Source organism: Oncorhynchus kisutch, unplaced genomic scaffold, assembly GCF_002021735.2.
Source record: "Oncorhynchus kisutch isolate 150728-3 unplaced genomic scaffold, Okis_V2 scaffold927, whole genome shotgun sequence".
Classification (NCBI taxonomy): domain Eukaryota; kingdom Metazoa; phylum Chordata; class Actinopteri; order Salmoniformes; family Salmonidae; genus Oncorhynchus; species Oncorhynchus kisutch.
The window spans coordinates 1-72,089 of NW_022262872.1; the positions used below are offsets into that span (position 1 = coordinate 1).

At 44.6% G+C, this 72,089-nt stretch overlaps 1 protein-coding gene across 1 annotated transcript; it reads left to right on the forward strand.

Annotated features, from left to right (window-relative positions):
- Positions 1–6,016: 6,016 nt before the first annotated feature.
- LOC116363408 (sarcalumenin-like) lies at positions 6,017–21,117 on the forward strand (the record flags this gene model as incomplete). The annotated part of the gene is made up of 6 exons (XM_031817061.1): positions 6,017–6,155; positions 8,560–8,655; positions 11,627–11,656; positions 16,419–16,535; positions 17,462–17,695; positions 18,719–21,117. Coding segments are annotated over 6 exons (1,431 nt in total), but the record flags the coding sequence as incomplete, so codon positions are not given.
- Positions 21,118–72,089: the final 50,972 nt, after the last annotated feature.

The window sequence follows — 72,089 nt, forward strand, 5'->3', positions numbered from 1 at the left end:
CTGGGTGTGTGTGTATGAGTACTGCAGCATGGCCACCTATCACCTGGGTGTGTGTATGAGTACTGCAGCATGGCCACCTATCACCTGGGTGTGTGTATGAGTACTGCAGCATGGCCACCTATCACCTGGGTGTGTGTATGAGTACTGCAGCATGGCCACCTATCACCTGGGTGTGTGTATGAGTACTGCAGCATGGCCACCTATCACCTGGGTGTGTGTATGAGTACTGCAGCATGGCCACCTATCACCTGGGTGTGTGTATGAGTACTGCAGCATGGCCACCTATCACCTAGGTGTGTGTATGAGTACTGCAGCATGGCCACCTATCACCTGGGTGTGTGTATGAGTGCTGCAGCATGGCCACCTATCACCTGGGTGTGTGTATGAGTGCTGCATGGCCACCTATCACCTGGGTGTGTGTATGAGTACTGCAGCATGGCCACTATCACCTGGGTGTGTGTATGAGTACTGCAGCATGGCCACCTATCACCTGGGTGTGTGTATGAGTACTGCAGCATGGCCACCTATCACCTGGGTGTGTGTATGAGTACTGCAGCATGGCCACCTATCCCCTGGGTGTGTGTATGAGTACTGCAGCATGGCCACCTATCACCTGGGTGTGTGTATGAGTGCTGCAGCATAGCCACCTATCACCTGTGTGTGTGTATGAGTACTGCAGCATGGCCACCTATCACCTGGGTGTGTGTATGAGTACTGCAGCATGGCCACCTATCACCTGGGTGTGTGTATGAGTACTGCAGCATGGCCACCTACAGTGCCTTGCGAAAGTATTCGGCCCCCTTGAACTTTGCGACCTTTTGCCACATTTCAGGCTTCAAACATAAAGATATAAAACTGTATTTTTTTGTGAAGAATCAACAACAAGTGGGACACAATCATGAAGTGGAACGACATTTATTGGATATTTCAAACTTTTTTAACAAATCAAAAACTGAAAAATTGGGCGTGCAAAATTATTCAGCCCCTTTACTTTCAGTGCAGCAAACTCTCTCCAGAAGTTCAGTGAGGATCTCTGAATGATCCAATGTTGACCTAAATGACTAATGATGATAAATACAATCCACCTGTGTGTAATCAAGTCTCCGTATAAATGCACCTGCACTGTGATAGTCTCAGAGGTCCGTTAAAAGCGCAGAGAGCATCATGAAGAACAAGGAACACACCAGGCAGGTCCGAGATACTGTTGTGAAGAAGTTTAAAGCCGGATTTGGATACAAAAAGATTTCCCAAGCTTTAAACATCCCAAGGAGCACTGTGCAAGCGATAATACTTGAAATGGAAAGGAGTATCAAACCACTGCAAATCTACCAAGACCTGGCCGTCCCTCTAAACTTCCAGCTCATACAAGGAGATGACTGATCAGAGATGCAGCCAAGAGCCCATGATCACTCTGGATGAACTGCAGAGATCTACAGCTGAGGTTGGGAGACTCGTCCATAGGACAACAATCAGTCGTATATTGCCACAAATCTGGCCTTTATGGAAGAGTGGCAAGAAGAAAGCCATTTCTTAAAGATATCCATAAAAAGTGTCGTTTAAAGTTTGCCACAAGCCACCTGGGAGACACACAAACATGTGGAAGAAGGTGCTCTGGTCAGAACCTTTTGGCAACAATGCAAAACGTTATGTTTGGCGTAAAAGCAACACAGCTCATCACCCTGAACACACCATCCCCACTGTCAAACATGGTGGTGGCAGCATCATGGTTTGGGCCTGCTTTTCTTCAGCAGGGACAGGGAAGATGGTTAAAATTGATGGGAAGATGGATGGAGCCAAATACAGGACCATTCTGGAAGAAAACCTGATGGAGTCTGCAAAAGACCTGAGACTGGGACGGAGATTTGTCTTCCAACAAGACAATGATCCAAAACATAAAGCAAAATCTACAATGGAATGGTTCAAAAATAAACATATCCAGGTGTTAGAATGGCCAAGTCAAAGTCCAGACCTGAATCCAATCGAGAATCTGTGGAAAGAACTGAAAACACTGCTGTTCACAAATGCTCTCCATCCAACCTCACTGAGCTCGAGCTGTTTTGGCAAGGAGGAATGGGAAAAAATTTCAGTCTCTCGATGTGCAAAACTGATAGAGACATACCCCCAAGCGACTTACAGCTGTAATCGCAGCAAAAGGTGGCGCTACAAAGTATTAACTTAAGGGGGCTGAATAATTTTGCACGCCCAATTTTTCAGTTTTTGATTTGTTAAAAAAGTTTGAAATATCCAATAAATGTCGTTCCACCTTCATGATTGTGTCCCACTTGTTGTTGATTCTTCACAAAAAAATACAGTTTTTATCTTTAATGTTTGAAGCCTGAAATGTGGCAAAAGATCGCAAGTTCAAGGGGGCCGAATACTTTCGCAAGGCACTGTATCACCTGGGTGTGTGTATGAGTAGTGCAGCAATGGCCACCTATCACCTGGGTGTCTTCCGACTTCTGAAACTTGTGAATGACTTTATAAATGGAAGATACCTCGACTAAGAGCCAAATACCGATCTCCCGTGACAGGACCGACACGAAGGCAGCATCCGAGTTTTCACCACCCCCTGGGGTGTAGCAGTATGAATCAGGGTGATATCCCAGCTGCCCCTAAATATAGCTCTGCTCTGTAGCTGTAGTCATAGAAATGTAATTACATCCCTCCCGGGTGGCGCATGATCTCTGTGCCACCAGAGATTCTGGGTTCGAGTCCAGGCTCTGCTGCAGCCGGGCCGCGACCGGGAGGTTCATGGGGTCGATACACAATTGGACCAGGCGTCGTCCGGGTTAGGGAGGGTTTGGCCGGCACTGAGCAACTCCTGTGGCGGGCCGGGTGCAGTGGCATGCTGACCTGGTCGCTAGGTGTACGGTGTTTCCCCTCCGACACGTTGGGTGCGGCTGGCTTCCCGGGTTGGATGTGCGTTGTTGTCAAGAAGCAGTGCGGCTTGGTTGGGTTGTTTTCGGAGGACGCATGGCTCTCGACCTTCAACCTCTCCCGAGTCTGTACTGGAGTTTGCAGCGATGAGACAAGACAGTAACTACTACCAATTGGATACCACGAAAAAGGGTAAAAAAAAAATATAAAAAAAATAGAATATAATTACTAGAACAGTCAAACCACCTCAGAATGGGTACACTCAATATGGCTGACATGGTATTACTCCTGTGGGTACAGTCAATATGGCCATTGGTCCACCCATCACAGAATATTGACTTGAATGGGAAAACCTGTTCTAGTAGTTATATTTCTATGGCTGAAGTGCTGCTGTGTAACCTGACCTGGTTGTGGGCCCCTAGTGGCACCTGTACGGTACAGTCAGGGGCCATAAAATGATGGTTGTTCCTGGTAACGGGCACACAAGGACAGTCCTAACAGGCTGATAAGTCTACAACAGAGGGTTATATTTGGAGGAGGTGAAGCAGAGTAGTAGAGAAAGTCTGACGTGTTCTCCCCTCTTTATGACAATGGGGTTGTTAGGGTTTTGGAGCAGAGAGAGAGAGGGCGTGTGCATGTGTGTGCGTGTGCATGCGTGTGTGTGTGCGTGCACACTCCTGTCCCAGGTTGTTATGAAACTGGGGTTTCCCCCACTACACACACAAACACTATCTATGGTGGTATTGTGAAACCATGGCTATGTGAAACAAACCTGTATTTTCAAGCAGTCCGTCTATTAAAGAACTGATCATACTGTAGTAGCAGCTGTGATCAAATGCAATAATAACATAGATTTTCAAATGAGATCACATGCGCGCACACACACACACACACACACACACACACACACACACACACACACACACACACACACACACACACACACACACACACACACACACACACACACACACACACACACACACACACACACACACACACAACACCACACACACAATACACACACACAGAATGCTAGAATGCTAATGAATGGGGACACTTCTAAATGTAACCCTCCTGGAGGAATTGTTCATCCCAACAGCCATGTAACTGGATATAATATCTCTCATTCAACATCCCCTCTTCTCTCCACTTACAGTATGTCTCTGGGCCTGGGAGACAGATAGACAGGAATCTCTCTGGGCCTGGGAGACAGAGAGACAGGAATCTCTCTGGGCCTGGGAGACAGAGAGACAGGAATCTCTCTGGGCCTGGGAGACGAGAGACAGGAATCTCTCTGGGACTGGGAGACAGATAGACAGGAATCTCTCTGGGACTGGGAGACAGATAGACAGGAATCTCTCTGGGCCTGGGAGACAGATAGATAGGAATCTCTCTGGGCCTGGGAGACGGATAGACCGTATCTCTCTGGGCCTGGGAAACAGACAGAAATCTCTCTAGTTCTGGGAGACAGATAGACAGAAATCTCTCTGGTTCTGGGAGACGGATAGACAGTAATCTCTCTGGTTCTGGGAGACGGATAGACAGGAATCTCTCTGGGCCTGGGAGACAGATAGACAGGAATCTCTCTGGGCCTGGGAGAGAGATAGACAGGAATCTCTGGGCCTGGGAGACAGATAGACAGGAATCTCTCTGGGCCTGGGAGACAGATAGACAGAAATCTCTCTGGTTCTGGGAGACAGATAGACAGGAATCTCTCTGGGCCTGGGAGACAGATAGACCGGTATCTCTCTTGGCCTGGGAGACGGATAGACAGGAATCTCTCTGGGCCTGGAAGACAGATAGACCGGTATCTCTCTTGGCCTGGGAGACAGATAGACCGGTATCTCTCTTGGCCTGGGAGACGGATAGACAGGAATCTCTCTGGGCCTGGGAGACAGATAGACCGGTATCCCTCTTGGCCTGGGAGACGGATAGACAGGAATCTCTCTGGGCCTGGGAGACAGATAGACCGGTATCTCCCTTGGCCTGGGAGACGGATAGACAGGAATCTCTCTGGTTCTGGGAGACAGATAGACAGGACTCTCTCTGGGCCTGGGAGAACGGATAGACAGGAATCTCTCTGGTTCTGGGAGACAGATAGACAGGAATCTCTCTGGGCCTGGGAGACAGATAGACCGGTATCAATTATTCGATTTTACCTGTTAGATACCGCTGCACTGTTGGATCTAGAAGCATAAGAATTTCTACACTGCTAACCATGTGTATGTGACCAATAACATCTGCTAACCATGTGTATGTGACCAATAACATCTGCTAACCATGTGTATGTGACCAATAACATCTGCTAACCATGTGTATGTGACCAATAACATCTGCTAACCATGTGTATGTGACCAATAACATCTGCTAACCATGTGTATGTGACCAATAACATCTGCTAACCATGTGTATGTGACCAATAACATCTGCTAACCATGTGTATGTGACCAATAACATCTGCTAACCATGTGTATGTGACCAAAACATTTCATTGTTTTGATTGGATTTGACATCACACAGGTTGTTTTCCTCAGTTTATACAACAGCACATATCACTTCTATTCATCCTCTGGCTTTGTTAATCACATACTGTATGGTGCCACTGACTGACTTTTCACAGTTGTTCATTTCGTAGTTGTTGTTTCTTATGCTTTAGAATCCATTGGTTATTTTATTTCTAGATTGACACCCATCCCTGTAGACCCCAGCAATAGAGAGAGAGATAGAGACAGCGCGTTTACTGATTGAAATGACCCTTGATGTAGCATGGTGGTAATTGGCCATTGTAGAGCCTCTACTGGAACGTTTACGACACACAACAGTCAGCACCTTTATTGGCATGGGAAACATATGTTTACATTGCCAATGCAAGTGATATAGATAATAAACAGTCACACACACATGTTTTGTCCTAAAGCAGGATTTACAATCTCAGGAAGTAGTGCACTATGTACGGAATAGGGAACCATTTGGGAGGCAGCAGCCATAGAGGGGGGTCATACCAGTAAATTATTCCACTTTTGGGCTGTGATTGCAAATAATGTTTTAGCACATACGAACCTTTCCCATTTCCCCCCTACCAGCCTCATCTGTCATGGCAGTTAATCCAGTCCAATGTGCAAAGATTCACTAGCAGAGACTGACTTCAGATCTGCTGTTTCTCTCCACAGAGGAGGAGGTGGAGGATGTCCTGAGCCACATCCTGAGAGACAGATCACACATCGACGAGACACTGAGGCTGGCCTCTGAGGAGAACGCAGCAGAACACTATCATGGTAGATAATAGGTTAAATATATTACTGAGGCTTAGAGTTGTTCCTGGTCAGGTCACGTGGTAAAGAAAAACTCCTGTCCCTAAATATCAAGTATGATCACATCTTAATAGGCTGTAGAGCTTTAGATATTGTTGACGTAATCAAATGTCATTGTTGAGCATTAGCATTATTACAAAGATATTGTGAGATACAAGAAGACATGCAGTAGAGCACTTTGCAGATATTCACAAGACATTTTTACATGTGGTGTGACATGGGACATGTACCAAATAGCACCATATTCCCTGTGTAGTGCACTTCCTTTGAGCAGGGCCCATATGGCTTTGATCAAAAGTAGTGCACTAAATAGGGAACAGGATGCCATTCGGGATGCACATTTGGTTCTGAATTTGTCGTGTTATGTCTATTAATTACCTGTCAAATACCAGTAGTGTTATTACAGAGAAAAATGAATATTTCTGTTTCGATAATGTCCTCAGTATGTTCCCTGTCCTGCTCTGATGTGTCATTATACTAATCTATGGGTTAATGAAGCACATCATAGAAAGTAATGATGGGTGATCCTCTATGGTCTGTGGGTACTTGCCTGTGTATGAGTGCGTTACAAATTACACCCTAGTCCGTATATAGTGCACTACTTTTCGCCAGGCTCATATGTCTCTGGTAAAAAGTAGTGCACTATATAACGAATAGGGTGTTTTTTGGCACGCAGCCTATAGCTTTAGTTAGAGAAAGAAACACGTGGTGCCAGAGCCTTAATGGACCTCTTCTCCATTAGCGCTAATGGGTAACATCGTTAGTGTTAACGAGTCCCAAATCTTCTGTTTTTAATCTGTTTTCCTTTTATCTCCTCTCGCTCTCCCTCTCTCTCCCCTCTCGCTCTCCCCTCTCTCTCTCTCCCTCCCCTCTCTCTCTCTCTCTCTCTCTCTTCTCCATCCCTCTCTCTCCCCTCTCCCCTCTCTCTCCCTCCCTCTCTCCCCCCCCCCCCTCTCTCTCTCTCTCTCTCTCTCTCTCCCCTCTCTCTCCCTCCCTCTCTCGCTCTCTCTCATCCCTCTCCCTCTCCCTCTCTCTCTCCATCCCTCTCTCTCTCTCTCCCCTCTCTCTCTCCTCTCTCTCTCTATCTCCATCCCTCTCTCTCTCTCACTCCCTCTCTCTCTCCATCCCTCTCTCTCTCTCTCTCTCCATCCCTCTCCCTCTCTCTCTCCATCCCTCTCTCTCTCTCTCTCCCCTCTCTCTCACTCCCTCTCTCTCTCCATTCCTCTCTCTCTCTCTCTCTCTCCCCTCTCTCTCACTCCCTCTCTCTCTCACTCCCTCTCTCTCTCTCTCTCCCCTCTCTCTCACTCCCCTCTCTCTCTCTCCTATCTCTCTCTCTCTCTCCATCCCTCTCTCTCTCCCCTCTCTCTCTCTCCAACCCTCTCTCTCTCTCCATCCCTCTCTCTCTCCCCTCTCCCCTCTCTCTCCCTCCCTCCCTCTCTCTCCCTCCCTCTCTCTCTCTCTCTCCCCTCTCTCTCCCTCCCTCTCTCTCTCGCTCTCTCTCTCCATCCCTATCCCTCTCTCTCTCTCTCTCTCTCTCCATCCCTCTCTCTCTCTCCCCTCTCTCTCCTCTCTCTATCTCCATCCCTCTCTCTCCCCTCTCTCTCACTCCCTCTCTCTCTCACTCCCTCTCTCTCTCTCTCTCTCTCTCCCCTCTCTCTCTCTCTCTCACTCCCTCTCTCTCTCTCCTCTCTCTCTCTCTCCATCCCTCTCTCTCTCCCCTCTCTCTCTCCATCCCTCTCTCTCTCCCCTCTCTCTCTCTCCCCTCTCTCTCTCCATCTCTCTCTCTCTCCATCCCTCTCTCTCTCTCCCCTCTCTCTCTCTGAACTCTCCAACTCATTCTCATTCTATAATGACTTGTTTGTTATTTAATCTAACATTTTCTTACCGTACTTCCTCTCCTGTTTAACTGAAACTCCTGTACTCTACCTCTCTGTCTCCTTTCTTTCATCTACACTCCTTATCATCTTATTATGTTTCCTTCTCTTACCCGTGTCTTACCTTCTCTTACCCTTGTCTTATCTTCTCTTACCGTTCTACCTTTCTTCTTCCATGAACCAACTCTACCTCCCTCCCTCTATCTCATTCCATCTACATTTCTTCTTACCATGGATACCAGGGTTCAAATACTTTGACTCTTGGGGGTGCCCAATACCACACTTAAAATATATAGACTCTTGGGGTTGCCCGAAGCCACTTGGGGGTGCCCGACATTGATATTTTTGAGAATTATGGGGGGGCTTACATTGATATTTAAATTCATATGGTGGTCCTAATTGTTATGGGGGATGCCCAGCCTCACCTATCCCCCACTGTAATTTGAACCCTGTTCTTACCATCCTCCCCTCATTCTCTTTCTCTCCCCCTCCAGCTGCTATTCAGAAGTTACGTAAGATCTACCACTCAGCCATCAAGCCCATGGAACAGGCCTATAAGTACAACGAGCTCAGAGCACATGAGATCTCAGGTACAGTGAGGGCTTTGCTTAGCACACTGTTTCAGGTTGTTAGTGTGTGTTGGCTTGATCTCAGATCTGTTTGTGCTATCATGTCACCTTTTCATTTATTAGTTGACATGATAGCACAAACAGATCTGGGATCAGGCTAAGTGTGTGTGTGTGTGTGTGCGGACTGGTTTCCTTGTTTTGGTTGACATGGTGACTGAGTGTAGGCATGTTCAACTTTTTTTATTTTGTTTTTAAAGATTTTTTTAAAGGTTTAAAAGTGAAGTACCTTAATATAACTCTTATTGCAGTAGATGATATTGTTATAGATGTTACTAAGCAGTTATCATAACCCATGTTGTGCATTATAATGCATTATGCATAACCCATAAGGCGTTAGAAAAGGCATTATAATGCATTATCAACAGGATAGGAGGTGTTAATGTTATTTTTGATAACATGTCTTCGGGGGGAAGACTTTCCCTCCTCCCTTGGTCAACCTGTGCAGACCCAACTGCACTTCCCCATCTTGAAACAAAGCTCGCCCTCTTGTGGCCTGGCATGGTCTTTAACCTACATACAAATACTGAACCTCCTGACATAATCAGAATAGAAGGTTTAATATGAAGCGCTAAGCCATCCCAGAATATTCAGATACTGTGTTAAAAAGGTTTAGAGGGAGCCAGGTGTTATCGAAGCAATGGTTTGAGAAATTGAGAAATTCCTTGAAGATGTTGCCTTTGTCTCTCTCTCTTTACTGTAATTTGACTAACTGTCACATAATGAATTGAACTGTGTGGAGTGCAGTGCACAGGAAGGAACACATAATGAATTGAACTGTGTGGAGTGCAGTGCACAGGAAGGAACACATAATGAATTGAACTGTGTGGAGTGTAGTGCACAGGAAGGAACACATAATGAAATGAACTGTGTGGAGTGCAGTGCACAGGAAGGAACACATAATGAATTGAACTGTGTGGAGTGTAGTGCACAGGAAGGAACACATAATGAAATGAACTGTGTGGAGTGTAGTGCACAGGAAGGAACACATAATGAAATGAACTGTGTGGAGTGCAGTGCACAGGAAGGAACACATAATGAATTGAACTGTGTGGAGTGTAGTGCACAGGAAGGAACACATAATGAATTGAACTGTGTGGAGTGTAGTGCACAGGAAGGAACACATAATGAAATGAACTGTGTGGAGTGTAGTGCACAGGAAGGAACACATAATGAATTGAACTGTGTGGAGTGCAGTGCACAGGAAGGAACACATAATGAATTGAACTGTGTTGAGTGCAGTGCACAGGAAGGAACACATAATGAATTGAACTGTGTGGAGTGTAGTGCACAGGAAGGAACACATAATGAATTGAACTGTGTGGAGTGCAGTGCACAGGAAGGAACACATAATGAATTGAACTGTGTGGAGTGCAGTGCACAGGAAGGAACACATAATGAATTGAACTGTGTGGAGTGCAGTGCACAGGAAGGAACACATAATGAATTGAACTGTGTGGAGTGCAGTGCACAGGAAGGAACACATAATTAATTGAACTGTGTGGAGTGTAGTGCACAGGAAGGAACACATAATGAATTGAACTGTGTGGAGTGCAGTGCACAGGAAGGAACACATAATGAATTGAACTGTGTGGAGTGTAGTGCACAGGAAGGAACACATAATGAATTGAACTGTGTGGAGTGTAGTGCACAGGAAGGAACACATAATTAATTGAACTGTGTGGAGTGCAGTGCACAGGAAGGAACACATAATGAATTGAACTGTGTGGAGTGCAGTGCACAGGAAGGAACACATAATGAATTGAACTGTGTGGAGTGTAGTGCACAGGAAGGAACACATAATTAATTGAACTGTGTGGAGTGTAGTGCACAGGAAGGAACACATAACGAATTGAACTGTGTGGAGTGTAGTGCACAGGAAGGAACACATAATTAATTGAACTGTGTGGAGTGTAGTGCACAGGAAGGAACACATAATTAATTGAACTGTGTGGAGTGCAGTGCACAGGAAGGAACACATAATGAATTGAACTGTGCGAAGTGCAGTGCACAGGAAGGAACACATAATGAATTGAACTGTGTGGAGTGTAGTGCACAGGAAGGAACACATAATTAATTGAATTGAACTGTGTGGAGTGTAGTGCACAGGAAGGAACACATCATTAATTGAACTGTGTGGAGTGTAGTGCACAGGAAGGAACACATCATTAATTAATTGAATTGAACTGTGGAGTGTAGTGCACATGAAGGAACACATAATTAATTGAACTGAACTGTGTGGAGTGTAGTGCACAGGAAGGAACACATAATTAATTGAACTGTGTGGAGTGTAGTGCACAGGAAGGAACACATAATTAATTAATTGAACTGTGTGGAGTGTAGTGCACAGGAAGGAACACGTAATTAATTGAATTGAACTGTGTGGAGTGTAGTGCACAGGAAGGAACACATCATTAATTAATTGAACTGTGTGGAGTGTAGTGCACAGGAAGGAACACATCATTAATTAATTGAACTGTGTGGAGTGCAGTGCACAGGAAGGAACACATAATTAATTGAATTGAACTGTGTGGAGTGTAGTGCACAGGAAGGAACACATCATTAATTAATTGAACTGCGTGGAGTGTAGTGCACAGGAAGGAACACGTAATTAATTGAATTGAACTGTGTGGAGTGTAGTGCACAGGAAGGAACACATCATAATTAATTGAACTGTGTGGAGTGTAGTGCACAGGAAGGAACACATAATTAATTTAATTGAACTGTGTGGAGTGTAGTGCACAGGAAGGAGTGATTGATCCCCCCCCCCCCCCTCGCCGCCTGTTGTCAAGTAACCTTCAACTTCATCCATTATAGATCTGCATGTTTGACACTTCCAGTTAAACATGATCATGCCCCGACATCTCTCCTTCCCTCTCACTTTCCCTCCCTCATCCCCACCTCATCCCCACCTCATCCCCACCTCACCTAACAGGCGGACGAACACTGGGGGATGGGAACACAGGTTGGTATAGTGGGGGGACCTTTGCCGAAGCATGGCACTGGCTGAAGTGCTCACCCCCCCTTTCACACTCCCGTGACCCCAGCCATTGGTCCTTGGTGTGGACCAGTTTGGTTGTTTGGAGCAACCAAATGATCCTGTATGTCACAATTGTCATCAGTTGTGACATAGGCATTTTCATTCACATCACTTTGAACTGCTGTAAACTTGAGCAGAAATCATTTGCATTTCAAAGAACCACTGTAATGGAAAATTAAAGTTATTTTATGAATCTGATTATGACTGAACGTTCACAAAACAATTGAGGGACATATTTCCCCTTGATACTAAGTAAATACAGTATACAATTCTAACTCAGTCTCTTAATTCTATACTAATCAATTAACAAGGGGAGATCCTCAATCTGCAGTTACACATGAAAGGATTCCCTGAGGTCTGGTCCATTACAATTGGGATGCTTAAAGGCACTACCCCATTGGATCAAAGATGTAAAGAGTCCTACAGCATTCAAACATGCCTTTAGTGTCAACAACCGGCATGGACATGTCTGGGGGAGGGTCGGGGTTCAGTTGGTGCAATGGGGGGTGCATGTGCAGCACTGGCTTAAGCAGGTAAGGGTGGGAGAGAGGGACATAAAAATACAAGGAAATTATCTTGAAAGCATGTTTTGGAACTGAATTACATTTGCCAAACTTCTGATCATTTTCTAGCCTTTGTACGTGGATTGCATATCTTAGACAGTCTTTTAATAAACTTTAAATACAGATATAATCAATGGATACAAGACTCCGCATTAAGTGTTTTGTTCACAAAACATGAAAACATTGTTTCCATCAGAAGAGAAAAAATGCAAATATGTTCACTGCTTCTGACAATGAACAAATACAAGGGCACAAGGTTGTAAAAAGCACCATCAGTATTAAATCTTATACAACCTGGGGAAAGTTCTATACTAAAGATCTGATCAACTTTCAGACTCTCTCTGTAATTCTGACATGCAGAGATACAGACAATAACATCTCCGACAACCTTCCATTACAAAGCTTTGGTTTGGTTGAAGGCCGATCCTTTCATTTCATAGGTTATATATCCTCCTCTTGTGTTCACCTTTCCTTTTTACTGCTGGGGCTTGTTTTTCTGCTTGGCGATGAACAGTCACCAGACCTTCTCCAGTCTATGGCAGCAGAACAGCCTCAGGTAGAATACAGGGGATTGGACTGCGATGATACACGTGCCAATGAATGGATCAGGCCTCAATATTATCAAGTGACTGCAAAGAAATGCATAGATTTTATGGAATCATTTAAAAGATTGACTAACGTTCTGTTTTGTCAGCATGGCGGAAGACATATGAAGGTTGTGCTCATCTTTAATCAGGCATTATGTTATTTTGATGAATGCATTTGCAGTTTCATATCGTTTTTCTGAATGTAATTACTGTTTTGAATCGGAAACTAGTTTTTGAAAATGCATTTAAAATGCAGTTCTATATCTTGTGTTCACCGTTTTGACAATCGGACGATATTATTCCAAGAAATGCTTTCAAGAGGTTTAGAAAAACTGTGATTGGATGGCGTCATGGGTATAATTGGTCATCACTGGATAATCTTATAGAACCCCTCCATGAATGAAAATTGGCCATTTCTTTACTTCTTTCCCATGTTTTGGGAAGGGATCACCATTACCTGGCTTTCCAACCAAGGTGCATGAATTGAGGAGTGAACTGAGGTAAAGAGGAAATTCAGCAACACTCCCATGTTTTGGACTAAACGTTTCCATCCACTGTGAGTGACAGAATAGTTTCACAACACATTCCACAGACAGTGGGTTCATTTTTCTACAAAACGTCCTGCTTTTTAGTCTCTTTTTTCCCTTTTTTTATTATTATTTTTTACACTTTTTAAGACTTTTTACTTCTGACTGAATTACAAATAGATCTACATAGACAGGACATAGTGATCCTGACCAGCCCAACAGACACTATGTCCACTCACACTCACCCTTTCATGTGCCTGTTCTGTCTGTCATGTTGCTGTTCTGTCTGTCATGTGCCTGTTCTGTCTGTGTTCCTATTCTGTCTGTCATGTGCCTGTTCTGTCTGTCATGTTGCTGTTCTGTCTGTCATGTTGCTGTTCTGTCTGTCATGTTGCTGTTCTGTCTGTCATGTTGCTGTTCTGTCTGTCATGTTGCTGTTCTGTCTGTCATGTTGCTGTTCTGTCTGTCATGTTGCTGTTCTGTCTGTCATGTGCCTGTTCTGTCTGTCATGTTCCTGTTCTGTCTGTCATGTTGCTGTTCTGTCTGTCATGTTGCTGTTCTGTCTGTCATGTGCCTGTTCTGTCTGTCAAGTTGCTGTTCTGTCTGTCATGTTGCTGTTCTGTCTGTCATGTTGCTGTTCTGTCTGTCATGTGCCTGTTCTGTCTGTCATGTTGCTGTTCTGTCTGTCATGTTGCTGTTCTGTCTGTCATGTTGCTGTTCTGTCTGTCATGTTGCTGTTCTGTCTGTCATGTGCCTGTTCTGTCTGTCATGTTCCTGTTCTGTCTGTCATGTTGCTGTTCTGTCTGTCATGTTGCTGTTCTGTCTGTCATGTGCCTGTTCTGTCTGTCATGTTGCTGTTCTGTCTGTCATGTTGCTGTTCTGTCTGTCATGTTGCTGTTCTGTCTGTCATGTGCCTGTTCTGTCTGTCATGTTGCTGTTCTGTCTGTCATGTTGCTGTTCTGTCTGTCATGTTGCTGTTCTGTCTGTCATGTTGCTGTTCTGTCTGTCATGTGCCTGTTCTGTCTGTCATGTGGCTGTTCTGTCTGTCATGTGGCTGTTCTGTCTGTCATGTTGCTGTTCTGTCTGTCATGTTGCTGTTCTGTCTGTCATGTGCCTGTTCTGTCTGTCATGTGGCTGTTCTGTCTGTCATGTTGCTGTTCTGTCTGTCATGTTGCTGTTCTGTCTGTCATGTTGCTGTTCTGTCTGTCATGTTGCTGTTCTGTCTGTCATGTTGCTGTTCTGTCTGTCATGTGCCTGTTCTGTCTGTCATGTTGCTGTTCTGTCTGTCATGTGCCTGTTCTGTCTGTCATGTTGCTGTTCTGTCTGTCATGTTGCTGTTCTGTCTGTCATGTTGCTGTTCTGTCTGTCATGTGCCTGTTCTGTCTGTCATGTTGCTGTTCTGTCTGTCATGTGCCTGTTCTGTCTGTCATGTGGCTGTTCTGTCTGTCATGTGGCTGTTCTGTCTGTCATGTGCCTGTTCTGTCTGTCATGTTCCTGTTCTGTCTGTCATGTTGCTGTTCTGTCTGTCATGTGCCTGTTCTGTCTGTCATGTTGCTGTTCTGTCTGTCATGTTGCTGTTCTGTCTGCCATGTGCCTGTTCTGTCTGTCATGTTGCTGTTCTGTCTGTCATGTTGCTGTTCTGTCTGTGTTCCTGTTCTGTCTGTCATGTTCCTCTGTGTTTGTCTGAGATCATTGGCAGTATGCTGCTGCTAAGATATATTTAGTTTTTTTTCCAGTAACTAGGCTGTCTTACTATGTTTAGTGAATCCTCTGCCCAGCACAGGCTTGGGATGCATCTGCACCCTACACCCTATATAGTGCACTACTGAGGACAAAGTACAATACACTGACTGTACAAAACATTAAGAACACCTTCTGAATATTGAGATGCACCTCATTTTGCTCTCAGAACAGCCTTAATTCATCAGGACATGGACTCTACAAGGTGTCGAAAGCGTTCCACGGGAATGCTGGCCCATGTTGACTCCAATGCTTCCCACAGTTGTGTCAAGTTGGCTGGATGTCCATTGGTTGGTGGACCATTTGTGATACACATGGGAAACTGTTGAGTGTGAAAAACCCTGCAGCGTTGCAGTTATTCACACACTCAAATCGGTGTGCTTGGCACTTACTGCCATACTCTGTTCAAAGGCACTTAAATATTTTGTCTTGTTTATTCACCCTCTGAATAGCACGCATACACAATCCATGTCTCAATTGTCTCAAGGCTTACAAATCCTCCTTTAACCTGTCTCCTACCCTTTGATTGAAGTAGATTTAACAAGTGACATCAATAAGGGATCATAGATTTCAACTGGATTCACCTGGTCAGTTTCTCTCATGGAAAGAGCAGGTGTTCATAATGTTTTGTCCACTCAGTGCATGCCTGCGCTCTGTGCCAGACATAGAAATGGGAATGCCACAATGCAGGGCATGTCTAACATACTGTATAGAAATTGCATCACCATCAAACTAATGAAAGCAACTCCGGTGAAGAACTACAATTTCTATAGTTGCACGTGGTCTAGCTTTGCTGTCATATGCTACTTTATTGTCTGTCACCTACAAGCATGTGCACCATGCAGCCTGTGGTTGAGGAAGCATCAAGCCTGCATCTCATTGGCCATTGCACTGGTTCCTGACCCCTACAGTTGAGAAACATGTTCTCAGACACAGAGAGGTCTGGAACCTTTGCAATACATGCTGGAATTTCTACGTTGTCAGCTGGCCAGCTTAGAACAACTCAAGTTTTCGTTGACCATCTTAAGAACATCGACTTACTTTCAGGGAAGCGTCTCATTCTCTTTATTTGAATGTAATTGTAGGTAACAGTATGCCAGCGGTTGTTTCCATTTGAATACACTCCCGGTGAACAGGCTGTTGTGATTTATCAGATTAGGTTTCAGACGTACTGGAGTGGCTCTATGTCTCTGGTCTTCCATGTCGTCATGAGTGCAGTGAACCTCCATGGCTCTAACCAGCGTCACCTCCTCCTCTCTCTACCTGACAGATGGGGAGATCACCTCCAAGCCCATGGTGTTGTTCCTTGGGCCCTGGAGTGTAGGCAAGTCCTCCATGATCAACTACCTGCTTGGCCTGAAGGACAGCCCCTACCAGCTGTACACAGGTAAGCCCCTTCAAACTTCACCTGGTTTCTGATATACCTGGTTTCTGATATACATGTTTTTTCACCTGGTTTCTGATGCACCTGTTTTTTCACCTGGTTTCTGATATACCTGTTTTTTCACCTGGTTTCTGGTGCACCTGTTTTTTCACCTGGTTTCTGATGTACCTGTTTTTCAAATCAAATCAATATATTTGTCACATGTGCAGAATACAACAGGTGTAGATCTTACTGTGAAATGCGTACTTACAAGCCCTTAACCAACAATGCAATTTTAAGAAAATATAGTTAAGAAAATATTTAGTAAATTTTTTTTTTTTTAAGTTACACAAAATATAAATAACGAGGCTATATACAGGAGGTACCAGTACCGAGTCAATGTGTGGTTAGTTGAGGTAATTGAAGTCATTTAGGTTTTTCACCTGGTTTCTGTTGTACTTAACTCTTCACTCTACCTACCTACTCCTCCTCCTCTGCTCTATCATCTTCTCTGCATCTTCTGCTCTTTCCTGTTCCCCTTTTCCATCCCCCTCTCTCACATCTTTCCTGTTCCCCTTTTCCATCCCCCTCTCTCACATCTTTCCTGTTCCCCTTTTCCATCCCCCTCTCTCACATCTTTCCTGTTCCCCTTTTTCATCCCCCTCTCTCACATCTTTCCTGTTCCCCTTTTCCATCCCCCTCTCTCACATCTTTCCTGTTCCCCTTTTCCATCCCCCTCTCTCACATCTTTCCTGTTCCCCTTTTCCATCCCCCTCTCTCACATCTTTCCTGTTCCCCTTTTCCATCCCCCTCTCTCACATCTTTCCTGTTCCCCTTTTCCATCCCCCTCTCTCACATCTTTCCTGCTCCCCTTTTCCATCCCCCTCTCTCACATCTTTCTCTTCCCCCGTGTCATCCCTGTCCCTTCTTTCTCTCCCTCTGTATGCCAGGTGCTGAGCCCACTACCTCTGAGTTCACTGTGATCATGCACGGCGAGAAGACCCGCTCCATAGAGGGTATCGTCATGGCGGCCGACAGCTCGCGCTCCTTCTCGCCCCTGGAGAAGTTTGGGCAGAGCTTTCTTGAGAAGCTGATTGGCATTGAGATGCCCCACAAGCTGCTGGAGCGCGTCACCTTCGTGGACACGCCTGGAATCATTGAGAACCGCAAGCAGCAGGAGAGAGGTAAGGCACACAGAGAGCAGCAGCGCTGAAGATCTTGTAGCAAATTCAGGCGGTAGCACGACCGGGGCTCAAACACAAGTCATTGCGACTGTCAGTCCAACAGCTTTGCCATGGCTGTTTTTCTAAGTTTCGTCGCTACAGTATCTTCAGTTCAAATTCACATGAACATGAAATATTAAACATGATCACCTCTTATCATCAGATCGACTGAGGAATTTTAAGACAGTGGTGACCCCTAAAAACCTGTCAACCTCTAAGATTTATGTTACACAATTAGACCTATACATCTATCTACATCAATAAATAATAATCAGTGTTATGTAATAATAATCTACATTCATTTTAAGATGTAAGTCGCTCTGGATAAGAGCGTCTGATAAATGCCTAAAATAGAAAATAGAAAAATTGACATTTAGAATCAATCTAGCCTCAATTGTGTTAAATGGAATGCAACCGTGACTCCTGACTGTTCAAGACATTGGTGTTAAATGGAATGCAACCATGACTCTTGACTGTTCAAGACATTGGTGTTAAATGGAATGCAACCATGACTCTTGACTGTTCAAGACATTGGTGTTAAATGGAATGCAACCATGACTCTTGACTGTTCAAGACATTGGTGTTAAATGGAATGCAACCATGACTCTTGACTGTTCAAGACATTGGTGTTAAATGGAATGCAACCATGACTCCTGACTGTTCAAGACATTGGTGTTAAATGGAATGCAACCATGACTCCTGCCTGTTCAAGACATTCATGTTAAATGGAATGCAACCATGACTCTTGACTGTTCAAGACATTGGTGTTAAATGGAATGCAACCGTGACTCCTGACTGTTCAAGACATTGGTGTTAAATGGAATGCAACCATGACTCCTGACTGTTCAAGACATTCATGTTAAATGGAATGCAACCGTGACTCCTGACTGTTCAAGACATTGGTGTTAAATGGAATGCAACCGTGACTCCTGACTGTCCAAGATATTGATGTTAAATGACCCTGTTTCTACCTCCTCCCTCCAGGCTATCCCTTCAACGATGTGTGCCAGTGGTTCATCGATCGTGCCGACCTCATCTTCGTGACCTTTGACCCCACCAAGCTGGACGTGGGCCTGGAGCTGGAGATGCTCTTCCGCCAGCTGAAGGGCCGTGAGTCCCAGATCCGCATCATCCTCAACAAGGCAGACAACCTGGCCACCCAGGACTTGATGCGTGTCTACGGTGCCCTCTTCTGGTCGCTAGCACCCCTCATCAACGTCACAGAGCCCCCAAGGGTCTACGTCAGCTCTTTCTGGCCTTTCGACTATGCACCCGACACCAGTCGCGAGCTGTTTAAGCGCGAGGAGATCTCCCTCTTGGAAGACCTCAACCAGGTGATCGAGAACCGCATGGAGAACAAGATCGCCTTCATCCGCCAGCATGCCATCCGGGTGCGCATCCATGCACTTCTGGTGGACCGCTACGTTCAGACCTTCAAGGACAAGATGAGCTACTTCAGTGACCCGGACCTGGTGTTCAAGGAGATCGTGGACGACCCGGACAAGTTCTTCATCTTCAAGTCCATCCTGGCCAAGACCAACGTGAGCAAGTTCGACCTACCCAATCGTGAAGCCTACCAGGACTTCTTCGGTGTGAATCCGATTGGCAGTTTCAAGTCCCTGTCCGCCCAGTGCTCCTACTCAGGCGGCTGCCTGCTGGACAAGATCGAGAAGGCCATCACCAGTGAGCTGCCGGGTCTTCTAAGCAGCATCAACCCAGGCAAGGCCCCCCCCGGCTTGTCCTCCTGCGAGGCCACTGGATGCGGAGACAAGCCTAAGAACCGCTATCGGAAAAACTGATAGAATACGAGAGAGAGGAGGAGGGAAGAGAAGAAAGGAAGAAGAGGAGGTGTGAAGGAGTGATAAAGGAAAAAAGCGGAACGGTGACATTGGTCAGACCCCAGGTCTTGTCAGACCCCCGGTCTTGTCAGACCCCCGGTCTTGTCAGAAGCCTGTAATGTTGTTGTTTGAGGAGACAGAAGGGAAGGGTTCATTTAGAGGGTTGTTTCTCAGGAGAACAAGAGGTGGTGGTGTGTTGAAGGTTTGGGGAGAGGAAGAGATGGAGGGAGGAAGGGTTTGTGTGTATGATTTGGCAGCTGAGAATAATAGTTGCTTGGAGAGATGAGAAGATTACAGAATAACTCATCTCCCTCCTCTCTCCCTTGCACAACCACAATGAACTGTCTGTGATTGCAGGAAAAATATGTAAAATTGTATAAAAAAAATGGTGAGACTGAAACAGTCAACCACCAGCTCCCTTGTATGTGAATAAAATGGGAAATTGGAAACAGGAGTTGCCAATTTGTTTTACAAAATCTTATTTGAAAAATGCATTGCAGCAGGTCTCAATTCTCTGCGACGTTCTTTGTGTTTCTTTTTGAATTCTGGGTTCAGTCCTTTCCACAGACATTAGATCTGGATCTTTTTTCTCTCCTATGAAGGCATTATAAGCTCAGCCTTTAGGTGTAATAACACTGTCAAGATACCTTTTAACACTGCATGTTAGATGACAGATGGTATTTATTTAATAACAGATGATATCATAGGTGCATGTATTTATCTTTCTCACTTTGAACTTTCAATAATGTTCCCTTAAACAACTGACAAACCTTATGGTGCAGTCCCAACAAACTCTATGTACGGTGCTGTAAGATGGTCCACTCTCTTGGCCATCTTTGTTTTATATGCTTCTTCTCGCTCTCAGGTTGTTGACAGCCTGTGATATGAGCAGAGACGAATGAGGAAGCGAGACATCCTACTCCCTTATTTTTTCTGGTTCATATGCAGTCCATGAACTAAGTAGACCAGACCCAGCTTTTATCACATTGGTGTCTATGGGAGAACACCCCTTAAGCAGATCGCAACTGTGACCCTTTTTTTCAATGGTAAAAGGCCTGAGTGGGACATCTTCATTTATCCACCATCTTTGATATGAGCAGTGTCTTGAATGCAGATGTCAGGGTCATGATCTTCACATCCTATTGGTGGTAGGGAGGGGTGATGGGGTGGGGTTTTGGGTGTACTCTGATTCACTTCTTAACTATGCTTACTTTGCTGTTGTTGTTTGAGTATATACATTTGCTGGCTTAGTTGCCAGGTCTGTTTGTGCTTTAGCCCTTCTATCATATCGCATGACAAAGTACAAACAGAGAAGAGTTGCCTAAAGCACAAACAAGTCTGGCAACCCATCCATGAATCTTCCATTGTCTGATAGGAATTCAATATTGTATTTCAAAGTTTTCTTTCTCCTTTAAAATGATACGCTTGCCAGCTGTTTAGCTGAATGACCAACAGGATATAAAAGGGAAACAGGTTACATGAATGATGGAGAACCTTCTCATGGTGTGACAGTAAATAAAACAAATGATGTGTGTTTGAGTGTGACATGTATGTCTTTATCCATTTCTTCTGCAGGTTAGCGAGCCATTTACAGGTCTTGTAATAATTATGTATCTTTCATCCCCACTGTACATAATTCAACATAGGTCATTGATTACACGAGTAGCCAATCATTACAAAACATAGATTGTTACACAGTTATATATTTATTACACAGTATAATGATACATTGCAACACACAGAAACTAGTGCCAAGAGGTTGTATTGGGTTTTCTGAGAAAGATTGTTGAGTAACTCCCTCTCAGACGATGCATCCTTTAGTTCAAGTTTAATTTATTGCCTTCATGCGCTCTAGAACAGTGGGACTTCCTCTGCTCTTTAGGGAAATGTAAAGAAGAGAAGTAGAAGGGAGGAGTGAACAGATTCATGACTATTGGCAGCCCTTTGACCCCTGACCTCTGTGAGAGTTGAGGGCTGTGGGTAGAAGTCACCCAAAGGCTCAGATCTAGGATCAGCTTACCCTCACCTAACCTTAACCATCAGAGGGAAGAATGCAACACTGACCTCAGATCAGGGTCTAGGTGCACCTTCATCCTACTCTAAGCTGAGGCTGCTGAGCTGAACTCCAGACCTGAGGTCCCTCCTCTCCTGCTACAGCCAGGTGGGGATCAACTAGGGTCTATTCAGTGATGTGAAACATTCTAAATGTTGTTGATTGAAGTAGAATGAATAGAGCTGACATGACTCCCTGTTCTATCTGACAGGCAATCAGATTTGTTCTACTCAAAACATTTCTATCAGATTTGTTCTACTCAAAACATTTCTATCTGAACGTTCTGTAACATTACATCCTCTTGAACAGGCCTCTGCATGGGAGGTGCATGGGAGGTGCATGGCTCACGAACAACATTAGAATGAGTAATTGGCATCCTCAACTCTAAAGTTTGTAGTAGCAAAAGTACTGGACAAAAGGCAAAATACACTGGACAAAAGGAAAAATCTGCACTCACTGAAATATTCTTGAAGTCTTAATGTATTTTTTAGCAGCAGAGCGTTTTGGCAAAAGCCTTCGTCTGAACAATATTATTTTATTCTCCACTAACATTAGACGTCCAATCCCTTCTGTTAACAAACGAGTCACTTATCCTCCCCCTCTCTTCCTAACCTTCACTAACCATTGTTGATCAACAGGCCCTTAATGTTTTATTGCAAAAAAGGGAAAAAAGGAAGAAAAGAAATCAGTGAGAATTTTCCTGTAGTGATAAAAAATGGATTCCCCTAAATAAAGCATGTGTACAATACTGTGCCTCTGACAGCTCTGCTCTCCATGCACTGTGTTCAACACGTTTGGTTTGGCGTTTGTAGACCTCGTAGTTAACTGTAGTTACAGGGCATGTCCAGCAGAGAGAGATATGTGGTACAGTAGCCTACAGACCACATGGTTCAGTACAGATTTCTACTGTACACACGGTTCAGTACAGTATCCTACTGTACACATGGTTCAGTACAGTATCCTACAGTACACATGTTTCAGTACAGTATCCTACTGTACACATGGTTCAGTACAGTATCCTACTGTACACATGGTTCAGTACAGTATCCTACAGTACACATGTTTCAGTACAGTATCCTACTGTACACATGGTTCAGTACAGTATCCTACAGTACACATGTTTCAGTACAGTATCCTACTGTATACATGGTTCAGTACAGTATCCTACTGTACACATGGTTCAGTACAGTATCCTACAGTACACATGGTTCAGTACAGTATCCTACTGTACACATGGTTCAGTACAGTATCCTACAGTACACATGGTTCAGTACAGTATTCTACAGTACACACGTACACATGGTTCAGTACAGTATCCTACTGTACACATGGTTCAGTACAGTAGCTTACAGTACACATGATTTAGTACAATAGCTGACAGTACACATGATTCAGTACAGTAGTCTACAGTACACATGATTCAGTACAGTAGCCTACAGCACACATAATTCAGTACAGTAGCCTACAGTATACCTGATTCAGTACAATAGCTGACAGTATACATGATTCAGTAGCCTACAGAACACATGATTCAGTACAGTAGCCTACAGAACACATGATTCAGTGCATTAGCCTAAAGTACACAATGTAGGCTACATGATTCAGTACAGTAGCCTACAGTACACATGATTCAGTACAGTAGCCTACAGAACACATGATTCAGTACAGTAGCCTACAGTACACATGATACAGTACAGTAGCCTACAGAACACATAATTCAGTACAATAGCTGACAGTTCACATGATTCAGTACAATAGCTGACAGTTCACATGATTCAGTACAATAGCTGATAGTACATAATGAATCTGATTCAGTTTCAGCATGTCTACATTGTGCATATATTATGCTTAGCCTGATGGTGAGATCATAGCTTCCCACTTTGAAAGAGAGGTAAGCCCAATGACGTGAACACAGGTATATTTACACAACAGTAGTTTTGTTCACTGTTCTCTGATGAAAGGGAAAGTGAAAGGGGATACAAGTGTCAAGGTGCCTTCTGGTTGAGTTGTTGTTTACGTTTACTGTGGTAACTAAGAGACACACAATGCATGCAGACACACACACATACATATTCATAGTTCTTCACATCTCAAGTCACCTCCAGATTGAGTTCTCTCAAGTCCTGACTCTCTCTCTCTCCACTCCCCTTCCTCTTTCATCTCCTCTTCCTCCCTATCTGTCGTTCTCCTTCATCTCCCTCTTTCACTCCTCTCCCTGGAATGTATAATACTCTGACATCTGAGAATGTCTGAACTCATTACTGGTGTGACATGCTGGACAGGCTGAGGATTTTCCTCTCGTTCTGTTAAGAGGGGATAACCCTGCATGCCTGTCTATCTGTGTGTATCTGGCTCACCTGACTGCACCTGTGGCATGTGTGCATGTGTCTCTGAGTGCATGTGTGTGTGTGCGTACTTATACCTGCATCCATGTGTGATCTCTCTACCACCTTTACATGTTATTATACACTAGCCAAGTGTGTCTGTAAGCACTCTCTCTAATCCTCATCCATCTCCAAACTTTATCTTGGCCGGGTCGCAGTTGTAAATGAGAACTTGTTCTCAACTGGCCTACCTGGTTAAAGGTGAAATGAAAACTAAATGAAGCCTGACCAGGTTCAGGTGAGCTCTAAAGGTGTCCTCCTCTGTTCTGTTTAATATAATCCACCTCTTCCTCTCTGATATCCTCAACCCTACAGGGCTACAGACTGGAAAGACCAAACAGGAGACAATAATCCCACTGCCAGCCTGATCTCTCAACCTGAAACACACACACACACACACACACACAAACAAATTAATGCACACACACACAAACAAATTAATGCACACACACACACACACACACACACACACACACACACACACACACACACACACACACACGCATCATTTGAGTCATCAGTCTACAGTGAAGGGCTGACTCAGCAGGGGTTTTACTGGAGTGTGAGGTGAGTGTTAATAGAGACAGTAGATCTAGCTGGTCTGTCATAATATAATAGAGACAGTAGATCTAGCTGGTCTGTCATAATATAATAGAGACAGTAGATCTAGCTGGTCTGTCATAATATAATAGAGACAGTAGATCTAGCTGGTCTGTCAATTATAATAGAGACAGTAGATCTAGCTGGTCTGTCATAATATAAATATAGAGACAGTAGATCTAGTAGGTGGTCTGTCATAATATAATAGATTAGAGACAGTAGATCTAGCTGGTCTGTCATAATATAATAGAGACAGTAGATCTAGCTGGTCTGTCATAATATAATAGAGACAGTAGTAGATCTAGCTGGTCTGTCTGTCATATATATAGAGACAGTAGATCTAGCTGTGGTCTGTTATAATAAGATAATAGAGACAGTAGATCTAGTGGCTGTAGATCTAGCTGAGCAGTAGATCTAGCTGGTGGTCTGTCATAATATAATAGAGACAGTAGATCTAGCTGGTCTGTCATAATATAATAGAGACAGTAGATCTAGCTGGTCTGTCATAATATAATAGAGACAGTAGATCTAGCTGGTCTGTCATATAAATAGAGACAGTAGATCTAGCTGGTCTGTCATAATATAATAGAGACAGTAGATCTAGCTGGTCTGTCATAATATAATAGAGACAGTAGATCTAGCTGGTCTGTCATTATAATAGAGACAGTAGATCTAGCTGGTCTGTCATAATATAATAGAGACAGTAGATCTAGCTGGTCTGTCATAATATAATAGAGACAGTAGATCTAGCTGGTCTGTCATAATATAATAGAGACAGTAGATCTAGCTGGTCTGTCATATTATAATAGAGACAGTAGATCTAGCTGGTCTGTCATAATATAATAGAGACAGTAGATCTAGCTGGTCTGTCATAATATAATAGACAGTAGATCTAGCTGGTCTGTCATAATATAATAGAGACAGTAGATCTAGCTGGTCTGTCATAATATAATAGAGACAGTAGATCTAGCTGGTCTGTCATAATATAATAGAGACAGTAGATCTAGCTGGTCTGTCATAATATAATAGAGACAGTAGATCTAGCTGGTCTGTCATAATATAATAGAGACAGTAGATCTAGCTGGTCTGTCATAATATAATAGAGACAGTAGATCTAGCTGGTCTGTCATAATATAATAGAGACAGATCTAGCTGGTCTGTCATAATATAATAGAGACAGTAGATCTAGCTGGTCTGTCATAATATAATAGAGACAGTAGATCTAGCTGGTCTGTCATAATATAATAGAGACAGTAGATCTAGCTGGTCTGTCATAATATAATAGAGACAGTAGATCTAGCTGGTCTGTCATAATATAATAGAGACAGTAGATCTAGCTGGTCTGTCATAATATAATAGAGACAGTAGATCTAGCTGGTCTGTCATATATAATAGAGACAGTAGATCTAGCTGGTCTGTCATAATATAATAGAGACAGTAGATCTAGCTGGTCTGTCATAATATAATAGAGACAGTAGATCTAGGGTCTGTCATTATAATAGAGACAGTAGATCTAGCTGGTCTGTCATAATATAATAGAGACAGTAGATCTAGCTGGTCTGTCATAATATAATAGAGACAGTAGATCTAGCTGGTCTGTCATAATATAATAGAGACAGTAGATCTAGCTGGTCTGTCATAATATAATAGAGACAGTAGATCTAGCTGGTCTGTCATAATATAATAGAGACAGTAGATCTAGCTGGTCTGTCATAATATAATAGAGACAGTAGATCTAGCTGGTCTGTCATAATATAATAGAGACAGTAGATCTAGCTGGTCTGTCATAATATAATAGAGACAGTAGATCTAGCTGGTCTGTCATAATATAATAGAGACAGTAGATCTAGCTGGTCTGTCAAATATAATAGAGACAGTAGATCTAGCTGGTCTGTCATAATATAATAGAGACAGTAGATCTAGCTGGTCTGTCATAATATAATAGAGACAGTAGATCTAGCTGGTCTGTCATAATATAATAGAGACAGTAGATCTAGCTGGTCTGTCATAATATAATAGAGACAGTAGATCTAGCTGGTCTGTCATAATAATAGAGACAGTAGATCTAGCTGGTCTGTCATAATATAATAGAGACAGTAGATCTAGCTGGTCTGTCATAATATAATAGAGACAGTAGATCTAGCTGGTCTGTCATAATATAATAGAGACAGTAGATCTAGCTGGTCTGTCATAATATAATAGAGACAGTAGATCTAGCTGGTCTGTCATAATATAATAGAGACAGTAGATCTAGCTGGTCTGTCATAAATAATAGAGACAGTAGATCTAGCTGGTCTGTCATAATATAATAGAGACAGTAGATCTAGCTGGTCTGTCATAATATAATAGAGACAGTAGATCTAGCTGGTCTGTCATAATATAATAGAGACAGTAGATCTAGCTGGTCTGTCATAATATATAGAGACAGTAGATCTAGCTGGTCTGTCATAATATAATAGAGACAGTAGATCTAGCTGGTCTGTCATATAATAGAGACAGTAGATCTAGCTGGTCTGTCATAATATAATAGAGACAGTAGATCTAGCTGGTCTGTCATAATATAATAGAGACAGTAGATCTAGCTGGTCTGTCATAATATAATAGAGACAGTAGATCTAGCTGGTCTGTCATAATATAATAGAGACAGTAGATCTAGCTGGTCTGTCATAATAATAGAGACAGTAGATCTAGCTGGTCTGTCATAATATAATAGAGACAGTAGATCTAGCTGGTCTGTCATAATATAATAGAGACAGTAGATAGCTGGTCTGTCAATTAATAGAGACAGTAGATCTAGCTGGTCTGTCATATATAATAGAGACAGTAGATCTAGCTGGTCTGTCATAATATAATAGAGACAGTAGATCTAGCTGGTCTGTCATAATATAATAGAGACAGTAGATCTAGCTGGTCTGTCATATATAATAGAGACAGTAGATCTAGCTGGTCTGTCATAATATAATAGAGACAGTAGATCTAGCTGGTCTGTCATAATATAATAGAGACAGTAGATCTAGCTGGTCTGTCATAATATAATAGAGACAGTAGATCTAGCTGGTCTGTCATAATATAATAGAGACAGTAGATCTAGCTGGTCTGTCATAATATAATAGAGACAGTAGATCTAGCTGGTCTGTCATAATATAATAGAGACAGTAGATCTAGCTGGTCTGTCATAATATAATAGAGACAGTAGATCTAGCTGGTCTGTCAAATATAATAGAGACAGTAGATCTAGCTGGTCTGTCATAATATAATAGAGACAGTAGATCTAGCTGGTCTGTCATAATAATAGAGACAGTAGATCTAGCTGGTCTGTCATATATAATAGAGACAGTAGATCTAGCTGGTCTGTCATATTATATAGAGACAGTAGATCTAGCTGGTCTGTCATAATATAATAGAGACAGTAGATCTAGCTGGTCTGTCATAATATAATAGAGACAGTAGATCTAGCTGGTCTGTCATTATATAATAGAGACAGTAGATCTAGCTGGTCTGTCATAATATAATAGACAGTAGTAGATCTAGCTGGTCTGTCATAATATAATAGAGACAGTAGATCTAGCTGGTCTGTCATAATATAATAGAGACAGTAGATCTAGCTGGTCTGTCATAATATAATAGAGACAGTAGATCTAGCTGGTCTGTCATAATATAATAGAGACAGTAGATCTAGCTGGTCTGTCATAATATAATAGAGACAGTAGATCTAGCTGGTCTGTCATATTATAATAGAGACAGTAGATCTAGCTGGTCTGTCATAATATAATAGAGACAGTAGATCTAGCTGGTCTGTCAATTATAATAGAGACAGTAGATCTAGCTGGTCTGTCATAATATAATAGAGACAGTAGATCTAGCTGGTCTGTCATAATATAATAGAGACAGTAGATCTAGCTGGTCTGTCATAATATAATAGAGACAGTAGATCTAGCTGGTCTGTCATATTATAAAGAGACAGTAGATCTAGCTGGTCTGTCATAATATAATAGAGACAGTAGATCTAGCTGGTCTGTCATAATATAAAGACAGTAGATCTAGCTGGTCTGTCATAATATAATAGAGACAGTAGATCTAGCTGGTCTGTCATAATATAATAGAGACAGATCTAGCTGGTCTGTCATAATATAATAGAGACAGTAGATCTAGCTGGTCTGTCATAATATAATAGAGACAGTAGATCTAGCTGGTCTGTCATAATATAATAGAGACAGTAGATCTAGCTGGTCTGTCATAATATAATAGAGACAGTAGATCTAGCTGGTCTGTCATAATATAATAGAGACAGTAGATCTAGCTGGTCTGTCATAATAAATAGAGACAGTAGATCTAGCTGGTCTGTCATATATAATAGAGACAGTAGATCTAGCTGGTCTGTCATAATATAATAGAGACAGTAGATCTAGCTGGTGTCATATATATAATAGAGACAGTAGATCTAGCTGGTCTGTCATAATATATAGACAGTAGATCTAGCTGGTCTGTCATAATATAATAGAGACAGTAGATCTAGCTGGTCTGTCATAATATAATAGAGACAGTAGATCTAGCTGGTCTGTCATAAATAATAGAGACAGTAGATCTAGCTGGTCTGTCATAATAATAGAGACAGTAGATCTAGCTGGTCTGTCATATATAATAGAGACAGTAGATCTAGCTGGTCTGTCATAATATAATAGAGACAGTAGATCTAGCTGGTCTGTCATAATATAATAGAGACAGTAGATCTAGCTGGTCTGTCATAATATAATAGAGACAGTAGATCTAGCTGGTCTGTCATATATAATAGAGACAGTAGATCTAGCTGGTCTGTCATAATATAATAGAGACAGTAGATCTAGCTGGTCTGTCATAATATAATAGAGACAGTAGATCTAGCTGGTCTGTCATAAATAATAGAGACAGTAGATCTAGCTGGTCTGTCATAATATAATAGAGACAGTAGATCTAGCTGGTCTGTCATAATAAATAGAGACAGTAGATCTAGCTGGTCTGTCATAATATAATAGAGACAGTAGATCTAGCTGGTCTGTCATAATATAATAGAGACAGTAGATCTAGCTGGTCTGTCATAATATAATAGAGACAGTAGATCTAGCTGGTCTGTCATAATATAATAGAGACAGTAGATCTAGCTGGTCTGTCATAATATAATAGAGACAGTAGATCTAGCTGGTCTGTCATATATAATAGAGACAGTAGATCTAGCTGGTCTGTCATAATATAATAGAGACAGTAGATCTAGCTGGTCTGTCATAATATATAGAGACAGTAGATCTAGCTGGTCTGTCATAATATAATAGAGACAGTAGATCTAGCTGGTCTGTCATAATATAATAGAGACAGTAGATCTAGCTGGTCTGTCATATATAATAGAGACAGTAGATCTAGCTGGTCTGTCATAATATAATAGAGACAGTAGATCTAGCTGGTCTGTCATAATATAATAGAGACAGTAGATCTAGCTGGTCTGTCATAATATAATAGAGACAGTAGATCTAGCTGGTCTGTCATAATATAATAGAGACAGTAGATCTAGCTGGTCTGTCATAATATAATAGAGACAGTAGATCTAGCTGGTCTGTCATAATATAATAGAGACAGTAGATCTAGCTGGTCTGTCATAATATAAGAGACAGTAGATCTAGCTGGTCTGTCATAATATAATAGAGACAGTAGATCTAGCTGGTCTGTCATAATATAATAGAGACAGTAGATCTAGCTGGTCTGTCATAATATAATAGAGACAGTAGATCTAGCTGGTCTGTCATAATATAATAGAGACAGTAGATCTAGCTGGTCTGTCATAATATAATAGAGACAGTAGATCTAGCTGGTCTGTCATAATATAATAGAGACAGTAGATCTAGCTGGTCTGTCATAATATAATAGAGACAGTAGATCTAGCTGGTCTGTCATAATATAATAGAGACAGTAGATCTAGCTGGTCTGTCATAATATAATAGAGACAGTAGATCTAGCTGGTCTGTCATAATATAATAGAGACAGTAGATCTAGCTGGTCTCATAATATAATAGAGACAGTAGATCTAGCTGGTCTGTAATATAATAGAGACAGTAGATCTAGCTGGTCTGTCATAATATAATAGAGACAGTAGATCTAGCTGGTCTGTCATAATATAAAGAGACAGTAGATCTAGCTGGTCTGTCATAATATAATAGAGACAGTAGATCTAGCTGGTCTGTCATAATATAATAGAGACAGTAGATCTAGCTGGTCTGTCATAATATAATAGAGACAGTAGATCTAGCTGGTCTGTCATAATATAATAGAGACAGTAGATCTAGCTGGTCTGTCAAATATAATAGAGACAGTAGATCTAGCTGGTCTGTCATAATATAATAGAGACAGTAGATCTAGCTGGTCTGTCATAATATAATAGAGACAGTAGATCTAGCTGGTCTGTCATAATATAATAGAGACAGTAGATCTAGCTGGTCTGTCATAATATAATAGAGACAGTAGATCTAGCTGGTCATAATTAAAAAAGAGAAGTAGATCTAGCTGGTCTTATATAGAGACAGTAGATCTAGCTGGTCTGTCATAATATAATAGAGACAGTAGATCTAGCTGGTCTGTCATAATATAATAGAGACAGTAGATCTAGCTGGTCTGTCATATATAATAGAGACAGTAGATCTAGCTGGTCTGTCATAATATAATAGAGACAGTAGATCTAGCTGGTCTGTCATAATATAATAGAGACAGTAGATCTAGCTGGTCTGTCATAATATAATAGAGACAGTAGATCTAGCTGGTCTGTCATAATATAATAGAGACAGTAGATCTAGCTGGTCTGTCATAATATAATAGAGACAGTAGATCTAGCTGGTCTGTCATATTATAGAGACAGTAGATCTAGCTGGTCTGTCATAATATAATAGAGACAGTAGATCTAGCTGGTCTGTCATAATATAATAGAGACAGTAGATCTATGGTCTGTCATAATATAATAGAGACAGTAGATCTAGCTGGTCTGTCATAATATAATAGAGACAGTAGATCTAGCTGGTCTGTCATATATAATAGAGACAGTAGATCTAGCTGGTCTGTCATAATATAATAGAGACAGTAGATCTAGCTGGTCTGTCATAATATAATAGAGACAGTAGATCTAGCTGGTCTGTCATATATAATAGAGACAGTAGATCTAGCTGGTCTGTCATAATATAATAGAGACAGTAGATCTAGCTGGTCTGTCATATTATAATAGAGACAGTAGATCTAGCTGGTCTGTCATAATAATAGAGACAGTAGATCTAGCTGGTCTGTCATAATATAATAGAGACAGTAGATCTAGCTGGTCTGTCATAATATAATAGAGACAGTAGATCTAGCTGGTCTGTCATAATATAATAGAGACAGTAGATCTAGCTGGTCTGTCATATTATAATAGAGACAGTAGATCTAGCTGGTCTGTCATAATATAATAGAGACAGTAGATCTAGCTGGTCTGTCATAATATAATAGAGACAGTAGATCTAGCTGGTCTGTCATAATATAATAGAGACAGTAGATCTAGCTGGTCTGTCATAATATAATAGAGACAGTAGATCTAGCTGGTCTGTCATAATATAATAGAGACAGTAGATCTAGCTGGTCTGTCATAATATAATAGAGACAGTAGATCTAGCTGGTCTGTCATAATATAATAGAGACAGTAGATCTAGCTGGTCTGTCAATTATAATAGAGACAGTAGATCTAGCTGGTCTGTCATAATAATAGAGACAGTAGATCTAGCTGGTCTGTCATATATAATAGAGACAGTAGATCTAGCTGGTCTGTCATAATATAATAGAGACAGTAGATCTAGCTGGTCTGTCATAATATAATAGAGACAGTAGATCTAGCTGGTCTGTCAATATAATAGAGACAGTAGATCTAGCTGGTCTGTCATATATATAGAGACAGTAGATCTAGCTGGTCTGTCATATTAATAGAGACAGTAGATCTAGCTGGTCTGTCATAATATAATAGAGACAGTAGATCTAGCTGGTCTGTCATAATATAAAGAGACAGTAGATCTAGCTGGTCTGTCATAATATAATAGAGACAGTAGATCTAGCTGGTCTGTCATATATAATAGAGACAGTAGATCTAGCTGGTCTGTCATAATATAATAGAGACAGTAGATCTAGCTGGTCTGAATATAATAGAGACAGTAGATCTAGCTGGTCTGTCAATTATAATAGAGACAGTAGATCTAGCTGGTCTGTCATAATATAATAGAGACAGTAGATCTAGCTGGTCTGTCATAATATAATAGAGACAGTAGATCTAGCTGGTCTGTCATAATATAATAGAGACAGTAGATCTAGCTGGTCTGTCATAATATAATAGAGACAGTAGATCTAGCTGGTCTGTCATAATATAATAGAGACAGTAGATCTAGCTGGTCTGTCATAATATAATAGAGACAGTAGATCTAGCTGGTCTGTCATAATATAATAGAGACAGTAGATCTAGCTGGTCTCAATATAATTAAGAGACAGATCTAGCTGTCTGTCTGTCATAATATATAGAGGACTGTAGTTCTAGTATTAGCTTCTCATCTTATAATAATACTTAGATAATAATAGAGAGTCTCTGATATAATATAATAGTATATATAATAGAGATCTAGCTGGTCTGTCATAATATAATAGAGACAGTAGATCTAGCTGGTCTGTCATAATATAATAGAGACAGTAGATCTAGCTGGTCTGTCATAATATAATAGAGACAGTAGATCTAGCTGGTCTGTCATAATATAATAGAGACAGTAGATCTAGCTGGTCTGTCATAATATAATAGAGACAGTAGATCTAGCTGGTCTGTCATAATATAATAGAGACAGTAGATCTAGCTGGTCTGTCATAATATAATAGAGACAGTAGATCTAGCTGGTCTGTCATAATATAATAGAGACAGTAGATCTAGCTGGTCTGTCATAATATAATAGAGACAGTAGATCTAGCTGGTCTGTCATATATAATAGAGACAGTAGATCTAGCTGGTCTGTCATAATATAATAGAGACAGTAGATCTAGCTGGTCTGTCAATTATAATAGAGACAGTAGATCTAGCTGGTCTGTCATAATATAATAGAGACAGTAGATCTAGCTGGTCTGTCATATATATAGAGACAGTAGATCTAGCTGGTCTGTCATATTATAATAGAGACAGTAGATCTAGCTGGTCTGTCATAATATAATAGAGACAGTAGATCTAGCTGGTCTGTCATAAATAATATAGACAGTAGATCTAGCTGGTCTGTCATAATATAATAGAGACAGTAGATCTAGCTGGTCTGTCATAATATAATAGAGACAGTAGATCTAGCTGGTCTGTCATAATATAATAGAGACAGTAGATCTAGCTGGTCTGTCAATTATAATAGAGACAGTAGATCTAGCTGGTCTGTCATAATATAATAGAGACAGTAGATCTAGCTGGTCTGTCATAATATAATAGAGACAGTAGATCTAGCTGGTCTGTCATAATATAATAGAGACAGTAGATTAGCTAGCTGTCTGTCATATATAATAGAGACAGTAGATCTAGCTGGTCTGTCATAATATAATAGAGACAGTAGATCTAGCTGGTCTGTCATAATATAATAGAGACAGTAGATCTAGCTGGTCTGTCATTATAATAGAGACAGTAGATCTAGCTGGTCTGTCAAATAATAGAGACAGTAGATCTAGCTGTCTGTCATAATATAATAGAGACAGTAGATCTAGCTGGTCTGTCATAATATAATAGAGACAGTAGATCTAGCTGGTCTGTCATAATATAATAGAGACAGTAGATCTAGCTGGTCTGTCATATTATAATAGAGACAGTAGATCTAGCTGGTCTGTCATAATATAATAGAGACAGTAGATCTAGCTGGTCTGTCATAATTAATAGAGACAGTGCCTGTCTGTCTGTCTGCCTGTCTGCCTGTCTGCCTGTCTGCCTGCCTGTCTGCCTGTCTGCCTGCCTGTCTGCCTGTCTGTCTGCCACCCAGACGTCGTCCTCAATGTGACCCTGTTCTCTTACCCTGGCTCTGAACCTCCAAGGGATTGTCTTACCTTAGTGAGACAATTTCCTTAGGGGGAGACACTACAGACCCAAACTGTTACAGACCTATATCTATCCTACCCTGCCTTTCTAAAGTCTTCAAATCCCACTGTACCTTCTCCGCTATGCAATCTGGTTTCCGCAAGGGTCATGGATGCACCTCAGCCACATTCAAGGTCCTAAACGATATCATAACCACCATCGATAAAAGACAAGACTGTGCAGCCGTCTTCATCGACTTGGCCAAGGCATTCGACTCTGTCAATCACCCCATTCTCATCAGCAGACGCAACAGCCTTGGTTTCGCAAATGACTGCCTCGCCTGGTTCACCAACTACTTCTCAGATAGAGTTCAGTGTGTCAAATCATAGGGCCTGTTGTCCGGACCTCTGGCTGTCTCTATGGGGGTACCACAGGCTTCAATTTTTGGGCTGATTCTTTTCTCTGTATACATCAATGATGTCGCACTTGCTGCTGGTGAGTCTCTGATCCACCTCTACGCAGGTGACATCATTCTGTATGCTTCTGGCCCCTCTTTGGACACTGTGTTAACTAACCTCCAGACGAGCTTCAATGCCATACAACTCTCCTTCCATGGCCTCCAACTACTCTTAAATGTAAGTGAAACTAAATGCATGCTCTTCAACCGATCGCTACCCGCACCTGCCCACCCGTCTAGCATCACTACACTGGATGGTTCTGACTTACAATATGTGGACAACTACAAATACCTAGATGTCTGGTTAGACTTTAAACTCTCCTCCCAGACTCACGTTAAGCATCTCCAATCCAAATTTGAATCTAGAATCGGCTTCCCACATCAAAGCATCCTTCACTCATGCTGTCAACATACCCTCGTAAAACTGACTATCCTACCAATCCTTGACTTCGGCGATGTCATTTACAAAATAGCCTCCAACACTCTACTCAGCAAATTGGATGTAGTCAATCACAGTGCCATCCGTTTTGTCACCAAAGCCCCATATACTACCCACCACTGCGATGCTCTCGTTGGCTGGCCCTCGCTTTATATTCGTAGCCAAAACCACTGGCTCCAGGTCATCTATAAGTCTTTGCTAGGTAAAGCCACGCCTTATCTCAGCTCACTGGTCACCATAGCAGCACCCACCCGTAGCACGCTCTCCAGCAGGTATATTTCACGGGTCATCCCCAAAACCAACTCGTCGTTTGGCCGCCTTTCCTTCCAGTTCTCTGCTGCCAATGACTGGAACGAATTGCAAAAATCACTGAAGCTGGAGACTCATATCTCCCTCACTCATATCTCCCTCACTAAATTTAAGCATCAGCTGTCAGAGCAGCTTACTGATCATTGCACCTGTACATAGCCATCTGTAAATAGTCCACCCAACTACCTCATCCCCATATTGTTTTTTTGTTTGTTGCTACATTGCACCCCAGTATCTCTACTTGCACATTCATCTTCTGCACTATCCATCACTCCAGTGTTTAATTGCTAAATTGTAATTATTTCTCCACTATGGCCTATTTATTGCCTTACCTCCCTAATCTTACTACATTTGCACACACTGTATATATATTTTTCTATTGGGTTATTGACTGTACGTTTGTTTATTCCATGTGTAACTCTGTGTTGTTTGTGTCGCACTGCTTTGCTTTATCTTGGCCAGGTCACAGTTGTAAATGAGAACTTGTTCTCAACTGGCCTACCTGGTTAAATAAAGGTGTTTCTCAACTGGCCTACCTTGGTTAAATAAAGGTGTTCTACTGGCCTACCTGGTTAATAAAGGTGTTCTCAACTAGCCTACCTGGTTAAATAAAGGTGTTCTCAACTGGCCTACCTGGTTAAATAAAGGTGTTCTCAACTGGCCTACCTGGTTAAATAAAGGTGTTCTCAACTAGCCTACCTGGTTAAATAAAGGTGAAATAAAAATAAATAAATACATTGTATTTATGTAACATCTTTTCTTTATAATGGAGATGTCAGCAATTTACAGTGCATCTGCTCCTCTTCTCTCTCTCTCTCTCCGTCTGCATTCTCTCTCTCTCTCTCTCTCTCCTCTCTCTCTCTCTCTCTCTCTCATCTTCATTATCTCTCCTCTCTCTCTCTCTCTCTCTCTCTCTCTCCTTCTCCATTATCTCTCTCTCCATATCCATTATCTCTCTCTCTCTCTCTCTCCATCTCCATTATCTCTCCTCTCTCTATCTCTCCTCCATTATCTCTCTCTCCGTATCCATTATCTCTCTCTGTCTCCATTATCTCTCTCTCTCTCTCCATCTCCATTATCTCTCTCTCTCGTTTCCTTTTCACGCTCTCTATTCCTCACACTGTCCCTCTCTCCCTGCCTAATCACATAACCCCAGAGAGACCAGTAATTCGGTTTTATTTAATGCATTTATGCAAATACCTCTGATGGAACTAAAACTCTGGCTTAATGGCTCTTTTCATCACCTGGAGAATCAGTACATTATCACCTAGCAGTAATAAAGTTATGGTGCCAAACGTAGCTGTGTTTGAAAGGCTGAGGGATTGAACCGCCACTAAAATGAAAATCCCCTTTATTCTGGTCTCGACCTGCTTCTCTCTCCAGCCATAGCAGTATCAGAGGCTCACACTACACAACTGTCATTGTGGGCAATGATAGGACCTACCATGTTTTGAGTCAGTGAGATTGTTGTTGGTGTGTCGTGGAAGTCATGTATATCATGAATATGCGGAACTACCAGTATTATTTTACCTTGATTTTAACTTTGCAAGTCAGTTAAGAACAAATTCTTATTTTCAATGATGGCCTAGGAACAGTGGGTTAACTGCCTTGTTCAGGGGCAGAACGACAGATTTGTGCGTTGTCAGCTCGGGGATTCGATCTTGCAACCTTTCGGTCCAACGCTATAACCACTAGGCTACGCTTCTGCCCCATACTCTACCAGTATACTCTACCAATATACTCTGCAGTGTATAGTCAGGGATTTTCAGGTCAAAAGGACGAGTCACCTCGCTCATTCCCACGACCCCCGCGTCCCACATGCAAGGGGAAAGTCCCCTTCACAGCTAGTAGGTGGATGCTGTGCTGGCTGACCTGTGTGTCACATCTCATCATTTTTAGACACTGGGCGAGGAACTCTGCAGACGAAACATTGAGGCCTTCACATATATACATTAGGGAAAGTCCTTTCCCAGCTCGTAGGTAGATGCTGGTTTGGCTGACCTGTGTAGTAAAGAAATGAACAATGTCATGCAGTACATCACATGATTCTGAGCTTCTGGCTGAGACACTGCAGAAAGAAATACTGAGATTCTTATTCCAACTTTAATAGTGACAATGTTTTGGTATAAGGAAGGACTATATATCGTGCATGCCTTTTTGTGTCTCTAGGCCTATGTTGGATCACAGTGGAGCCAACCAGGGTAAATGCCTGGTGTGATACCAGAGCATGAAGACAATCTGAGCATTGTCATAGTATTTATAGCGGCGGGCTGGTGGCGGGCTGACGGGGGGCTGGTGGCGGAGGCTGACGGCTGGCTGACGGGGGGCTGACGGGGGGCTGGTGGCGGGGGCTGACGGCAGGCTGGTGGCGGGCTGGTGGCGGGGGCTGACGGCAGGCTGGTGGCGGGCTGGTGGCGGGGGCTGACGCCTCAGCAGGTGCAGCTGGTCAGCTGGAAATGATGGATGATGGCGGGAAGGAATGAAGATTCTTCTCTGTCAGAGACACCACCGCTCCCGTTTGTCAGGCAGCCCCTGGAGTGTCTTTAGTAGGCCACACACACACACCAGCAGGCGTGAAAAAGCCCTGAAACCCAACGATGGTTTAATTTTTTATGGAGTGGTCGGGCCCGTTATGCTCTCTCCATCTGAGGGAAAATGGTGTCTTTTAACAGGTCCCCAGGTGCCTGTCCTAGACCGTCTGTATAGTGTTGGTTTCCCTTCTCCAATCTCTCTCTCCCTCCCTCCCTTCATCTATCTCTCATCTCTCATCTCTCTCTTCTCTCCCTCTGTCCCTCTCCATTCTCACTGCCTCTACTTCTCTCTCCCTCCCTCCATCTATCTCTCATCCATCTCTCTCTCTTCTCTCCCTCTGTCCCTCTCCATTCTCACTGCCTCTGCTTTTCTCCCTCCCCCTCTCCCCCCCCTCCCCCCCCCCCCCCCCCCCCCCCCCCTCTCTCCTTCTTCCTCATCCTCTCACTGATACTGTCTGTTAGGGCCATTTCACACTGCATCTTTGATGTGTGGGCGTGTTGCTCTCTGTGTGACTTTACCATCATTCCATTTCTCAACACCATGACTCATGGTTACAGTCAGGTCATTGTAACATTGCGTAGTGAGAACAAACCTTCAAGATTTGTGTATTTTAGTCAGCATATATAGTGTGCCAAGTAGCCTGCCTCTATCTATACACTGCACAGCTATAGCAGCAGTCTCTGTCTATGCACAGCTATAGCAGCAGTCTCTGTCTATACATTGCACAACTCTAGCAGCAGTCTCTGTCTATACATTGCACAACTATAGCAGCAGTCTCTGTCTATACACTGCACAGCTATAGAAGCAGTCTCTGTCTATACATTGCACAGCTATAGCAGCAGTCTCTGTCTATACATTGCACAGCTATAGCAGCAGTCTGTCTATACATTGCACAACTATAGCAGCAGTCTCTGTCTATACACTGCACAGCTATAGCAGCAGTCTCTGTCTATACACTGCACAGCTATAGCAGCAGTCTCTGTCTATACATTGCACAGCTATAGCAGCAGTCTCTGTCTATACACTGCACAGCTATAGCAGCAGTCTCTGTCTATACATTGCACAGCTATAGCAGCAGTCTCTGTCTATACATTGCACAGCTATAGCAGCAGTCTCTGTCTATACACTGCACAGCTATAGCAGCAGTCTCTGTCTATACACTGCACAGCTATAGCAGCAGTCTCTGTCTATACACTGCACAGCTATAGCAGCAGTCTCTGTCTATACACTGCACAGCTATAGCAGCAGTCTCTGTCTATACACTACACAGCTATAGCAGCAGTCTCTGTCTATACACTGCACAGCTATAGCAGCAGTCTCTGTCTATACACTGCACAGCTATAGCAGCAGTCTCTGTCTATACACTGCACAGCTATAGCAGCAGTCTCTGTCTATACACTGCACAGCTATAGCAGCAGTCTCTGTCTATACATTGCACAGCTATAGCAGCAGTCTCTGTCTATACATTGCACAGCTATAGCAGCAGTCTCTGTCTATACATTGCACAGCTATAGCAGCAGTCTCTGTCTATACACTGCACAGCTATAGCAGCAGTCTCTGTCTATACACTGCACAGCTATAGCAGCAGTCTCTGTCTATACACTACACAGCTATAGCAGCAGTCTCTGTCTATACACTGCACAGCTATAGCAGCAGTCTCTGTCTATACACTACACAGCTATAGCAGCAGTCTCTGTCTACACTGCACAGCTATAGCAGCAGTCTCTGTCTATACACTGCACAGCTATAGCAGCAGTCTCTGTCTATACATTGCATAGCTATAGCAGCAGTCTCTGTCTATACACTTCACAGCTATAGCAGCAGTCTCTGTCTATACATTGCACAGCTATAGCAGCAGTCTCTGTCTATACACTGCACAACTATAGCAGCAGTCTGTCTATACACTGCACAGCTATAGCAGCAGTCTCTGTCTATACATTGCACAGCTATAGCAGCAGTCTCTGTCTATACATGCACAGCTATAGCAGCAGTCTCTGTCTATACACTGCACAGCTATAGCAGCAGTCTCTGTCTATACACTGCACAGCTATAGCAGCAGTCTCTGTCTATACACTGCACAGCTATAGCAGCAGTCTTCAGCCAAGGAGTCAGTGTGTTATGAGCTTGCCAGGTGAGTAATAAGCTATATTTACATTTTAGTCATTTAGCAGACATTTTTATCCAGAGTGACTTATAGGAACAATTAGGGGTCAAGGGCACAATGACAGATTTGTCACCTAGTCGGCTCGTGAATTCTAAATAGCAACCTTTCGGTTACTGGCCCAACGCCCTTAACCAATAGGCTACCATAAGTGCCCTTTACTTAACGGCCAGAGGAAGAAATGATTTACAACGCAACATTTCTTGCTCGTTAATTAGATTGACGAGGGCGAACGCGTCTGCCCTCACCACTCTCCCGTTTTTTCCTGCCTCAGGTTAAATGTGCTGTTCCCACTCCTCTGACTCCGCCCTCATCCCCCTCTTCGCTCCTCCCCCTCTCCTCTCCTCCCTCCATGATGTATTCAGTTCACTTCCCAAGATGTATCCTGTCCTTGTACATTTTCTTGGCCCGCTGAGAGAGCTAGCTGTCAGGAGGAGAGAGTTGTGCTTGTTCGCTGTGAAAAATCTTCCCCACTGTTTTAGCGTACATAAGCTACAGTAAGCCATGGTGGGAGGGTGTGGATTCTGGCAGGGTCGGAGCTCTTCGCTGGCCCAGCTGTGGGAGTAAATGGCTTTGACCCAGACACTAATTGTTGTGCCACTGCCCTTCCTCCGTGGTCTTGATGTTCTTTTGAGTTAGTTAATGTCTCACTCTTGGTGTTCTCTGAGTTAGTTAATGTCTCACTCTTGGTGTTCAGGGCCTAACAGGCCAAGATTGTATTCAAGCCTTTTTTTAAATCTATAACTGGGTCTTTTTCCCCTTTGGCACTGCTAAGCCAGGCCGAGCTGTAGGCCTACTGGGCTGGACTGGTTATGCATCCATCATAGTTGCTGGAACTGTGCTGGAAAGCACAATGTGAAAATAAAATATCCAAGCCAACCAGTTCAGGACGGCTCTATAGTCTAAAGTGTGAATCAGGCTTTTCATTACACACATGCTTAAACACACTCGTGTCTGACCTACAGTACCAGTCAAAAGTTTCAATGTTTATTTTTTTCTTTTTTTTCCTTTTTTTTCTACATTATAGAATTATAAGATATCAAAACTATGAAATAACACATATGGAATCATGTAGTAACCAAAAAAGTAGCCACCCTTTGCCTTGACAGCTTTGCACACTCTTGGCATTTTCTTAACCAGCTTCACCTGGAATGCTTTTCCAACAGTCTTGAAGTTCCCACATATGCTGAGCACTTGTTGGCTGCTTTTCCTTCACTCTGTGGTCCAATTCATCCCAAACCATCTCAATTGAGTTGAGGTTGGGTGATTGTGGAGGCCAGGACATCTGATGCAGCACTCCATCACTCTCATTCTTGGTCAATTAGTCCTTACACAGCCTGGAGGTGTGTTGGGTCATTGTCCTGTTGAAAAACAAATGATATAGTCCCACTAAGCACTGCAATGCTGTGGTCGCCATGCTGGTTAAGTGTGCTTTGAATTCTAAATAAATCACTGACAGTGTCACCAGCAAAGCACCATCACAAGTCCTCCTCCATGCTTCATGGTGAAAACCACACATGCGGAGATCATCTGTTCACCTGCTCTGCGTCTCATAAAGACAAAGTGGTTCAAACCAAAAATCTCACATTTCCACCGGTTTAACACAGGTTTAATGTCCATTGCTCGTGTTTCTTGGCCCAAGAAACTTGGTCCTTTAGTAGTTTTTTTTTGCAGCAATTCGACCACGAAGGCCTGATTCATGCAGTATGCAGTCTCCTCTGAACAGTTGATTTTGAGATGTGTCTGTTACTTGAACTCTGTCAAGCATTTATTTAGGCTGCAATTTCTGAGGCTGGTAACTCTAATGAACTTATCCTGAAGAAGACCCAGAGGTAACTCTGGGTCTTCCTTTCCTGTGGCGGTCCTCATGAGAGCCAGTTTCATCATAGCGCTTGATGGTTTTTGCGACTGCACTTGAAGAAACTTGTCTGAAAGTAATGATAGACTGTCATTTCTCTTTGCTTATTTGAGCTAGTCTTGCCATAATATGGACTTGGTCTTTTACCAAATAGGTCTATCTTCTGTATACCACTCCTACCTTATCACACCACAACTGATTGGTTCAAACACATTAAGAAGGAAAGAAATTCCACAAATTAACTTTTAAGAAGGCACACCTGTTAATTGAAATGTATTCCAGGTGCATACCTCATGAAGCTGGTTGAGAGAATGCCAAGAATGTGCAAAGCTGTCAAGGGTGGCTACTTTGAAGAATCACAGATATAACATCTATACACTTTTTTGGTTACTACATGATTCCATATGTGTTATTTCATAGTTTTGATGTCTTCACTATTATTCTACAATGTAGGAAATAGTCCAAATAAAGAAACCTTGAATGAGTAGGTGTGTCCAAACTACTGACTGGTACTGTATCTGTTTACAATTTATTGTTGTGTTTGTAGCCTCTGGCTGAGTGCCAAATAGTTAAATGTCACAGGTGCATCCTGTTAAGGATGAGCTAGCCAGTCCCTAAGTGACGCTCTAATAATAGCCATTCTGCATCTGCTGTCTACATGGTGCTAATAAGTCATTTTGACATTGTTTTTAAGTCTTACATTTCCTTCACTAAAATTGCTGACTGTATGCAGAATGCCTTGTGAGTTAGTTGAGATGTGAATACAGTCTTAGCCGAGGAAGCCTAGGCTTAAACAGTGAAGTTGACAGGTCTGACTCTGAATCGTTGGGGAAGTGGCTGTGTCTGAAGGAGCGCAGTATCGTCTGTACTGCTGATTAGATTTAAAAGGGGCGTCAGGTAGTCTAAGAGCGTTGGGCCTGTGGTAGAATTACAACATTATGTTAATCATATTACTTTTATATTAAAATGTATTCCTATATTAGTACATCCACACTGTCTGTTTTAGAGCTCTCGTGGCTGTGTGAACTGAGACGAGCCTCTGAGATATAACACTGACAGTGGATTTACGATGGCTTGGTGATAAGACAACATTCCATTGACGTGAACGTTCGGTTAAGGCAGCCTCCTGCACCTCTCTGATTCAGAGAGGTTAAATGCGGAAGATACATTTCGGTTGAAGACATTCAGTTGTACAACTGACCAGGTATCCCCCTTTCCCCTTCTATCCCTGACAAGAGCAGTCAGTGAGCACCTCTTCAGAAGTGTCTTTTTGATCTCCGCGTACCTCTCTCCCCCTGTCTCTGTGTGGTCCCAACGGTCGGTATATCTGTCTAGTCTAGTGTCTGTCTGCCAGCTTGCCTATCCGTCCGCCCGTCCATCTGCAATGTTTGCCCGGCCCCTGTTGTCCCTATCTCAGTGGAAATGGGAGCTATTTTGGGCTCTCACCCTGCAAATTACCTGGCTGTGTCCATCCTGTCTTGGTGACTAATTCAGAGCGATGGCACCTGCAGAACATCACGCTATAGTTGGAGCTAAATGTCAGCATCGTGGAAATAGAGTTACTAGAATGGGCACCCCCTTTCAAGTCAATGAGACCATGATAGGTGGACTAGTAATTATATTTCTACAGTTTGTATGGCTCTCTTTAGTCTGTTGTAGATGACAGAATTCAGGTGACAGAATTCCAGCGCTTGGACAAGAGCTGGTTATGCTGCTTTGAAGTGGATGGATCATATTATTATATCATATTCTTGTTGAATGTAGAACCCTGACTGTCATGACTTCCACCAAAGTTGGTCCCTCTTCTTGTTCGGGCGACGTTCTGCGGTCGAAGTCACCGACCTTCTAGCCATCGCTGATCCTCTTTTCATTTTCCTTTGGTTTTGTCTTGTCTTCCATCACACCTGTTTCCAATCCCATCAATTCCATGTTGTGTATTTACCCCTCTGTTCCCCCTCATGTCCTTGTGGGTGATTGTTTGTTGTAGTGTTTGCTCGTCTGTCCTGGTGTGTATTTACCCCTCTGTTCCCCCTCATGTCCTTGTGGGTGATTGTTTGTTGTAGTGTTTGCTCGTCTGTCCTGGTGTGTATTTACCCCTCTGTTCCCCCTCATGTCCTTGTGGGTGATTGTTTGTTGTAGTGTTTGTGCTCGTCTGTCCTGGTGTGTATTTAACCCTCTGTTCCCCCTCATGTCCTTGTGGGTGATTGTTTATTGTAGTGTTTGTGCTCGTCTGTCCTGGTGTGTATTTAACCCTCTGTTCCCCCTCATGTCCTTGTGGGTGATTGTTTATTGTAGTGATTGTGCTCGTCTGTCCTGGTGTGTATTTAACCCTCTGTTCCCCCTCATGTCCTTGTGGGTGATTGTTTATTGTAGTGATTGTGCTCGTCTGTCCTGGTGTGTATTTAACCCTCTGTTCCCCTTCATGTCCTTGTCGGTGATTGTTTCTTGTGCTCGTCTGTCCTGGTGTGTATTTAACCCTCTGTTCCCCTTCATGTCCTTGTGGGTGATTGTTTCTTGTGCTCGTCTGTCCTGGTGTGTATTTAACCCTCTGTTCCCCTTCATGTCCTTGTGGGTGATTGTTTATTGTGCTCGTCTGTCCTGGTGTGTATTTAACCCTCTGTTCCCCTTCATGTCCTTGTGGGTGATTGTTTCTTGTGCTCGTCTGTCCTGGTGTGTATTTAACCCTCTGTTCCCCTTCATGTCCTTGTGGGTGATTGTTTCTTGTGCACGTCTGTCCTGGTGTGTATTTAACCCTCTGTTCCCCCTCATGTCCTTGTGGGTGATTGTTTATTGTGCTCGTCTGTCCTGGTGTGTATTTAACCCTCTGTTCCCCCTCATGTCCTTGTGGGTGATTGTTTCTTGTGCACGTCTGTCCTGGTGTGTATTTAACCCTCTGTTCCCCCTCATGTCCTTGTGGGTGATTGTTTCTTGTGCACGTCTGTCCTGGTGTGTATTTAACCCTCTGTTCCCCCTCATGTCCTTGTGGGTGATTGTTTCTTGTGCACGTCTGTCCTGGTGTGTATTTAACCCTCTGTTCCCCCTCATGTCCTTGTGGGTGATTGTTTCTTGTGCACGTCTGTCCTGGTGTGTATTTAACCCTCTGTTCCCCCTCATGTCCTTGTGGGTGATTGTTTATTGTGCTCGTCTGTCCTGGTGTGTATTTAACCCTCTGTTCCCCCTCATGTCCTTGTGGGTGATTGTTTATTGTGCTCGTCTGTCCTGGTGTGTATTTAACCCTCTGTTCCCCCTCATGTCCTTGTGGGTGATTGTTTCTTGTGCACGTCTGTCCTGGTGTGTATTTAACCCTCTGTTCCCCCTCATGTCCTTGTGGGTGATTGTTTATTGTGCTCGTCTGTCCTGGTGTGTATTTAACCCTCTGTTCCCCCTCATGTCCTTGTGGGTGATTGTTTATTGTGCTCGTCTGTCCTGGTGTGTATTTAACCCTCTGTTCCCCCTCATGTCCTTGTGGGTGATTGTTTCTTGTGCACGTCTGTCCTGGTGTGTATTTAACCCTCTGTTCCCCCTCATGTCCTTGTGGGTGATTGTTTCTTGTGCTCGTCTGTCCTGGTGTGTATTTAACCCTCTGTTCCCCTTCATGTCCTTGTGGGTGATTGTTTATTGTGCTCGTCTGTCCTGGTGTGTGTTTAACCCTCTGTTCCCCTTCATGTCCTTGTGGGTGATTGTTTCTTGTGCACGTCTGTCCTGGTGTGTATTTAACCCTCTGTTCCCCTTCATGTCCTTGTGGGTGATTGTTTATTGTGCTCGTCTGTCCTGGTGTGTGTTTAACCCTCTGTTCCCCTTCATGTCCTTGTGGGTGATTGTTTCTTGTGCACGTCTGTCCTGGTGTGTATTTAACCCTCTGTTCCCCTTCATGTCCTTGTGGGTGATTGTTTATTGTGCACGTCTGTCCTGGTGTGTATTTAACCCTCTGTTCCCCTTCATGTCCTTGTGGGTGATTGTTTCTTGTGCACGTCTGTCCTGGTGTGTATTTAACCCTCTGTTCCCCTTCATGTCCTTGTGGGTGATTGTTTATTGTGCACGTCTGTCCTGGTGTGTATTTAACCCTCTGTTCCCCTTCATGTCCTTGTGGGTGATTGTTTATTGTGCTCGTCTGTCCTGGTGTGTATTTAACCCTCTGTTCCCCTTCATGTCCTTGTGGGTGATTGTTTATTGTGCTCGTCTGTCCTGGTGTGTATTTAACCCTCTGTTCCCCTTCATGTCCTTGTGGGTGATTGTTTATTGTGCACGTCTGTCCTGGTGTGTATTTAACCCTCTGTTCCCCTTCATGTCCTTGTGGGTGATTGTTTATTGTGCTCGTCTGTCCTGGTGTGTATTTAACCCTCTGTTCCCCTTCATGTCCTTGTGGGTGATTGTTTATTGTGCACGTCTGTCCTGGTGTGTATTTAACCCTCTGTTCCCCTTCATGTCCTTGTGGGTGATTGTTTATTGTGCACGTCTGTCCTGGTGTGTATTTAACCCTCTGTTCCCCTTCATGTCCTTGTGGGTGATTGTTTATTGTGCTCGTCTGTCCTGGTGTGTATTTAACCCTCTGTTCCCCTTCATGTCCTTGTGGGTGATTGTTTATTGTGCACGTCTGTCCTGGTGTGTGTTTAACCCTCTGTTCCCCTTCATGTCCTTGTGGGTGATTGTTTATTGTGCTCGTCTGTCCTGGTGTGTATTTAACCCTCTGTTCCCCTTCATGTCCTTGTGGGTGATTGTTTATTGTGCTCGTCTGTCCTGGTGTGTATTTAACCCTCTGTTCCCCCTCATGTCCTTGTGGGTGATTGTTTATTGTGCTCGTCTGTCCTGGTGTGTATTTAACCCTCTGTTCCCCTTCATGTCCTTGTGGGTGATTGTTTATTGTGCTCGTCTGTCCTGGTGTGTATTTAACCCTCTGTTCCCCCTCATGTCCTTGTGGGTGATTGTTTATTGTGCTCGTCTGTCCTGGTGTGTATTTAACCCTCTGTTCCCCCTCATGTCCTTGTGGGTGATTGTTTATTGTGCTCGTCTGTCCTGGTGTGTATTTAACCCTCTGTTCCCCTTCATGTCCTTGTGGGTGATTGTTTATTGTGCTCGTCTGTCCTGGTGTGTATTTAACCCTCTGTTCCCCCTCATGTCCTTGTGGGTGATTGTTTATTGTGCTCGTCTGTCCTGGTGTGTATTTAACCCTCTGTTCCCCCTCATGTCCTTGTGGGTGATTGTTTATTGTGCACGTCTGTCCTGGTGTGTGTTTAACCCTCTGTTCCCCTTCATGTCCTTGTGGGTGATTGTTTATTGTGCTCGTCTGTCCTGGTGTGTATTTAACCCTCTGTTCCCCTTCATGTCCTTGTGGGTGATTGTTTATTGTGCTCGTCTGTCCTGGTGTGTATTTAACCCTCTGTTCCCCCTCATGTCCTTGTGGGTGATTGTTTATTGTGCTCGTCTGTCCTGGTGTGTATTTAACCCTCTGTTCCCCTTCATGTCCTTGTGGGTGATTGTTTATTGTGCTCGTCTGTCCTGGTGTGTATTTAACCCTCTGTTCCCCCTCATGTCCTTGTGGGTGATTGTTTATTGTGCTCGTCTGTCCTGGTGTGTATTTAACCCTCTGTTCCCCCTCATGTCCTTGTGGGTGATTGTTTATTGTGCTCGTCTGTCCTGGTGTGTATTTAACCCTCTGTTCCCCTTCATGTCCTTGTGGGTGATTGTTTATTGTGCTCGTCTGTCCTGGTGTGTATTTAACCCTCTGTTCCCCCTCATGTCCTTGTGGGTGATTGTTTATTGTGCTCGTCTGTCCTGGTGTGTATTTAACCCTCTGTTCCCCCTCATGTCCTTGTGGGTGATTGTTTATTGTGCTCGTCTGTCCTGGTGTGTATTTAACCCTCTGTTCCCCCTCATGTCCTTGTGGGTGATTGTTTATTGTGCTCGTCTGTCCTGGTGTGTATTTAACCCTCTGTTCCCCCTCATGTCCTTGTGGGTGATTGTTTATTGTGCACGTCTGTCCTGGTGTGTATTTAACCCTCTGTTCCCCTTCATGTCCTTGTGGGTGATTGTTTCTTGTGCACGTCTGTCCTGGTGTGTATTTAACCCTCTGTTCCCCTTCATGTCCTTGTGGGTGATTGTTTATTGTGCTCGTCTGTCCTGGTGTGTATTTAACCCTCTGTTCCCCCTCATGTCCTTGTGGGTGATTGTTTCTTGTGCACGTCTGTCCTGGTGTGTATTTAACCCTCTGTTCCCCTTCATGTCCTTGTGGGTGATTGTTTATTGTGCACGTCTGTCCTGGTGTGTATTTAACCCTCTGTTCCCCTTCATGTCCTTGTGGGTGATTGTTTATTGTGCACGTCTGTCCTGGTGTGTATTTAACCCTCTGTTCCCCTTCATGTCCTTGTGGGTGATTGTTTATTGTGCACGTCTGTCCTGGTGTGTATTTAACCCTCTGTTCCCCTTCATGTCCTTGTGGGTGATTGTTTATTGTGCACGTCTGTCCTGGTGTGTGTTTAACCCTCTGTTCCCCTTCATGTCCTTGTGGGTGATTGTTTATTGTGCACGTCTGTCCTGGTGTGTGTTTAACCCTCTGTTCCCCCTCATGTCCTGGTGTGTATTTACCCCTCTGTTCCCCCTCATGTCCTTGTGGGTGATTGTTTATTGTGCACGTCTGTCCTGGTGTGTGTTTAACCCTCTGTTCCCCTTCATGTCCTTGTGGGTGATTGTTTATTGTGCACGTCTGTCCTGGTGTGTATTTAACCCTCTGTTCCCCTTCATGTCCTTGTGGGTGATTGTTTATTGTGCACGTCTGTCCTGGTGTGTGTTTAACCCTCTGTTCCCCTTCATGTCCTTGTGGGTGATTGTTTATTGTGCACGTCTGTCCTGGTGTGTATTTAACCCTCTGTTCCCCTTCATGTCCTTGTGGGTGATTGTTTATTGTGCTCGTCTGTCCTGGTGTGTATTTAACCCTCTGTTCCCCTTCATGTCCTTGTGGGTGATTGTTTATTGTGCTCGTCTGTCCTGGTGTGTATTTAACCCTCTGTTCCCCTTCATGTCCTTGTGGGTGATTGTTTATTGTGCACGTCTGTCCTGGTGTGTATTTAACCCTCTGTTCCCCTTCATGTCCTTGTGGGTGATTGTTTATTGTGCTCGTCTGTCCTGGTGTGTATTTAACCCTCTGTTCCCCTTCATGTCCTTGTGGGTGATTGTTTATTGTGCACGTCTGTCCTGGTGTGTATTTAACCCTCTGTTCCCCTCATGTCCTGGTGTGTATTTAACCCTCTGTTCCCCCTCATGTCCTGGTGTGTATTTAACCCTCTGTTCCCCCTCATGTCCTGGTGTGTGTTTAACCCTCTGTTCCCCCTCATGTCCTGGTGTGTATTTAACCCTCTGTTCCCCCTCATGTCCTGGTGTGTGTTTAACCCTCTGTTCCCCTTCATGTCCTGGTGTGTATTTAACCCTCTGTTCCCCCTCATGTCCTGGTGTGTATTTAACCCTCTGTTCCCCCTCATGTCCTGGTGTGTATTTAACCCTCTGTTCCCCCTCATGTCCTGGTGTGTATTTAACCCTCTGTTCCCCCTCATGTCCTGGTGTGTGTTTAACCCTCTGTTCCCCCTCATGTCCTGGTGTGTATTTAACCCTCTGTTCCCCCTCATGTCCTGGTGTGTGTTTAACCCTCTGTTCCCCTTCATGTCCTGGTGTGTATTTAACCCTCTGTTCCCCCTCATGTCCTGGTGTGTGTTTAACCCTCTGTTCCCCCTCATGTCCTGGTGTGTATTTAACCCTCTGTTCCCCCTCATGTCCTGGTGTGTATTTAACCCTCTGTTCCCCTTCATGTCCTGGTGTGTATTTAACCCTCTGTTCCCCCTCATGTCCTGGTGTGTATTTAACCCTCTGTTCCCCCTCATGTCCTGGTGTGTATTTAACCCTCTGTTCCCCCTCATGTCCTGGTGTGTGTTTAACCCTCTGTTCCCCCTCATGTCCTGGTGTGTGTTTAACCCTCTGTTCCCCCTCATGTCCTGGTGTGTGTTTAACCCTCTGTTCCCCCTCATGTCCTGGTGTGTGTTTAACCCTCTGTTCCCCCCTCATGTCCTGGTGTGTGTTTAACCCTCTGTTCCCCTTCATGTCCTGGTGTGTGTTTAACCCTCTGTTCCCCCTCATGTCCTGGTGTGTATTTAACCCTCTGTTCCCCCTCATGTCCTGGTGTGTATTTAACCCTCTGTTCCCCCTCATGTCCTGGTGTGTATTTAACCCTCTGTTCCCCCTCATGTCCTGGTGTGTATTTAACCCTCTGTTCCCCCTCATGTCCTGGTGTGTATTTAACCCTCTGTTCCCCCTCATGTCCTGGTGTGTATTTAACCCTCTGTTCCCCTTCATGTCCTGGTGTGTATTTAACCCTCTGTTCCCCTTCATGTCCTGGTGTGTATTTAACCCTCTGTTCCCCTTCATGTCCTGGTGTGTGTTTAACCCTCTGTTCCCCCTCATGTCCTGGTGTGTGTTTAACCCTCTGTTCCCCCTCATGTCCTGGTGTGTATTTAACCCTCTGTTCCCCCTCATGTCCTGGTGTGTGTTTAACCCTCTGTTCCCCCTCATGTCCTGGTGTGTGTTTAACCCTCTGTTCCCCCTCATGTCCTGGTGTGTGTTTAACCCTCTGTTCCCCTTCATGTCCTGGTGTGTATTTAACCCTCTGTTCCCCCTCATGTCCTGGTGTGTATTTAACCCTCTGTTCCCCCTCATGTCCTGGTGTGTGTTTAACCCTCTGTTCCCCCTCATGTCCTGGTGTGTATTTAACCCTCTGTTCCCCCTCATGTCCTGGTGTGTGTTTAACCCTCTGTTCCCCCTCATGTCCTGGTGTGTGTTTAACCCTCTGTTCCCCCTCATGTCCTGGTGTGTGTTTAACCCTCTGTTCCCCTTCATGTCCTGGTGTGTATTTAACCCTCTGTTCCCCTTCATGTCCTGGTGTGTATTTAACCCTCTGTTCCCCTTCATGTCCTGGTGTGTGTTTAACCCTCTGTTCCCCCTCATGTCCTGGTGTGTATTTAACCCTCTGTTCCCCCTCATGTCCTGGTGTGTGTTTAACCCTCTGTTCCCCCTTCATGTCCTGGTGTGTGTTTACCCCTCTGTTCCCCCTCATGTCCTGGTGTGTATTTAACCCTCTGTTCCCCTTCATGTCCTGGTGTGTATTTAACCCTCTGTTCCCCTTCATGTCCTGGTGTGTATTTAACCCTCTGTTCCCCCTCATGTCCTGGTGTGTATTTAACCCTCTGTTCCCCCTCATGTCCTGGTGTGTGTTTACCCCTCTGTTCCCCCTCATGTCCTGGTGTGTGTTTAACCCTCTGTTCCCCCTTCATGTCCTGGTGTGTGTTTACCCCTCTGTTCCCCCTCATGTCCTGGTGTGTATTTAACCCTCTGTTCCCCTTCATGTCCTGGTGTGTATTTAACCCTCTGTTCCCCTTCATGTCCTGGTGTGTGTTTAACCCTCTGTTCCCCCTCATGTCCTGGTGTGTATTTACCCCTCTGTTCCCCTTCATGTCCTGGTGTGTGTTTAACCCTCTGTTCCCCCTCATGTCCTGGTGTGTATTTAACCCTCTGTTCCCCCTCATGTCCTGGTGTGTGTTTAACCCTCTGTTCCCCCTCATGTCCTGGTGTGTATTTAACCCTCTGTTCCCCCTCATGTCCTGGTGTGTATTTAACCCTCTGTTCCCCCTCATGTCCTGGTGTGTATTTAACCCTCTGTTCCCCTTCATGTCCTGGTGTGTATTTAACCCTCTGTTCCCCCTCATGTCCTGGTGTGTATTTAACCCTCTGTTCCCCCTCATGTCCTGGTGTGTATTTAACCCTCTGTTCCCCTTCATGTCCTGGTGTGTATTTAACCCTCTGTTCCCCCTTCATGTCCTGGTGTGTGTTTAACCCTCTGTTCCCCCTCATGTCCTGGTGTGTATTTAACCCTCTGTTCCCCTTCATGTCCTGGTGTGTATTTAACCCTCTGTTCCCCCTCATGTCCTGGTGTGTATTTAACCCTCTGTTCCCCCTCATGTCCTGGTGTGTATTTAACCCTCTGTTCCCCTTCATGTCCTGGTGTGTATTTAACCCTCTGTTCCCCCTCATGTCCTGGTGTGTATTTAACCCTCTGTTCCCCCTCATGTCCTGGTGTGTATTTAACCCTCTGTTCCCCTTCATGTCCTGGTGTGTATTTAACCCTCTGTTCCCCTTCATGTCCTGGTGTGTATTTAACCCTCTGTTCCCCTTCATGTCCTGGTGTGTATTTAACCCTCTGTTCCCCTTCATGTCCTGGTGTGTATTTAACCCTCTGTTCCCCTTCATGTCCTGGTGTGTATTTAACCCTCTGTTCCCCTTCATGTCCTGGTGTGTATTTAACCCTCTGTTCCCCCTCATGTCCTGGTGTGTATTTAACCCTCTGTTCCCCTTCATGTCCTGGTGTGTGTTTAACCCTCTGTTCCCCCTCATGTCCTGGTGTGTATTTAACCCTCTGTTCCCCTTCATGTCCTGGTGTGTATTTAACCCTCTGTTCCCCTTCATGTCCTGGTGTGTGTTTAACCCTCTGTTTCCCTTCATGTCCTGGTGTGTATTTAACCCTCTGTTCCCCTTCATGTCCTGGTGTGTATTTAACCCTCTGTTCCCCTTCATGTCCTGGTGTGTATTTAACCCTCTGTTCCCCTTCATGTCCTGGTGTGTGTTTAACCCTCTGTTCCCCCTCATGTCCTGGTGTGTATTTAACCCTCTGTTCCCCCTCATGTCCTGGTGTGTATTTAACCCTCTGTTCCCCCTCATGTCCTGGTGTGTATTTAACCCTCTGTTCCCCCTCATGTCCTGGTGTGTATTTAACCCTCTGTTCCCCTTCATGTCCTGGTGTGTATTTAACCCTCTGTTCCCCCTCATGTCCTGGTGTGTGTTTAACCCTCTGTTCCCCTCATGTCCTGGTGTGTATTTAACCCTCTGTTCCCCTTCATGTCCTGGTGTGTGTTTAACCCTCTGTTCCCCCTCATGTCCTGGTGTGTATTTAACCCTCTGTTCCCCCTCATGTCCTGGTGTGTGTTTAACCCTCTGTTCCCCTCATGTCCTGGTGTGTATTTAACCCTCTGTTCCCTTCATGTCCTGGTGTGTATTTAACCCTCTGTTCCCCTCATGTCCTGGTGTGTATTTAACCCTCTGTTCCCTTCATGTCCTGGTGTGTATTTAACCCTCTGTTCCCCTCATGTCCTGGTGTGTATTTAACCCTCTGTTCCCCCTCATGTCCTGGTGTGTATTTAACCCTCTGTTCCCCTCATGTCCTGGTGTGTATTTAACCCTCTGTTCCCCCTCATGTCCTGGTGTGTATTTAACCCTCTGTTCCCCCTCATGTCCTGGTGTGTATTTAACCCTCTGTTCCCTTCATGTCCTGGTGTGTATTTAACCCTCTGTTCCCCTCATGTCCTGGTGTGTATTTAACCCTCTGTTCCCCCTCATGTCCTGGTGTGTATTTAACCCTCTGTTCCCCTCATGTCCTGGTGTGTATTTAACCCTCTGTTCCCCCTCATGTCCTGGTGTGTATTTAACCCTCTGTTCCCCCTCATGTCCTGGTGTGTATTTAACCCTCTGTTCCCCCTTCATGTCCTGGTGTGTATTTAACCCTCTGTTCCCCTTCATGTCCTGGTGTGTGTTTAACCCTCTGTTCCCCCTCATGTCCTGGTGTGTATTTAACCCTCTGTTCCCCCTCATGTCCTGGTGTGTATTTAACCCTCTGTTCCCCCTCATGTCCTGGTGTGTATTTAACCCTCTGTTCCCCCTCATGTCCTGGTGTGTATTTAACCCTCTGTTCCCCCTCATGTCCTGGTGTGTGTTTAACCCTCTGTTCCCCCTCATGTCCTGGTGTGTATTTAACCCTCTGTTCCCCCTCATGTCCTGGTGTGTATTTAACCCTCTGTTCCCCCTCATGTCCTGGTGTGTATTTAACCCTCTGTTCCCCTCATGTCCTGGTGTGTATTTAACCCTCTGTTTCCCCTCATGTCCTGGTGTGTGTTTAACCCTCTGTTCCCCCTCATGTCCTGGTGTGTGTTTAACCCTCTGTTCCCCCTCATGTCCTGGTGTGTATTTAACCCTCTGTTCCCCCTCATGTCCTGGTGTGTATTTAACCCTCTGTTCCCCCTCATGTCCTGGTGTGTATTTAACCCTCTGTTCCCCCTCATGTCCTGGTGTGTGTTTAACCCTCTGTTCCCCCTCATGTCCTGGTGTGTGTTTAACCCTCTGTTCCCCCTCATGTCCTGGTGTGTGTTTAACCCTCTGTTCCCCCTCATGTCCTGGTGTGTGTTTAACCCTCTGTTCCCCCTCATGTCCTGGTGTGTATTTAACCCTCTGTTCCCCCTCATGTCCTGGTGTGTATTTAACCCTCTGTTCCCCCTCATGTCCTGGTGTGTATTTAACCCTCTGTTCCCCTTCATGTCCTGGTGTGTATTTAACCCTCTGTTCCCCCTCATGTCCTGGTGTGTGTTTAACCCTCTGTTCCCCTTCATGTCCTGGTGTGTGTTTAACCCTCGGTTTCCCCCTCATGTCCTGGTGTGTGTTTAACCCTCTGTTCCCCCTCATGTCCTGGTGTGTGTTTAACCCTCTGTTCCCCCTCATGTCCTGGTGTGTATTTAACCCTCTGTTCCCCCTCATGTCCTGGTGTGTATTTAACCCTCTGTTCCCCCTCATGTCCTGGTGTGTGTTTAACCCTCTGTTCCCCCTCATGTCCTGGTGTGTGTTTAACCCTCTGTTCCCCCTCATGTCCTGGTGTGTATTTAACCCTCTGTTCCCCCTCATGTCCTGGTGTGTATTTAACCCTCTGTTCCCCCTCATGTCCTGGTGTGTATTTAACCCTCTGTTCCCCTTCATGTCCTGGTGTGTATTTAACCCTCTGTTCCCCCTCATGTCCTGGTGTGTGTTTAACCCTCTGTTCCCCCTCATGTCCTGGTGTGTGTTTAACCCTCTGTTCCCCCTCATGTCCTGGTGTGTATTTAACCCTCTGTTCCCCCTCATGTCCTGGTGTGTGTTTAACCCTCTGTTCCCCCTCATGTCCTGGTGTGTATTTAACCCTCTGTTCCCTTCATGTCCTGGTGTGTGTTTAACCCTCTGTTCCCCCTCATGTCCTGGTGTGTATTTAACCCTCTGTTCCCCCTCATGTCCTGGTGTGTGTTTAACCCTCTGTTCCCCTTCATGTCCTGGTGTGTATTTAACCCTCTGTTCCCCCTCATGTCCTGGTGTGTGTTTAACCCTCTGTTCCCCCTCATGTCCTGGTGTGTGTTTAACCCTCTGTTCCCCTTCATGTCCTGGTGTGTATTTAACCCTCTGTTCCCCTTCATGTCCTGGTGGGTGATTGTTTATTGTGCACGTCTGTCCTGGTGTGTATTTAACCCTCTGTTCCCCCTCATGTCCTTGTGGGTGATTGTTTATTGTGCTCGTCTGTCCTGGTGTGTATTTAACCCTCTGTTCCCCCTCATGTCCTTGTGGGTGATTGTTTATTGTGCTCGTCTGTCCTGGTGTGTATTTAACCCTCTGTTCCCCCTCATGTCCTGGTGTGTATTTAACCCTCTGTTCCCCCTCATGTCCTGGTGTGTGTTTAACCCTCTGTTCCCCTTCATGTCCTGGTGTGTATTTAACCCTCTGTTCCCCTTCATGTCCTGGTGTGTATTTAACCCTCTGTTCCCCTTCATGTCCTGGTGTGTATTTAACCCTCTGTTCCCCTTCATGTCCTGGTGTGTATTTAACCCTCTGTTCCCCTTCATGTCCTGGTGTGTATTTAACCCTCTGTTCCCCTTCATGTCCTGGTGTGTATTTAACCCTCTGTTCCCCCTCATGTCCTGGTGTGTGTTTAACCCTCTGTTCCCCTTCATGTCCTGGTGTGTGTTTAACCCTCTGTTCCCCTTCATGTCCTGGTGTGTGTTTAACCCTCTGTTCCCCTTCATGTCCTGGTGTGTATTTAACCCTCTGTTCCCCCTCATGTCCTGGTGTGTATTTAACCCTCTGTTCCCCTTCATGTCCTGGTGTGTATTTAACCCTCTGTTCCCCCTCATGTCCTGGTGTGTATTTAACCCTCTGTTCCCCCTCATGTCCTGGTGTGTATTTAACCCTCTGTTCCCCCTCATGTCCTGGTGTGTATTTAACCCTCTGTTCCCCCTCATGTCCTGGTGTGTATTTAACCCTCTGTTCCCCTTCATGTCCTGGTGTGTATTTAACCCTCTGTTCCCCTTCATGTCCTGGTGTGTATTTAACCCTCTGTTCCCCTTCATGTCCTGGTGTGTGTTTAACCCTCTGTTCCCTTCATGTCCTGGTGTGTATTTAACCCTCTGTTCCCCTTCATGTCCTGGTGTGTATTTAACCCTCTGTTCCCCCTCATGTCCTGGTGTGTGTTTAACCCTCTGTTCCCCCTCATGTCCTGGTGTGTATTTAACCCTCTGTTCCCCCTCATGTCCTGGTGTGTGTTTAACCCTCTGTTCCCCCTCATGTCCTGGTGTGTGTTTAACCCTCTGTTCCCCCTCATGTCCTGGTGTGTGTTTAACCCTCTGTTCCCCCTCATGTCCTGGTGTGTATTTAACCCTCTGTTCCCCCTCATGTCCTGGTGTGTATTTAACCCTCTGTTCCCCCTCATGTCCTGGTGTGTATTTAACCCTCTGTTCCCCCTCATGTCCTGGTGTGTATTTAACCCTCTGTTCCCCCTCATGTCCTGGTGTGTGTTTAACCCTCTGTTCCCCCTCATGTCCTGGTGTGTATTTAACCCTCTGTTCCCCCTCATGTCCTGGTGTGTGTTTAACCCTCTGTTCCCCCTCATGTCCTGGTGTGTATTTAACCCTCTGTTCCCCCTCATGTCCTGGTGTGTGTTTAACCCTCTGTTCCCCTTCATGTCCTGGTGTGTATTTAACCCTCTGTTCCCCTTCATGTCCTGGTGTGTATTTAACCCTCTGTTCCCCCTCATGTCCTGGTGTGTGTTTAACCCTCTGTTCCCCCTCATGTCCTGGTGTGTATTTAACCCTCTGTTCCCCTTCATGTCCTGGTGTGTATTTAACCCTCTGTTCCCCCTCATGTCCTGGTGTGTATTTAACCCTCTGTTCCCCTTCATGTCCTGGTGTGTATTTAACCCTCTGTTCCCCTTCATGTCCTGGTGTGTATTTAACCCTCTGTTCCCCCTCATGTCCTGGTGTGTGTTTAACCCTCTGTTCCCCCTCATGTCCTGGTGTGTATTTAACCCTCTGTTCCCCTTCATGTCCTGGTGTGTATTTAACCCTCTGTTCCCCCTCATGTCCTGGTGTGTATTTAACCCTCTGTTCCCCCTTCATGTCCTGGTGTGTATTTAACCCTCTGTTCCCCCTCATGTCCTGGTGTGTGTTTAACCCTCTGTTCCCCTTCATGTCCTGGTGTGTGTTTAACCCTCTGTTCCCCTTCATGTCCTGGTGTGTATTTAACCCTCTGTTCCCCCTCATGTCCTGGTGTGTATTTAACCCTCTGTTCCCCCTCATGTCCTGGTGTGTATTTAACCCTCTGTTCCCCCTCATGTCCTGGTGTGTATTTAACCCTCTGTTCCCCCTTCATGTCCTGGTGTGTGTTTAACCCTCTGTTCCCCCTCATGTCCTGGTGTGTATTTAACCCTCTGTTCCCCTTCATGTCCTGGTGTGTATTTAACCCTCTGTTCCCCCTCATGTCCTGGTGTGTATTTAACCCTCTGTTCCCCTTCATGTCCTGGTGTGTATTTAACCCTCTGTTCCCCCTCATGTCCTGGTGTGTATTTAACCCTCTGTTCCCCTTCATGTCCTGGTGTGTATTTAACCCTCTGTTCCCCCTCATGTCCTGGTGTGTATTTAACCCTCTGTTCCCCCTCATGTCCTGGTGTGTGTTTAACCCTCTGTTCCTCCTCATGTCCTGGTGTGTATTTAACCCTCTGTTCCCCCTCATGTCCTGGTGTGTATTTAACCCTCTGTTCCCCCTTCATGTCCTGGTGTGTGTTTAACCCTCTGTTCCCCCTCATGTCCTGGTGTGTATTTAACCCTCTGTTCCCCCTTCATGTCCTGGTGTGTGTTTAACCCTCTGTTCCCCCTCATGTCCTGGTGTGTATTTAACCCTCTGTTCCCCCTCATGTCCTGGTGTGTGTTTAACCCTCTGTTCCCCCTCATGTCCTGGTGTGTATTTAACCCTCTGTTCCCCTTCATGTCCTGGTGTGTGTTTAACCCTCTGTTCCCCCTCATGTCCTGGTGTGTATTTAACCCTCTGTTCCCCCTTCATGTCCTGGTGTGTGTTTAACCCTCTGTTCCCCCTCATGTCCTGGTGTGTATTTAACCCTCTGTTCCCCCTCATGTCCTGGTGTGTATTTAACCCTCTGTTCCCCCTCATGTCCTGGTGTGTATTTAACCCTCTGTTCCCCCTCATGTCCTGGTGTGTATTTAACCCTCTGTTCCCCCTCATGTCCTGGTGTGTGTTTAACCCTCTGTTCCCCCTCATGTCCTGGTGTGTATTTAACCCTCTGTTCCCCTTCATGTCCTGGTGTGTGTTTAACCCTCTGTTCCCCTTCATGTCCTGGTGTGTATTTAACCCTCTGTTCCCCCTCATGTCCTGGTGTGTATTTAACCCTCTGTTCCCCTTCATGTCCTGGTGTGTATTTAACCCTCTGTTCCCCCTCATGTCCTGGTGTGTATTTAACCCTCTGTTCCCCTCATGTCCTGGTGTGTGTTGAGTTATGGACCCATTTATTATATTCTTCTGTTTCCCGGTGGGTTTTGTTAATAAACTGCGCCGTTGGAAACACAGTTATTTCTCTCCTGCGTCTGACTTCTCTGCCACCAGTTCGCACCCCTTCCACTGACCTTCTCCAACTGTACTGCTGAGCTCAGTGGTGTACTGCTTCTGCTAGGGAGCTGGGGCGTAGACCTGGGTTCAAATACTATTCACCCCTTCCACTGACCTTCTCCAACTGTACTGCTGAGCTCAGTGGTGTACTGCTTCTGCTAGGGAGCTGGGGCGTAGACCTGGGTTCAAATACTATTCACCCCTTCCACTGACCTTCTCCAACTGTACTGCTGAGCTCAGTGGTGTACTGCTTCTGCTAGGGAGCTGGGGCGTAGACCTGGGTTCAAATACTATTCACCCCTTCCACTGACCTTCTCCAACTGTACTGCTGAGCTCAGTGGTGTACTGCTTCTGCTAGGGAGCTGGGGCGTAGACCTGGGTTCAAATACTATTCACCCCTTCCACTGACCTTCTCCAACTGTACTGCTGAGCTCAGTGGTGTACTGCTTCTGCTAGGGAGCTGGGGCGTAGACCTGGGTTCAAATACTATTCACCCCTTCCACTGACCTTCTCCAACTGTACTGCTGAGCTCAGTGGTGTACTGCTTCTGCTAGGGAGCTGGGGCGTAGACCTGGGTTCAAATACTATTCACCCCTTCCATTGACCTTCTCCAACTGTACTGCTGAGCTCAGTGGTGTACTGCTTCTGCTAGGGAGCTGGGGCGTAGACCTGGGTTCAAATACTATTCACCCCTTCCACTGACCTTCTCCAACTGTACTGCTGAGCTCAGTGGTGTACTGCTTCTGCTAGGGAGCTGGGGCGTAGACCTGGGTTCAAATACTATTCACCCCTTCCATTGACCTTCTCCAACTGTACTGCTGAGCTCAGTGGTGTACTGCTTCTGCTAGGGAGCTGGGGTGTAGACCTGGGTTCAAATACTATTCACCCCTTCCATTGACCTTCTCCAACTGTACTGCTGAGCTCAGTGGTGTACTGCTTCTGCTAGGGAGCTGGGGCGGAGACCTGGGTTCAAATACTATTCAAAATCTTTCAAATACTTTGAGTGTTTGCTTTAGCCTGCCTGGAGTGTTAAATGGGTGGAGTTTGTGGTTTTGGATGTATTCTATTGGTTCCATTTTGTCAGGCAAGCTCAATCAAACACATCAAAAATGATTTCAAATAGTATTTGAACATAGATCTGCTGGGGGAGCGTTGGATCACATCACTCTCCTCCTCTCTAGGGACATGTTAAATTAAACAGGACTGGGTAATCTTATCTACTCGAAAGTGATTCATGTTAGTAATGCTCACTTGTTACATCTTCCACACTGGCCTTGGTTGGGTCTGGCACTCTATTCCCTATATAGTGCACTGCTTTTGACCAGGGCCCATAGGGGTTTAGTCCAAATTAGAGCACTATATAAGGAATCCGGGGCCATTTGGGACGCAGACCTGGCGTTCAACACGTATTTCTCACTGAAACCCAAAACACATCAGGTCTTTGCTAATAAATTTTTATCATTAGACATGTTATTGATTCTCTATAATAGGGCTGTCATGTTGGTGTAATTTATGAAGCATTGATGTGTTCTGAGAGGGAAAAGAGGCTTTGGGGATTAGATATCACAGAGAATCGACTAGAAGACGGAGGCTTAAGACACTCAATTTGTATTCTTGTCTGTGTTATTAATCTCTCTGTATACGGTCAGGCACGCACACCGTTCACTGCTTGCTGATTGGGTAATTGATTAGCTCCATTGGAATTTATTTGGTTGGAAAGAGTGGGACCCTGGTAACTGCAAATAGTCAAGATGATGAATGTTCATGCATCCCCGCACACCAAACGGGTTGTTATTCAATTCAGCCCCAGAACAGGTAACTGTTATCGGTGAAGGCACACACACACGTAGAGACACACACACACTGCCCAAGCACAATGCTACAGTAGTCGATAGTGATCCACACTACAGAGTTCTCTGCCTGCTTGTGATTCAAACAATCCTATTTACATTTTGAAGATTACTAATGCAACTACCTGTGACCTTGACAAGGAGAAATTATGCTAGCTCGGAGGTCGTTCTCAGAGAGCCCAGAGGGCGAAATGGAGCGAGGGAGGAAAAACAGGGAGGGAGGTAGAAATAGATGGAATGAGAATTGGAGCACGGCCTATTAGCAATGTATTGCTGCAGGCTGCTATGAGGCTGTCCCAGCCGAATCCTCTGGGTCGCCGGGCAGAATACAGCAGAACCACAGCAATGATCTGGCTGAGGTTCTCTAACAGGGTTTCATAGTAAGGTCCAGTTAAACTGTAACCCTGTTACAGACACTTGAGCATTGATTGTGTGTGTCTTTGTGTGTGTGTGTGTGTGTGTGTGTGTGCACATGTGTATTCATGCCTATACGGGCCTCTTTGCAACCCCGTTCAGAGCTTGAACAGGGCTGTTTCTGTCCTGAAGTCATTTTAGTTAAGCCTCAGAGCTCAAATCACTACATAGTAGTGGGTGGTTAAGCTGTGGAGGCAGCTGCAGGGATGGTTTGTAAGACTAAGGGTAAATAGATCCTGGGGATTACCATTATGCTGCATACTGCGAGTGGCGGCGGGAGAAGGGTGTGCTTTCATCTAAAGCCTGGGGAGACTGGGGACAACGTGACTGCACAGTATAGAGTGAAGACAGAGGGCTGGAGGGGACAGGAGACTGTAGAGTGAAGACAGACAGTCTGCAGGACTAGAGGGGGACAGGAAACTGTAGAGTGAAGACAGACAGGCTGCAGGGCTGGAGGGGACAGGAGACTGTAGAGTGAAGACAGACAGGCTGTAGGGCTGGAGGGGACAGGAGACTCTAGAGTGAAGATAGACAGGCTGGAGGGGTCAGGACAGGGTAAAGTACTCCACGGGCCAGAGCTAAATGCTCAATTTCATTGATGTGAAACCTTCTGTACATTGCAGATAGAAATAGAATGAATAGAGCTGACACGATCCTCTATTCTACATAACAGACAATAACATATGTTCTACACCATACATTTCTATCTGAATGTTGTATAACGGTGCATCCTCCTGAACAGATCAAATCAAATCAAATTGTATTAGTCACATGCGCAGAATACAACAGGTGTAGACCTTACAGTGAAATGCTTACTTATGAGCCCTTAAACAACAATGCAGTTAAAAAAAAATACGGATAAGAATTAGAAATAAAAGTAACAATTAATTAAAGAGCAGCAGTAAAATAACAATAGCGAGATAATATACAGGGGGATACTGGTAAAGAGTCAATGTGCGGGGGCACCGGTTAGTTGAGGTAATATGTACATGTAGGTGGAGTTATTAAAGTGACTATGCATAGATGATAACAGTCACACAGTCTTCCGGAACAGCTGGTGCTCTCATGATTGTTTCAGTGTTATTTGCCTCGAAGTGAGCATATAAGTAGTTTAGCTAGTCTGGTAGGCTTGTGTCACTGGGCAGCTCTCGGCTGTGCTTCCCTTTGTGGTCTGTAATGGTTTGCGAGCCTTGCCACATCCGACAGGCATCAGAGCCGGTGTAGTACGATTAGATCTTAGGCCTGTATTGATGCTTTGCCTGTTAGATGGTTCGTCGAAGGGCATAGCGGGATTTCTTATAAGCTTCCGGGTTAGGCAAGAGCTGCAGCTCCATGAAAGCGGCAGCTCTAGCCTTTAGCTCAGTGCGGATGTTGCCTGTAATCCATGGCTTCTGGTTGGGATATGTACATACGGTCACTGTGAGGACAACGTCATCGATGCACTTATTGATAAAGCCAGTGACTGATGTGGTGTACTCCTCAATGCCATTGGAGTAATCGCGGAACATATTCCAGTCTGTGCTATCAAAACAGTCCTGTACCTTAGCATCTGCTTCATTTGACCACTTTTTTTATTGATTTAGTCACTGGTGCTTCCTGCTTTAATTTTTGCTTGTAAGCAGGAATCAGGAGGATAGAATTATGGTCAGATTTGCCAAATGGAGGGCGAGTGAGAGCAAATTAATTACTTAAAAATCATAAAATTAGATTTTCTGGATTTTTGTTTTAGATTCTGTCTCTCACAGTTGAAGTGTACCTATGATAAAAACTGCAGAACTCTACATGCTTTGTAAGTAGGAAAACCTGCAAAATCGGCAGTGTATCAAATATTTGTTCTCCCCACTGTAGTCCTCCGCCCCTTGTCTTACCAGACGCTGCTGTTCTATCCAGCCAGCTCCATGTTGATAATGTCGTCGTTCAGCCACGACTCCGTGAAACATAAGGTATTACAGTTTTGAATGTCCTGTTGGTAGTTTAATCTTCCGCGTAGGTCAGCGACAGTAAATCGTTCACGTCGGGCTCATCAGACTTGTTAAAGGAAAAAAAGGATTCTGCCAGTCCGTAGTGAGTAATCGCAGTCCTGATGTCCAGAAGTTATTTTTGGTCTTAAAAGATGGTAGAGGTAACATTACAAGTTTAAAAAAAAAGTTATGTTATTGTAGAATTGTGATATGGTAATTAGAGTTTTATAGTGCCAGTCAATCAATTATGCTATGTCATAGGCTACAGTACAATGCCACTGCTCAGCAATATCAGACCAGGCCTATTACCCGTTTCATGCTGTGTGGTTGCTCAAGCAAGGCTTGCATATGTTCACGGGGGTGTGTGTGTGTGTGTGTGCATGCGTGCGTACGTGCGTGTTAGAAATCCCTAACTGGATCCACAGTAGAGGATAGCTGTCTCTCCAGTGGAGTGTCTGGTCTCTATCCTCTTCCACAGAGGGAGCCCTGAGGGAGGGTCAAGGAGAGAGAATCAGAGCACTGTTGTCTGTCTGTTAAAGGAACATAAACACTTCATAACCTCCGACCCACTGTGTTTAACAGTAATGTCTGCAATAAACATGGCTGTCTTTAGAGTTATATTGGCAATGTAGGCTGTTGTTGTTCTTGTCAGAAGGCGTCAACATTAAGGCTATGTGTACACCTGATGATAGTAAGCTGCAAACGCAAAGCTGTGTATAAGAGCATAAAGTGGACAAATAATCCTCAAAATCTACTTTGAATAATACTAGGTTTTAGTCAGTAACCTTGGTTAGAGTTTAAACACTGGAACTCTGCTTTTGTTTTCCAGCATGGATTCCGTCAGCTACTGTGTAACCAGGCCAGCTCTTTGCAGTTCGGTCAGTGAGAGACAACTGACCATTTTAGTGTTATTGGATAATTAGCGGAGTGTTAATGGATGTCTCTGACCATGTCTGGCTGTCTGCCTGCTCAGTTAATAGCAAGGTCAGTGCCAGTGGTCAAGCGTCCTGGATGTGAGTTGGAGTGGGCAGGAAGGGGAGAGGGGTGTAGACGGGCACTACCCTGGGGTCAGGGGTTACCGTACCAGCTGCTCTGCTGCTTAGGCTGCTGCTTACAGATCACACTGCCAGCCCAGCCCCCTCTCTTCAGCAAGGCCACCATCACTGGAAACGTCCTGCTGTGTTCCCTTGTGTCCCCATCATGTTATTCATGTGATCTTGTTTAAGTTGTCGTTATTTAGTAGAGGACATGCTGTAGGCACCAGAATGTGTCTGTGTGTCTTTAATGCATTTCTCATCCTTCCCTTTCTGTTATTTCATGGATTGGATCCTCTTGGTTTGCTTACCATCAGTAACCTGTAGGCTCTGTTGGTCCTCCATCAGCAGTGCGGACTGCTGAATCAGATTTTCACCAGGATATAGACATGTTGTATCCCTTAACCATAATGGAGCGGTTTCTGATTTTCACCAGGATATTGACATGTTGTATCCCTTAACCATAATGTAGCGGTTTCTGATTTTGGACTCATAGTAAGCCTGTTTCTAAAAACCTCCACTAATTAATATTCTCCATTGAGTGTTTAGTGAGCTGCTTTTTAGTCCAGGAGTAAAAAGCCTAATCTGGGTCCAGGAAACCAATCTAATGTCTATGATCAACATATCAAAGACATAGTGTACTCTACTGTACTGCAGTGAGCAGTATGGGGGTGGAATGTAGCTCTGGCTCTACACGTTTCATCTGCTCCATTGGTTTACATTCACCTGGAGTGCGGCACTAATGTAGTGCAGCCATGCAGTGCTCTGTTGTCGTGGGTACGAGGGAGAGATTTAGGTTTACTGTAATTAGGCTATAAATCAGTGGGCTGACTGAGCGGGGTTGTTACAGTAGAGATGACCTTAGGGTTGCAACAGAGGAGGTATAGGATCCATAGGGTCTTTATTGTCCCCAAGTGATGATGTCAGGGTTGGAACACTGGAGATAGGATCCTAGTTACAGTATATAGTTTAATTTATTAGATCATTAAAAGTAGTAGGCTGCTCCAGCTGGAGGCAACATTACAGCTAGTGAACAGTGGAGAGAGGACAGTAGTGTCCCTTAGTGATGATGTCAGGGTTGGAACAGTGGAGATAGGATGATGTCAGGGTTGGAACAGTGGAGATAGGATTGTACCCTTAGTGATGATGTCAGGGTTGGAACAGTGGAGATAGGATTGTACCCTTAGTGATGATGTCAGGGTTGGAACAGTGGAGATAGGATTGTACCCTTAGTGATGATGTCAGGGTTGGAACAGTGGAGATAGGATTGTACCCTTAGTGATGATGTCAGGGTTGGAACAGTGGAGATAGGATTGTACCCTTAGTGATGATGTCAGGGTTGGAACAGTGGAGATAGGATGATAGTGTCCCTTAGTGATAATCTCACTAGGGTTCTTCTCTCCATCCTCTCTACAGTGAGAAAGGCTGACACACAGATCCACATTGTTGTTGAAAAGGAGAAGGACAGAGGGTGTTTTTACTTCCTAAGCTCTGGCTACTGACTTTGAGCAGCTTTCTCTATGTGCAGTTGGACAGTAGCAATATTCTAACAGTTCATAGCCACCATAAAAGGTGTTCAGCAGCTGAAAGTCTGTGGCCAGAGCTTTACACATCCTTCTATCACCCTGTTAGCACAGCAAACCAATATCTCATTTTATTTTTAACCTTTATTTTAACTAGGCAAGTCAGTTAAGATCAAATTCAAATTCCGGCCGGTCAAACCAGGAAGATGCTGGGCCAATTTTGCACCGCCCTATGGGACTCCCAATCACGGCCAGATGTGATGCAGCCTGGATTCAAACCAGGTACTACAGTGACACATCTTGCATTGAGATGCAGTGTCTTAGACCACTGCGCCACTTGGGAGCAGTGACTGAACACCATAGAATGTGACCTTCAAATGATCTCTGCTCATTACTGTCTGTGAAGCTCGTATTGCTTCCACTTGAGAGCGAGTCAGAGATGCCCGCTGTGTTGATTCAGCTGGCAGAGATTCAGAGATGCCCGTCAAAATGCCAGCCTTCAGCAGAACAGAACACATTGGGGAGAAGGGCAATCCCCATGGCAGTGCCACGGCAACGCAAACCATCCTTCTGCCCAGAGGTCCCAGTGAAGGTAATAATCGCCATGGCAACAACAACCAGCGGATGGCTGACGAGGGTCAGCTGGAGTCTGCGTGTCTGGAGTGTCTCTTAGGAAGGGATGGTTAGGCTGTGTAGTGTGTGTAGGACTGTGGGGGGATATACATGTTTGTCATAACAGCTGACATTGGCCAATAGAACTGGTAACTGTAGCTCAAATGTGCAGAAGATGTGCACAAATATGCAGTCTGTCTCACTTTCCTTCTTTTCCTTTTTTCTCTAACAAACGTGCGGGTCAAATGTACAGGTCAGATGTACACACACTCACTTACTCTCCTCTCTCTCTCTCTGATCGTTAGTGTGCTCTGCGGGGAGCGTGTGTGATAAATTGATGTGTGAATTATGAATGAGATCGGAACATGAAGAGGAGCCAGCCAGAACCAGCCAGTCCACCCACATACCTGAAACCTGCTCAAAGAGCCATCAGTGCTACCACAGATTCCCCTCTGTGTGTGTGTGTGTGTTGTAGTGTGTGATTCCAGTTTTGTCAGCTATATAAACCATAATCCTCTCTGTTGTTTTGCGCTAAAACTCTTTCCTGCATCAAAGGAATTGAAGCTCATATACTGTAGAGTCTCATCAACTAGTTGACTGGTTTATATCCCATAACCCTCCAGGTCCTGTCTTTATATCCCATAACCCTCCAAGTCCTGTCTTTATATCCCATAACCCTCCAAGTCCTGTCTTTATATCCCATAAACCCTCCAGGTCCTGTCTTTATATCCCATAAACCCTCCAGGTCCTGTCTTTATATCCCATAACCCTCCAGGTCCTGTCTTTATATCCCATAAACCCTCCAGGTCCTGTCTTTATATCCCATAACCCCTCCAGGTCCTGTCTTTATATCCCATAACCCTCCAGGTCCTGTCTTTATATCCCATAACCCTCCAGGTCCTGTCTTTATATCCCATAAACCCTCCAGGTCCTGTCTTTATATCCCATAACCCTCTAGGTCCTGTCTTTATATCCCATAAACCCTCCAGGTCCTGTCTTTATATCCCATAACCCCTCCAGGTCCTGTCTTTATATCCCATAACCCTCCAGGTCCTGTCTTTATATCCCATAACCCTCCAGGTCCTGTCTTTATATCCCATAAACCCTCCAGGTCCTGTCTTTATATCCCATAACCCTCTAGGTCCTGTCTTTATATTCCATAACCCTCCAGGTCCTGTCTTTATATCCCATAACACCTCCAGGTCCTGTCTTTATATCCCATAACACCTCCAGGTCCTGTCTTTATATCCCATAACCCCTCCAGGTCCTGTCTTTATATCCCATAAACCCTCTAGGTCCTGTCTTTATATCCCATAAACCCTCCAGGTCCTGTCTTTATATCCCATAACCCCTCCAGGTCCTGTCTTTATATCCCATAACCCTCCAGGTCCTGTCTTTTATATCCCATAACCCTCCAGGTCCTGTCTTTATATCCCATAAACCCTCCAGGTCCTGTCTTTTATAGCCTTTTATACAGCCACCCTATGTTTCCATCCATATTATAACCGGTCTACTAATCCAATACTGTAAATATCACTTAGTCCGTTACTGTTTTGTTATAACGTTATTGAAGTTGATTGTAAGCATGATTGTAAGTTGCTTTGGCTAAAAGTGTCTTGGTCTTCTCCTCCTCTCCCAGGCTCTGGTCTCCTCCTCCTCTCCCAGCCCCTGGTCTCCTCCTCCTCCTCCTCTCCCAGCCCCTGGTCTCCTCCTCCTCTCCCAGCCCCTGGTCTCCTCCTCCTCCTCCTCTCCCAGCCCCTGGTCTCCTCCTCCTCCTTCTCCCCCAGCCCCTGGTCTCCTCCTCCTCCTTCTCCCCCAGCCCCTGGTCTCCTCCTCCTCCTTCTCCCCCAGCCCCTGGTCTCCTCCTCCTCCTTCTCCCCCAGCCCCTGGTCTCCTCCTCCTCCTTCTCCCCCAGCCCCTGGTCTCCTCCTCCTCCTTCTCCCCCAGCCCCTGGTCTCCTCCTCCTCCTTCTCCCTGGTCTCCTCCTCCTCCCCCAGGCCCTGGTCTCCCCCTCCTCCTTCTCCTCCTCTCCCAGGCTCTGGTCTCCTCCTCCTTCTCCTCCTCCTCTCTCAGGCTCTGGTCTCCTCCTCCTTCTCCTCCTCCTCTCTCAGGCTCTGGTCTCCTCCTCCTTCTCCTCCTCCTCTCCCAGGCTCTGGTCTCCTCCTCCTTCTCCTCCTCCTCCTCTCCCAGGCTCTGGTCTCCTCCTCCTCTCCTAGGCTCTGGTCTCCTCCTCCTCTCCCAGGCTCTGGTCTCCTCCTCCTCTCCCAGCCCCTGGTCTCCTCCTCCTCCTTCTGCCCCAGGCCCTGGTCTCCTCCTCCTCCTCTGCCTCCTCCTCCTCCTCCTCCTCTCCCAGGCTCTGGTCTCCTCCTCCTTTCCTAGGCTCTAGTCTCCTCCTCCTCTCCCAGGCTCTAGTCTCCTCCTCCTCTCCCAGGCTCTGGTCTCCTCCTCCTCCTCTCCCAGGCTCTGGTCTCCTCCTCCTTCTCTCCCAGGCTCTGGTATCTGGCTCTCTAATAACTGCCCACTGCTTCTGTTGCCTCATGTTTTATGGCCCTAGGAGTTCCCACAGTCCCGGTGCTCCCAGGACACGGGTATGTGTATTTGTGTGTGTGTGTGTGTGTGTGTGTGTGCATCTCTCTCCTCTCTATTCCCCCAAATCCCTTTGAAAATGCCAGGCATTTCTTCTTTGATGTAATTTAGCTGTATCCTTCTTATCTGGCCATTGTAACGTTTGTTTCCGGCATGCTCGCCTGTCCTCCATCGACAGATTGAATTATCCAATCACATCCGCTGTTTTTTAAAGGGACGGTCAATATAACCGTGAACAGATCTTAAGGACCCCCTATCATGTAAGTCGACCGTCTCACCCGCCCTCTGCCAGTGACTCAATGTGACTGAGGTTTGTGTCTTTGCCATGGAAACATGCATGCACACGTGTGCAGTTAAACACACACAATCTCTCTCAATCTATATATGCATGTATGGACAGTGGACACGCACATTATGCATTCACACACACTCTTCTGCATTCTCATCTCTGAGGGATTTGCAGTCTAAGGGTTTCAAAAGGGTTTGTGTGGGGACACGGATGAGGTGAGAAGAGCTTACAGCACCGTGTAGAGAGAGACGGTGTTAGATCACACACACTCTCACCAAGCCAAGTAGAGCTGATGCCGTATAGTGTTGAATAAGAGCAGTATATTAGCATGCCTGTTATTACCGCTTTAGCTAATCAGGCAGAGCTAAACAGTACCAGGGGAGCAACCAGCAACGCCTTGGCGTACATACATTTTAATAATCCACCCACATGAAGACGCTTCTCGGGATGAGATAGGAAAGAGGGAGGGAGGAAGGGCAGGCCGTGGCCACAAAACGCTGAGCGAGCAGAGGTGTGGTCCAGCACTCGTAGGGGAGGAGAGGAGCCAGAAAGTGTTGTTGATGGCATGGATCACTGTTTACCAGCAGCAGCAAAATAAAAAGCTGATTCAGTAGAATTGATAAATGGAGCCCTAAGACACAAGCAGTGTTCCAAATGGCACCCTATTCAATATGTTGGCATGTGTCCCAAATGGCACCCTATTCACTATGTAGGCATGTGTCCCAAATGGCACACTATTCACTATGTAGTGCACTAACCATTGACCATGAGGGCTCTGTCAAAAGTAGGGCACCATAAAGGGAATAGGATACCATTTGGGACACACACACACACAAACTAGAAGTTTAGGGTCCTTTCCATCTCAGGTTCCTCTGGAACAAATCAAACCTCATTTAATGGCTTCTAAAATCCTCTGTAGAAAATGTTGGTTAAGTTTGATGTTTTATTAATGGAATCTAGATTGATTTCCTGACCTGGGTTGAGTGAGGCTGAATTTGATGTGTAGTCCAAACTCTTAGTAAGGCCTGTCGAAGGTTTTTCCTTTCACGCACGCACACGCACACGCACACACGCGCACACGCACACAGAGATTGACCTGAGGAAAAAGAAAGACTGGGTGCAGGAAAGAAGAAAGTTAAAGACGTTGGAGTAATGTCAACAGGGGCCGTTGGAGACAGAAAGGAAGAGAGATTGACTGTGAGGAAAAAGAAAGATGGTATGTAGGAAGAAAGGGAGAGTTAAAGATTTTGGAGGACATTGTCATCTGAAAAACCCATGATAACTACATGGAATAAGACACAGAGAGATGAGGGGCAGGGAGAGAGAAAGAGATTAAACGAGAGAAGAAAGAAAGATGATGCGTACAGAGGAAAGGAGAGAGAGAGTTAAAGATTTCGTAATGATCTGAACTGGGGATATTGTTGATTTGGTAATGATCTCAACTGGGGATATTGTTGATTTGGTAATGATCTCAACTGGGGATATTGTTGATTTGGTAATGATCTCAACTGGGGATATTGTTGATTTGGTAATGATCTCAACTGGGGATATTGTTGATTTGGTAATGATCTCAACTGGGGATATTGTTGATTTGGTAATGATCTGAACTGGGGATATTGTTGATTTGGTAATGATCTCAACTGGGGATATTTTTGATTTGGTAATGATCTCAACTGGGGATATTTTTGATTTGGTAATGATCTCAACTGGGGATATTGTTGATTTGGTAATGATCTCAACTGGGGATATTGTTGATTTGGTAATGATCTGAACTGGGGTTATTTTTGATTTGGTAATGATCTCAACTGGGGATATTGTTGATTTGGGAATGATCTGAACTGGGGTTATTTTTGATTTGGTAATGATCTCAACTGGGGATATTTTTGATTTGGGAATGATCTCAACTGGGGATATTGTCGAAATGGGAATGATCTGAACTGGGGATATTGTCGATTTGGTAATGATCTGAACTGGGGATATTTTTGATTTGGTAATGATCTCAACTGGGGATATTGTCGAAATGGGAATGATCTCAACTGGGGATATTGTTGATTTGGTAATGATCTGAACTGGGGATATTGTTGATTTGGTAATGATCTGAACTGGGGATATTGTTGATTTGGTAATGATCTCAACTGGGGTTATTTTTGATTTGGTAATGATCTCAACTGGGCATATTGTTGATTTGAAATTCCCCTGATATATGAGGAGAGAAGGATCGTAAGAGAGGGGGAGGAGGACAGCGGTATGGACAGGAAGAGGTGGAGAGAGATTGACCGAGAGGAGAAAGAATGATGAGAGGAAGGTGAGGTAAAGATTTTGGATGATGTCAACTGAGGATGTTATTTATTGAAAGACCCATGACAGATGAAGGAGAGTGGGATAGAGAGATGGAATAGGACATGGTAAGAGGTGGAGAAAGATTTAGAGAGTGAGAGATTGATAGAGAGTAGAGGGAAATATATTGCAGGATGGAGAGCGGCAGAGTTAAAGATTTTGGAATGATGTCAACTTGGGCCATTGTTTCCATAATCACTAGAGAGAGGTATATCAGAGAAGGAATCAGACAGAGAGCGAGAGGTGGAGAGAGGCAGAAAGTGGGATAGGACAAAGAGAGGAGAGGGAGAGTTAAAG